The sequence below is a fragment of the Molossus molossus genome, unplaced genomic scaffold (genome assembly GCF_014108415.1).
Source record: "Molossus molossus isolate mMolMol1 unplaced genomic scaffold, mMolMol1.p scaffold_m16_p_15, whole genome shotgun sequence".
Taxonomy (NCBI): Eukaryota; Metazoa; Chordata; class Mammalia; order Chiroptera; family Molossidae; genus Molossus; species Molossus molossus.
Window position 1 is genome coordinate 70,369,886 of NW_023425350.1, and position 71,296 is coordinate 70,441,181.

At 50.9% G+C, this 71,296-nt stretch overlaps 1 protein-coding gene across 1 annotated transcript; it reads left to right on the forward strand.

Annotated features, from left to right (window-relative positions):
- The first annotated feature begins 16,469 nt into the window (after positions 1–16,469).
- On the forward strand, positions 16,470–41,490 carry MALL (mal, T cell differentiation protein like). The gene is made up of 4 exons (XM_036262983.1): positions 16,470–16,595; positions 35,593–35,760; positions 39,321–39,443; positions 41,264–41,490. The coding sequence occupies exons 1-4, from the start codon at positions 16,488–16,490 to the stop codon at positions 41,324–41,326; spliced, it is 462 nt and encodes a 153-aa protein (XP_036118876.1). The 5' UTR covers positions 16,470–16,487; the 3' UTR covers positions 41,327–41,490.
- Positions 41,491–71,296: the final 29,806 nt, after the last annotated feature.

Below are 71,296 nucleotides of genomic sequence, written 5' to 3' on the forward strand. Positions count from 1 at the left end.
ATTCATTTTCTCTATTGTTTTTCTAGTCTCTTTTATTTATCTCTTCTCTAATCTATTATTTTATTCTTTCTGCTAACTGTAGGTTTACTTTGATTTTCTTCTGTTGTTGATTTGAAATCTTTCTTATTTTTTAATATAATTGTTTATAGTATATATTTTCCTCTTAACACTGCTTTCACCGTTTCTTATAAGTTTTAGCATGTTGTGATTTTTTTTTTTCTTTCTAAGTATTTTCTAATTTACTTTGTGATTTCTTTTTTGATTCATTAGTTGTTTAAGAGTGTGTTGTTTGCCCAGCCTGTGTGGCTCAATGGACTGATGTCGTCCCATGGACTGAGAAGTCCCAGTTTGATTCCCAGTCAGGGCATGTGCCTGGGTTTAGGGCTCAATCCCCAGTAGGGAGCGTGGGGGAGGCAGCCTATTGATGTTTCTCACATCGATGTTTCTATTTCTCTCTCTCTCTAAAAAATCAATAAAAACATATTTAAAAGAAAAAGAAAATGTTCATGGCCTATGATTATTCATAATTTCAGACGAATTCATTTAACACTGTAGCTAGGTAATGCTGAATTTCTCTTTCTTCCTTTACAAAGTCATTAGTATCATAACATTTACTTATTACAGTGGAACCTTGGTTCTCAAACTTATTTTGTTCCAAGAGGCTATTAATTTGTTTGAAAAACAAATTATTTTTTTCCCATTAGAAATAATGTAAATAGAATTAATTTTTTCCAGACCCCCAAATAATTCCATGTTTTAACCTTTCCTATACACAATACATGTCTAATGTACTGTTTAATCTATAAACAAACACTTAAAAAACAAAAAGGAGCCTGGCTGGTATGGCTCAGTGGTTGAGCATCAACCCAAGCACCAGGAGGTCACTGGTTTGATTCCTGGTCAGGGCACATGCCCAGGTTGTGGGTCCAATCCCCAGTGGGGGACATGCAGGAGGCAACCAATCCATGTTCTCTCTCACTGATGTTTCTATCTCTCCCTCTCTCTTCCTCTCTCTAAAATCAATAAAGAAAAAAACATTTTTTAAATGAATAAATAAAATAAAAATGAAAAGGAAATAAAATGTACAGTCAAAAATGAAAATTTATATACACACTAGAACTTACCTTTAATGTTGAGAGCTATTGATGCTTGAATATGGAGAGGAGGGAGGAAGGGGTGTGAACTGTGTGGAAGGGGCGTCCCGTTCCATAAAATGTCAGGTCCTGTCCTTCTGGAGCTCTTTCTCTCTTTTGTCTCTGCTCCACTAGAACTTGCTCCAGGCTCACTGGGCCTCTGTCTCACCAAAGCCTATCCAGTGATGTTTGTTTGGCCTGCGTTTTGACACTTGCCTGAAGTGAAGCACTACGTTGTCACTGAACAAGCTTATTGCACGATTTGCTGCTTCTTCGTCAGGGTGATATTTCTCAATAAAACTTTGCATTACTCCCATTTCTGCAGCATTTCCTGGATTAGTGAAGTAGGAAATCCTCCCTTCCCTCCCCCTCCTCTGTAGAGAGCTCCTCAGCTCATCCGCTGCTCCCTCTGAAGGTCTGAGTTCCTTGGTGGTCAGCTCAGCGCTGTGGTCCTCCACCAACTTCTCCATATCACCATCCACCTCCAAGCCATGGACTTGACACAACAGACACCGGTCCATCCTCAAAGCCCTCAAAGTCTTTTTCAGCAGCAGACTGAGGCCACACTTTCTTCCAGGCTGATTGCAGGTCCTGGAAGACAACCCCACCCCCGCCCCCTCTGTCCTCAAGCAAGTGAGGGTATTAAAATGTTCCTTCCAGAACTCCCTCAGGGTTACATTAGTTTTAGAGGTCATCTCAAAACACTTTGTAAAGACTGCCTTTGTGTAGAGTTTCTTAAAATGAGCTGCTGATCCCGGGCTGAATGAGAAGAGTTGTGCTAGGTGGCAAGAACCTAAGTGATGACGCCATCCTCTTCCTCACCAACTCGGCCACCAAGCCTGGAGGGTTTGCAGGAGCTGTGTTGATTACAAGACATGCCCTGAGTGGCAATTGTCTTTCTCGGGGGTATTTCTTCACACTTGGGGCAAACACTTTATGAATCCACTCAGTAAAAAATTGCCTGGTTCCCCAAGCTTTGCTATTAGCCCTCCATATCACAGTCAACTTGTTTTTCATAACATGACTTTTCTTGAAAACTCGCAGGTTTTCACAAGAGCAGATAAGTAGAGGCTTCACTATGCAGTCCTGTTGTGGCGCGACAGAGTCAAAGGAAGACCACTAGAAAATTGAAGACCAAATAAGAGCCGTTTATTAGCCAGCTGGCGTCTGATTCCAAACACCCCTGTGACAGGGTCTTTAGAGATCAGCCTCGATATGCTTTATTACATGCCTTTTATACCTTACAGAAAAAGTTTAATGATACAAAAAATAGCATCTTCTTGATATAATGCCCAGGGCTACAACAATGCTGTATAGAATTAGTTTGCCTTGCAGATAACAGGAACACCCAGGCCCACCCAGCAACACCCAGGCATTTCAAGGTACATTGGGTCACCCTTAGCCCCAAGCTGCACAAACACAATGCAAGCCCAATTCCTTGAGATTGTGGGGGAGGTCAAGTCTCTGTGGACTCTGTCAGACACATAGCCAGCTCCCAACAATTTCTTGGTTCAGGGGTCTTTACAAAACAGGTTCAGTAGAGAGCACACAGTGACTTTCCCAATCATCAATTATGGAGCTATAAACAAGTCAGCACAATAATTTACCAATCATCAGTTATGGCGTTATAAACATGCCAGCACATTCCCCCCTCCATTCCCACACAACAGTGATGTCAGCCTGTCCTTCACAGCTGTGTCCCGGCAAGGACTTCTCCTGTGTGACAGAGGTCTTCATCAGCATTTTCTTCCAGAAGAGGCTGGTCTCATCACAACTGAACACTTGTTGGGGAACAAATCCCTCCGCCTCTACAAATACTTGAAATTTTGTCACAGAATCATCGGCAGCTACTTGGTTAGAATAGGCAGCCTCCCCGAGCCTCACTCACCCTCACCATGATGCCTCTTCTTTTCTTAAATGTATCGAACCTCCCCCTACAAGCCTATGAACCACTTTCAGCACTCATTCCAGTGGTGTCTTTTGGGAGCTCAGTATACAGCATCTTTACTTTTTCACGTGTCACTGCCTTGAAGTGCCATCACCAGCTAACTGCTTTTCATTAATGCAAATTAACAACAACATTCTACCTCTTCAAATGCCTGTGATTGTTGTTTTGCAACTTTCACACCCTTAGCAACATCAGCACTCTTTTTTTTTTTAATTCTCACCAGAAGATATTTTTCCATTGATTTTTAGATAGAGGGGAAGGAAGGGAGAGAGAGAAAGAGGGAGAGGGAGAGGGAGAGGGAGAGGAAGAGAGAGAGAGAGGAAGAGAGAGAGGGAGAGAGAGAGAGAAAGAGAGACATCCATGTGAGAGAGATGTGGGAATGGGGGGGGTTGGTGGATGGACAATTTGTAAACTTGTGATATGCATTCTCGAAACATGGCCAGCCTAGGACCAAAGTGTGTGTGTGGACAGACAGGTTTGACTGGGGGGCAGGAAGACCCCCCTTGGGTGCATATGAGTGCTTTGTTTGCATGTGTCTAAGGCTGGAACACCGCCTAAAGTGGACAAATGGGTCTGTAGGACTGAAGAATGTCTGGGCTTGCCCTGGCCCGTTTGGCTCGGTGGTTGGAGCATTGGCCTGCAAACCAGAGAGTCCCAGGTTTGGTTCCCGCTAAGGGCACATACCAAAACCCAAAAACAAAAATAAACAAAAAAGAATGTCTGGGTTTGTTATATTTTAGCTTTAAAGTCTCTTTCTGCCATAAAAAGCAAGAGACAAGGCTAGGCTGTATGGTTCACAGAGACACCATCTCAAGGAAATAATTTACATAAATCCACATGTAACTTGGGGAACCATTCTGCAAATAAATTGGGCTGCATCCACAGATTTGGAGCATTTGCTCCCTTGTGATGCTCCCCCTCACGCCTACCAGCATGTGCTTGTAGTTCATTGTTTTGTGCCGACCCCGGCAGGACAAGAGAGAGCAGAGAGACACATCAAGTGGCTGCCTCCCACACGACCCAGACTGGGGCCAGCCAGGGCAACATCTACATTGTTGATAGATTCTTTATGTTTTAAAATTGTGCTGTCGATTTCACCATGCCATACTCAGTAGCCAGATCGGACACACCAACACCTCTATCATACTTTGCAGTTATTTCTTTTTAAAGTTCTATCATTGTTCTCACAACTTTATTTTTCACGTTGCTGCTACCACTAACCTTCTTAGGACCCATGGTGACATACTGTACATATTTAACAATAACAAGCAGCAACAAAAGCAAAAAGCATGAAAGTATTCACAGCACAGTTTCCCGAGATGTTACAACATGAGGTTAGTGGCACACAGATGCGTACTGGCGCATTCCCTCCTTTGTCGTCTGAGCGACATGTGACTGATCATGCAGGGGTCAGCACGAAGGGGTTGTCGGGAGGAGAGCCAAAGTTTTGTTAGACAACCGAGACATGTTTCAGTGAACAATTTGGTCGAGAACCAAATTGTTCGAGATGGGAGACATTCAAGAACCCAGCTTTGACTGAATCAGGTAAGGAGAAGGGAAAAGAAAATTGGCGTAAGCTTGTCATACACTGAAAAACGCACAGTGCGTGCTCCCACCACCACGGAGCGTGGTCGTCACATCCGCAGCACCTGCCCCTCAGTGAACCCCCCCCCCCACTGTCCACTTCAGGGTTCAACAGACAGCTTCTGGAAAGGGCCACATAGTGGATATTTTTGGCTTTTGCAGGCCACACAGTCTCTGTCACAGTGACTCACCTTTGCCGTTGTAATGCAAAAGCAGCCATAGACAACAAGTAAACATCTGAGTGTGGTTTTCTATAAAACTGGGTTAATGAGAAGAGGCATTGGCCACATGGACCCATGGGCCATGGTGTTTGGACTTCTATAGTGTTAATTATCTACAACAAACTAAAAACCCTAAAAGTTGAAAAAAGTGTCCATATTGGATTCTTATATGAGCTTCCCTTTGACCTGGACATTACATGTGACCTTTGCCAGAACTGGCAGGTTTAATGCTGTTCTGTGCAGCGTGGATAAGGAGCTGGGCCTGAGGCCTGAGGAAATTGCCTGAGGGCATCTCTGTGCAGACTCTGTGTGTGTGCACACCTCCACCTCACCCCGCCCTGTGCACACCTCCACCTCACACCTTCCTACCCTGTGCACACCTCCACCTCACACCTCCCTACCCTGTGCACACCTCCACCTCACACCTCCCTACCCTGTGCACATCTCCACCTCACACCTCCCTACCCTGTGCACACCTCCACCTCACACCTTCCTACCCTGTGCACACCTCCACCTCACACCTTCCTACCCTGTGCACACCTCCACCTCACCCCGCCCTGTGCACACCTCCACCTCACACTGCCCTGTGCACACCTCCACCTCACACCTCCCTACCCTGTGCACATCTCCACCTCACACCGCCCTGCCCTGTGCACACCCCCACCTCACACTGCCCTGTGCACACCCCCACCTCACACTGCCCTGTGCACACCTCCACCTCACACTGCCCTGTGCACACCTCCACCTCACACCTCCCTACCCTGTGCACATCTCCACCTCACACCGCCCTGCCCTGTGCACACCCCCACCTCACACTGCCCTGTGCACACCCCCACCTCACACTGCCCTGTGCACACCTCCACCTCACACTGCCCTGTGCACATCTCCACCTCATGCCGCCCTGCCTGTAACTCCCACTCAGCCTGTCCATGTGGGGCTGAGTGACAGTGTCTACGCTGCAGTGCTCTTGTTATGTGGGGAGGGTCTGACAGCAAATCCTTACTCCTGGGCCTCCTTTCTCGAGATTTCATGCAGAACACTTGCTGCCCTTCCTTTATATACACCTGACAATTCTCTGATGTGCTGTCATCGAATTAAGGGGTTACGGCCAACTTCACACTGTTTTAGTTGTATTTACGTGGACCCACGCCCTTGTCACCAGAATTAGACTTCAACCCATTCTCTGTGGTGGAATGTGAGACTCCTTTAGCGGGCTTAGGAGAGCCCTGGTCTCAAGGAGTCACCGCAGACTCAGGAAGAACTGCTCCTCTGTGCTCCATGGTGATTTAAGTGACTCATTTCCACCAAGGAGGCTGCTTCCTGACTGCATCCCTGGTGCAGAGCCGAGGCCTGCCAGGCACTGCGGCACCGCCACCCCACCCTGATGGCTTTTAGTTAACAGAGGTCATGGGCTTGAACACTTAATGATGCGGATCCAGTCACAGTCTTTGTGGTGTTTTCCCAGAGAGAGTTCCTGAAGGCTGTCTTTCTCCTGATTTACCACAACTTCATGGTGCCCCCGTCCTTGGACCCACAGTGCCCCCAGTTTCTGCCCGTGCTGGGCAGGAGGTGGCGAAAGTGTGACAGGACCTGAACACTGTCATCGAGTTGCCTCCCTCCAAGACTGTAGGCCCCTGCAGTCTTGGAAATGAAACCACATCACTCTCCATTGTGAAGTCAGTTTTCTGCAGAATCTTTAATTCCTAAGCTCCTTCTTTTTATAGAAATCATCTCGCTTATTCTGAACACTAAGCCAGAGTTGGGCATTGTGAATGAAAGGAGCTGTTGCTGGTGAATTCCTTCCGCGACTGGAGGCAGACAGCGTTCTTGGAACGTGTTTCCGCAGACTGCCTTCCGGGTTCACTCGAAGGTGTCATGACTGATGAGTGTGGGCAAATTCGTAGTTTCTGACACACGAGAAAAACTGGACAGAGGGAAGCCAGTTTCAGTAATGCTCAGGCCAAAGAGTGAGCCCGGCAGTTGTCTGCGTGAAGGGGGCAGGTCTCAGGGTGGCTCTGCCATCAGACTCATGTCTCTCCTCGGTCAGTGGAGTCTTTTTTTAAATCCTCACCCAAGAATATTTTTCTATTTATCTTCAGATAGAGTGGGAGGTGGGGAGAAGGAGAAAAAGGGGGAGAGACACATTGACTGGTTGCCTCTCGCACGACCCCAGCCAGGGCCAGGGACAAACCGCAACCGCAGTGCATGCCCTTGACCAGAATCAAACCCACGACTCTTTGGTCCAAGGGGCAACGCTGTAACCGCGGAGTCAAACGGGCCAGGGTGGAGTCTTTCTTTTTAAACAATGAAACTTCTCTGGTTTTTAAATGCGGATTTTTAGCTCCCAAAACAGGAAGAGGTTGTCAAACAGCCAAAACATTCTGGAAATGAGTCCTGGGGGCTGCATCAAGGAACATGACTCAGCAATACAGAATTAATCATGAGCTGGGGGGGCAGCAGCAGAGCGCCCACATACGCAGGGCCCACCTGTGAGGTCTGGGACTCCCCACATCAGAACCATGGGGGCAGCAAGGCAGCGATTCGAAACTATAAACCAATCCACCCACCCACCAGCCTCCCAGGCCCACCGCTCCTAGCCCCCCACCTGCCTCCCAGACATCACCCCCAGCCTCCTAGACCAAGCACCCCCCAGCCACCCAGGCCCCACCTTCCCAGCCTCCCAGGCCCCACCTCCCCCAGCCAGCCACCCAGGCCCCACCTTCCCAGCCTCCCAGGCCCCACCTTCCCAGCCTCCCAGGCCCCACCTTCCCAGCCTCCCAAGCCCCACCTCCCCAGCCTCTCAGGCCCCACCTCCCCCAGCCAGCCACCCAGGCCCCACCTTCCCAGCCTCCCAGGCCCCACCCCCAGCCTCCCAGCCTCTTCAAACTGCTTGAGGGTCTGGAGGTGAGAGCATTGCCATCCCCTCGCCTGGGTGCTTGGATGGCGAGGGGATGCATGTGCCAGAGAGCAGGTACAGCCTCTCTCTTCAGTGGTTTTGTGGTCTCAGGTGTGAGGCAGGCAGACTCTCAAGGAGCCAGCTGAGATTTACAGCGCACCGCACAGGCGCGGAGCAGGTTGGACCCTCCAGCCCCGCAGCCCACGAGGGGCCAGCCTGTAACAGGGGAGGAGCTGGAAGTCACCACCAGCACGGGCTCTGTCAGTGCGCAGCGGCTGTGCCCGGGACGGCTCAGCTTCCTCTGCGGTGACCCTCCAAGTGGGGTGGGGAGGTGGTTGGAGCAGCTGTCACCTAGCGGCTTTGTGTTGTTTCCCCCAAACAGTCCCAGAATGAACCCTACTTCCTAAGGCACCGGGATCTGAGCCTCATAGTCCCCCATTCACTCTCCTGGTCAACGTGAACTCCCGGAGCACCCACAGGCCCCTGCACAGGCAGGCCCGGGACCCTGGGAGCAGCCCTGACATGATCTCTGTGCTAACCCACAATGCCCGAGGTGAGGGAACCACACAGGAGGGTGTAGACTGCTAGGACCCCATCACTCTGTCTTTTTATTGCTGCTGTTAATTTAATCCAGCAATTCTGTGTCTGGGATGTTCAGAGCTCTGGGCCGGCACAAGTAGGCGGTCACAGATACATGGGCTTCCTTCCGCCCACACTCCCTCCACACCTCCTACCTGACCTTGGGCACCTAATAATAGAGGTCAGTGTTCGGAAGGGTCCCTCACTGTCTGAAGTCCCAGCATTCGCTGTCTGTAACTCGGGCGGATTAGATAACCGGGTACCCTCAGCACCCAGACTTGCTGTCTGAACTCTGGAAGTTTGAGGGGGTAATCAATAGACGTGGAGATGGGGGAGGGCTGGGTGGAGCCATAGCGAGGGCCAGCGACGGGCTGTGCCTCTCCAGCAGGAAAATGGGGCCTGGGGCGCTGTGACTCCGTGAAGACTGGAGGTGAAGGAAGGCATTCGGGTCAGCTGGCCGTAATATAAAATGGAAATCATTAATGGAATACAGCTCAACCTCAGGACTTCGGTCCTGTCTGTCGTGTAGTCTGTTTTTCAGGCTCTGGAGGCAGGCTGGACCTTAACCTGCTGGTCTGTGTCTGGCTTTGCCAGCAGAGATAACTGTGCAGACCTTTGTCCTTCTGAAGAGGCCGCCTTGGGGGAACAGAACGGGCTCCCAGCTTTCCGAGCTCTTCTCCAGGCGGGGTCTCTGGAGGGCCTTGCCCGCGAGTCTTCCCTCCTCTCGGCAGCCCTGGGCATGGGGGTGGCGCTGGGCGAGGTTCAGAACGAAGCCGACTGCAGTGACGGTGGCAAGCAGAGCTGACGGACACAGGACGAGGTCCCTGGTCGCACTGAGTCACCGGATCCCGTCTCACCGGAAGCCCACATTCCTTTGAACCTGTCACCTCCCCAAGGTGGTAACTTCCTTCCAACCCCATAGGGACCCTCCTGAGGGACACACTGACCGACCTTCCGCAGGCGCCGTGGGCTTCTCCGGCTGGCCCCTGTGCGCCAGGCGACCAACACATCTTTTCTGAAAAGTGTGTAAAGCAATTTATGGGGGGAGAGACTTCGAGGAGTCAGCATAGACAGAAGCAGTTGTCTCCCAAGTCTCCGTGACTGAGAGGGCGGATCCCTCGTTCACAGCGGGTGCTGTGCCTGCCGGGGCTGCAGCGTTCACTGAGCCAGCGCTGCCCAGCCAGCACCCGGGGGCAGGGCAGACACACGTGCAGGCGGATCAGTAGATGAGGCAGAGAAGCCCTGCAGGCTGGTGGCTATTTCCGTTCTGGTCAAATGGGGGCGTCTACCACCCACTCCGCCCACGGAGGGCAGCCAGTAGGCATCGGGCATCTATCTGAGGACTCAAAGCCATACAGGGGAGCAAGGAGATTTGGGGAGGAACCCGGAACTCCAAACACTACCCAACTGGCAGAGCTCCCCATTTTCCTTCCTCTGGGGGCAGACAGCATGGAGCTGGGCACTGACAGGAGACAGACAAACCCCCCAGAAGCCCTGATCGCTGGCGTGAGGAAGGGAAAGAGCCCGGCAGTCAGAGAGAGTACAGAAACTTGTTTCTTTGTGTTTTCCATCTTTTCTGTCCAGCTCCCAGGCAGTCCAGTGACAGTAATAGCAATGGCAGCGGTCGCCAAATGGGTGACCAGAACACAGAGGGAGGGGGACCCCTCGCCCTGACTAAAGGAACTGCAGAGCTAAGAGCACAGGGGTCGTCCTTGTTGCTTTTCCCTCTCTCTGTCTTCCTCTCTCTGTGTATACATCATGCTGCTTTGTGGCACAGCTCAGCAGGGAAATTAAAACTCTGACTTTTAGCCAGACTACCAAGGTGAGGTTGAAGGGGAGCTCATGGATGGAAGGGGCTGAAGAAAGTGGCCCCATAAAGTGGTGTCTGAATGTCTGAACTTGCCCCAAAACTGCCTCTACACAGCATAGCAAAAGATTTTGGAACTGAGCTTCCAAACAGACTGAAATAACCTTGTGAAGCCTGACAATCTGAACTGATGCCTGGCCAGGCAGCTTGATTGGAGTGTCATCTGGTACCCCAAAAAAGATCTGGGCTTCCATCCCTGGTTGGGGAGTGTATGGGAGGCAGCCGGTTGATGTTTCTCACATTGATGTTTCTCTCTCTCTCAAAAAAAAATCAATAAAAACATATCCTCAGGTGAGGATTTAAAAAAAAAAACTGAACTGACATTGTTTAGTGGTTATAGCCCAGAGAAGGCAGACAGAAACTACAGCCTGAACCTAACCAAGCTGATTGCGTGATTTAAAAACAAACAAACAAAAACCATAGGATTTAAATAAGACTCATAGGCCTGGCTGGTGTGGCTCAGTGGTTGAGCGTCAACTAAGAGGTCGCCAGTTAGATTCCCGGTCAGGGCACATGCCCAGGTTGTGGGCCAAATCTCCAGTTGGGGTTATGCAGGAGGTGGCCAATTGATGTTCTCTCTCATTGATGTCTCTATCTCTCTAAAATCAATAAAGAAAATAAATAAGTAAATAAACAAATAAATAAATAAGACCTACAGTATCATAACAATATTCAGCATGCCCAGGATACAATCCAATTTCTTGATATTGAAAACCCAGGAAAATCTCAATGTCTGTCAAGGAAACAATCAAGAGACAAGAACTCCGACAACATGGTTGCAGCTGACATGGAAGCAGCTGTTGCAATCATGATCCAGGAGGTAGAGGTGAATGAGTATCCTTGGAATGAATGGACAGTCTCACCAGACAGCTGACCCAAAATGAAGTTTTAGAAATTAAAATATAACCAAAATAAAACAGTCATTGGATGCACTAATTACAGAATGCAGATGACAGAGTCAATGAACTTGAAGATAATTAAGTAGATCTATATAGGTAGATCAATATAAAGGATCAATATAAACTATCTAGCTGACCAACAGAAAGGAAGTAGATTGAAAATGAATCCTCAGGAACCTGTGAGACCATAGCAAAAGGTCTATCTTTCCTGTCATCAGAGTCTCAGTGGGCGGGGAGAAAGAGTATATAGCACAGGAAAACAATTTTTAAAGAAATAATAGTTAAAAACTTCTTTTTTGTTGTTTTGTTAATCCTCACCTGAGGATTTTTTTCCACTGATTTCTAGATAGAGTGGAAGGGAGGGAGAAAAACACTGATGTGAGACTGGGGATCAAACCTGCAAACCAGGTACGTGCCCTTGACTGGAAATTACACACACAACCCTTGGGTCAGTGGGCGGACACTCCAACTGCTAGGCCAAACTGGCCAGGGCTAAAAACTTCTTAAATTTGATGAAAGATATAAAGGTACTGATTCAAGAAGCTCAGTGGGCACCAAAAAAAAAAAAATAAGCTCATGGAAACCCATGTCCCCATATCATAAACTACTAAATGTAAAGACAAAGAAAAACGTCTTGAAAGGCAGAGAAAAACAATGCATGAAATAGGAGGGACAACAGTTTGAATGACTGAGTTTCTCATCAGAAACCAGATGCCAGAAGGCAGCAGAACATGTTTAAACTGCTAAGAGAAAGGGAAACAAAACAAAACTGTCAACCCAGAAATCTATATTCTGTACAAATATCCTTGGGGAATAAGGTGAAATAGAGACAGTATCAGATTGTGCTCACTTAGGCAGTACATATGCTAATTGGGATGATGCCACCAAGGGTGGCCTAGCCCCTGCACCAAGGTGACACAGGAATTTGTGAAGCATGCCATGTGTTACAATGTGCGGCAGGGTGACTACAGTTAATAACACTGTAGTGCATATTTGAAAGTTGCTAAGAGAGTGATCTTTAAAGTCCTCGTCACAAAAATATATTCTTTAACTGTGTGGTGACCGTTTCACAATATATACAAATCTTGAATAATTATGTTGTATACATGAAACTAATGTTGTAAGTCAATTATACCTCAATAAAAATACAGTAAACCCTCGCTGTAACAGACTAATTTGGGCAAGGGGTGGCCGTTAAAACCCAAAGTCCATTATACAATAAAGTAGATTTTCTGAATTCATATGTTAAAAAATCGACAAAGTAGTTAGTTTACTTGTTTTTACTTATATAGACACCCTTGTGTAATTAAAATTAAGTATGTATGGCCTGCCTGGTGTTGCTCAGTGGATTGAGCATCATCCCATGGAGTGAGAGGTCCTGGTTTGATTCCTGGTCAAGGCACATGCCCGGGTTGCAGGCTGGATCCCCAGTAGGGGGCGTGCAGGAGGCAGCCGATCCATGTTGCTCTCCCACATCAATGTTTGTATCTTTCTCTCCTTTCTTCTCTTTCTAAAAAAAAAAAAAAAAAACTCTGTGAAAACATATTTTAAAAAATTAAGTATGTATGAAAAGTTTAATTTCACAGAAAAGTTTTCTACGTGTATTACAGTAATTTTAAGTTTATACTGAATAATCTAGTAAATGCGAGTAAAACAGATGAACACAGCTAGGGTGTGGCTTAGCTCACGTCAGAACATTGGCCAGCACACATTAAAACTGCTGCAGAGCCCTGGCCACTGTGGCTCCTGGTTAGAGCATCCGGCCCACACAATGAAGGGTCTCAGGTTCGATTTCCAGTCAAGGGGACATACCTGGGTTTCAGGTTCGATCCCTGGCCCCTGTCAGGTTGCATCCATGAGGCAACTGATAGAGAAGCATCAATCAATGTGTCTCTCTCACACTGATGTCTCCACCCCCTTCCCTTCTACTCTCTCTAAAAGTCAATGAAAAGAATATTCCTCAGGTGAGGATTAACCATAGAAAAACAAAGGACATCAAACAGTGAATTAATTACAAAAAAAACCTTGTTAATTTAATTATAAGCAAATATTGGTTAAAATGTGACTCAGTTGGCTGAGCATCATCCTGTGCACCAAAAGGTTGATGGTTCGATTCCTGGTCAGGGCATATGCCCAGGTTGTGGGCTTGATCCCTAGTCTGGGTGCATGCGGGAGGCAGTCAATCAGTGTTTCTATCACATCAATGTCTCTCTCTCCCTCTCCCTTCCTCTCTCTCTAAAAATCAATAAAAGCAAATTATTTTTAAAAGTAAAAGGGTGGAAAAAATACATACCATGCAAACACCAAGTGTGACAATATACATGTAAACCAATTATAGACAATGGGACTTGCCTACGTTGTTGCCGGGACTGTAAATGGTATAACCAATATGTAAAATTACTTGACATTGTGAAAAACACACCATGTCACCTGCACTTCCACTCCAATAGAAATGTACACATAGATGCACCAAAGGACTTGTTCTAGAATGTTTGTGGCCATGTTACAACAGCAAATTGGAAAAAGTCAAGTGTCCATAAACAATCTTATGGATAAAATGTAGTACTGTATATCCATATGACAGAGTACTATGCAGCAGTAAGTAAGTGAAGCAATCCACAGTGACAGGGATGAGTTTCGCAGCCATCACGTTGAGTGAGAGAAGCCAGACCCAAAGGAATCCACTCAGTAACAAACAAAACCAGCCTATGAGATTAGACGTCAGAAGAGCAGTGTTTTGGGAAGAGGGTGGGAGAAATGATTAGGAGGAGCCTGGCAATGTTCTATTTCTTGCTCTGGGTGGTAGTTTCATGATCTATATGTTTTATGCCCTTTTCTGGAAGTGAATTATAAGTCAACAAAATTTTTGAAAAAAAATTTTTATTATTATGTTTTTCCCTCACCTGAGGATATTTTTTCACCTATTATCAGATAGAGTGGGAGGGAGGGAGAGAGAGAGAGAAACACTGATGTGATAGAGCCACATCAGTTGGTTGTCTCCCTCATGACTCAACCAGGGCCAGGGATGAACCACAACTGAGGTACGTGCCCTTGACCAGAATCGAACCCATGACTCATTGGTCCACAGGCCGATGCTCTAACCGCTGAGCCAAACCAGACAGGGCAACAATTTTAAATTTAAAAATTTGCATGGAGGTATTAACAGAGGAGGTGCTGATCTTGCTGTGGGAAGAAAGAGATTTAGAAGAGAAATGATTTGAGGATTAGAATTAGGCAGACAAGTACTTATGAAGCATTGCCATATGCCAGAAGCATCCTACAGGTTTTCCTATATGCCATCTCATTCAACCTGCCCCAATTAACCAACGAGAAAATGGAGACAGTGATGGTGATCAAGTACTGTCTGAGTGATGCTCGGGATTGACTCTGACTCTCAGTGCCATGAGGTGTAAATCAGGGTGCTGTGCGGAGGCCGTCTCCTCTGTTGGCGGACTCTGACCTTGCATCCAAGCATTCAACCCCGAGATGCCCTGATTGTCCTGGAAGACGAAGATGTTCTTGTAGCCCTAACTTCCATCCCTTCTGGAACCTTGCTGCCCGCAGTGCATTGTGAATTATATAGTTTTCTTAGAGGTAGCCTAAAGAGCGTGTGCTATACTTTGTTGCATATAATAAAACCACCTCTTGGTTAAATGTAAATGTTTAAAATATACCAAATTTTTTATAATCTTATTTGGTGACATCCTCATTTCTTCATACATTTAGAGCCTCAGGAAACAGAAGGGGCTCAGGCCCTGCCATCCTCGGGGGGCTCCAGTTCTATCACAGATGAGAGATGAGCCCAAGAAGGGCTTTCCTTTTTGCTTCCCTTCAGCTGTTCCCACTGGGCCATGCTGTCCGTGGTCAAGTCAACAGACCTTATAGTCCATAAAGGTAGCACAGGGTTTATTAAAGCATTCAGGAGAGGAGGCAAGGGTGGGACTCCTGGGTAATGCCTGCTTTGTGATCATCATGCAAACAACGTGAGGCTGATAGCAGGTGGCCCTTGCGTCCTCCCTGGATCTCCTCAGGATGGCACCAGGCTGCTTTGAGGTTCACTCGGTGGGCCCGGGGGCGGGGGGGGGGTCGTTACCATCGCCTCTCCTTGCAAGGCCTTTGCTTTGGACTTTGTTTTTTTTTCTACACTTCACTGCACCCCATCCCTTCTCCCCAGCCCACCCATCTGTGCCAGGGAGGGCAGGTCTGGAATGCAATGCTTTTGCTAAGGTGCAGGCACTGGTCTCTTGTGGCGGACATCTAATTACCCCAGCATGTAAGGCAGTTCTCCCCATATCCCTTCCCACCGAGGGCTGAGGCTGAGGCCATGAGGACGGACGGGGAGAAGGGACCCAACCCAAGCAGCCCAGCAAAATTTGGGTGCCAGGACTTTCCGTAGCCAGTCGATTCTAAGGTAGAGAGGACTAAGGACTCAGCTGCAGGACCGATCTGTAGTCAAGAGTTGCCTGGCTGCTGGGTCACAGTCCCTGTGCTGGGTCAGCAGGCAGAAGGGAGGCAGGAAGGAACTGCTTGGCCCAAAGCCTGGCTCCTGGCAGCACTGGCTGAGGGGCCAGGGCAGGGAGGGAGGAGAGCTGGGACTTGGGGCAGCACCCGGCCAACTGAGCCCTTCTCGGGTGCCTGCTGGGGCAGATTCCTTGGAGAGGGGGCTCTCCTCCATCTACTGTGTTAGGAAAAGAGAAGAGGAGGACCCGGAGGTGCAGAGAAACAAGGAAGCACCAAGTCCTGGGACTGGAGCTGGAAGTGAGGGCTGCTTCTCTCCCTCTGGTTTGAGGCTGAGGGTGGCCTCCAGGGGTGGAGAAGGAGGGAGCTAGGCGACAGGGCAGATAGATGTGAGACCCAGCATGTCAGTGACCAGCACTGCGAGTTGGACTTGACCTAGAAGATTCCTGGTCTCCACACTTGGAAAGGGGACTAACTAGGCACACGCAGGGCCGTGGGGAGCCTCAGAGTGCTCTGCAGACTGCTTGGCTCACAGTGAGTCCTGAATAAACGGTCTTAGTCCTGGTACACGCCTTAGCCTACACTCTGGCACGGGGTTGGGGGGTGGTGGCTGTGGCTGGCATCCTTGGAGTAAAATGCTCCAGGATTCGGAAATTCCTAGGAAGGAAGAGACTAAGAAGACTGGTGGCCCGCCCCGCGGCTCTGCCCCGCCGGCGAGGACCATCTGATGCGCAAGCCGCCTTTCGCTGAGGGTTTCTGGCTGGAGCAAGTGGAAGGACCTGCTCGGCGGGAGAGTTTTTGTCCCTCCCAGGCGACGTCCGATGGGTGTGTCGGGCAGGAGGTGATATTTGACGGGCTGCAGGCAGTCGGCTTGGGAGCCCGGCGCCAGGCAGGGTGCGAGCATGGCCTCCTCGAACTCACCGCCCCCCACCAGCATTGCGCCGCCCGACGTGCCCTCCGGGTTGTCGCTGTTCCTCACAATTCCCTACGCCTTCTTCCTGCCCGAGCTGGTGAGTACGGCTGCGGACCCGGAGGGCTGCCTGCGGGGGACCCTCCCGCCCTGGGGAGGGGCACCCGGCCGAGCTGTTACTCTCCGCTCCCTCCTGCGCTCCCCGCGGCCCTGCAGCGCGGGTGGGTTTCCTCCTTCCCCCACCCCCACCGCGGGTAGTGATTGGAGGGGAGGGGCTGCTAGAATATTCTGGATCATCGGAAAGGTTTTGGAAATGGACTTTTATGTTATAGCTTCTTTTCTCTGGCTACTTGTTTGTGCTAAAGTTCCAGATGGGGGACTCTGTCTCTCCCCCTCAGAGGTCTTGCAGGATCTTCTTATCAAATCAGCTGGCTTTGAACTTTGACTTACTGGACTCCCCCTAAGAGGGCGCTTATGACAACCTTGGCCATAAAATAGTTGGGTGAGCCACGCAGTCTGCACAACCGAGAACCTGTCACCACACTGGTTCCCTCTGGGACGCCCGTGGCAGAGTTGCGGTCCAATTCCTGCCAGACACTGATGTGCACACAGTGTTCACTGTGCTCGGCACCCGCTGAGCCGCTGTCATCATCCTCCCTTCACTGGTGGGGACACTCGAGTCTGGCAAACAAACCAGGGCAAAGGAGTTTGTTTTTCCACTCCTTCCGAAGTACCTAGCTCGTGGGCGATACTTCACCGGAGGACCGGGGCATGCTGCGCCAGGCAGGGAGGGACAGATAGAACGGAGTTCCAACTTTCAGACGGACCTGGCCAGGCCTCTCATTCTTGTCATCGGCTTGAAAGGCTGGGCCCAATTGAGCGACCTTTTGGCAAACTGGTTAAAGGACGCAACCAGAAAGGGAGCTCGGAGGGGCGGGCCCAACACTTGGGTGGCTCCAGCTGAAACCTCACCCAAGAAGCAGGTTTCTGTCAGACCTGCCCCCCAGGGGACAAGTGTGGGCATCCTGCCAGATTGATGACATCTCAGTGCTCTTTTAAGTTCTCTGTGCCGCGACTTGGGCGTGTCCCTCACCTCAGAACTACATGAATTGCCAGGATCGTGGTTGATCACATGTCCATCAGGCAAGCCGCTGGTGAGCACTTTCTCCCCAGCACGCATACTGTGCTCCAGGAGGTGACCGGGTAGGCACCAAGGAGAGGCCCTCTGACCTCCTCAGGTCCAGCTGGGGAGAAGTCCATGCCCATCTCCAGAAGGCTACTGTGAATCTGCACGTCAAAGGACAGGCTCAACTTCTAGTCTGGGGGGAGGGGGAAGAAGCAGGAAGAGGGAAAGTCCCAGAGTCCAGGAGAGATCTGTGGGCTGGAGGCTGGAGGGATGAGGCTTCTAGAATCAAGAAGGCACCGGATTGAGCCCTGGCCGGGTGCTCAGTTGCTTGGAGTGTTGATTCCCAGTCGGGGCATGTGCAGGACAGCTATGCTGCGCTCTGGGACATCACTATCTTAGGGGGTGGGATATGCTCAGTTTATTCATTTATTTTTCTTTTGAAATTTTAGATTTATAGCAAAGCTGCAGTAATAATACTGAGATTTCCATATACTCTTTACTCAGCCTCTCCTAAGGTCTTGTATAGTACAACTACCAAAATTAGTAAGTTAACATTGCTACTCTGTATCAACTGCCCTATAAACCTATTAAAGTCTGCTGATTCCCTCTCCCCACATGTCTTTTTCTTTTGGTCTGGGATCCAGTCCAGGATTCCACCTTTGCGTTTAGTTGTCATGTCTCCTTTTCTCCTTTCATCTTCGGTAATTCTTCAGTCTTTGTCTTAACACTTTTGAAGACTATGGATCAATTATTTTGTATAATGTCCCTCTATTTGGCCTGTGTAATGTTTCTTCATTACAACTTTATTTTTACTTCACAAGTAATCCTTATTCATTGTTGAAAACACAGAAAGAAATAGAATTCATGTATAAGCATATATATATATACAGTTTTATCCACAGTTTGGCTTTCCGGATTTCAGTTACCCATGGTCAACCGTGATCTGAAAATATTAAATGGAAAATTCCAGAAATAAACAATGTATACGTTTTAGATTGTGCACCATTCTGAGTGGCATAACGAAATCTCTCGCTGTCCCGTTCTCTCCAGCCCAGGACATGAATCGTCCCTTTGTCCAGCGTATCCACACTGTAGACGCTTCCTGCCTGTTGTAGCCATCTTGGTTACCAGACAAGGGTCACCATAGGGAGGAATCACTGTGTGTTCAGATCACCCTTATTTTACATAAGAGTGGCCCCCAAACCACAGGGGTAGTGATGCTGGCAATTTGGAAATACCAAAGGGAAGCTACAAAGTGCTTCCTTTAAGTGCAAAGATCTCAGTGTATGCAGTGGGCAGCATAGCCAGGAGACCAGGGTCGGAGAGGGGTTTCTACTGGCTGACTGCACTTCCCTCTCCAGCCCAGCATGTCTTCTGCCCACCGGGTCAAGAATCAGCCACTCATGCCCTGGCCAGTGTGGCTCGGTGGTTAGAGTGTCGGCCCGCACACCAAAGGATCGCATGGTCGATGATTCTCAGTCCAGTGTTATCTGTCATAAAGCTGTAACAGTATCAAACCAGGAAACCGACAGTGGTAGGACGTGTCTGCTTAGGTATATGTGTCTGTATTTTCACTTTATGAAAGACCCACCTCAGTACTTGCTTTCACTAACCGAGAGAAATCTGAAGAGGATTTTTGCTTTTATGAAAAAGGCAAAAATAGCAGTGCTCAGTGCTAGTTGGCAGTAACCCATGGAGGCGGTGGCACCCCAGCAGAGAGGGTGGCCCACCCCGCTCCCTAAGGTAACTCGTGCCTAAGAGAGCTCCACAGGGTGTTACACAGCGTAAAACTGGATGTAATGAAGTGCATTTGGTGTGATTTGGTAGGTTATTTTTTGGGTCTGTGAACACTCAAAAAGTTTTTTATGTAAATTAATGGTAATTGCTTCTTAGCTTTATGTCATTTTGGCTTCAGAAGGTTTCTTAGGAACCTCCACTTTTGGCCGGGGGCAGGGAGCTATACTTCTCTGTCTTCTCACATACACGGATTCATGCAGCCACCACCACAACCAAGACACAGACCTGTTCAGTCCCACAAAGGCCTCCCCACTGCTTCCCTTTTATAATCTCCTCCCTCCCACTCCAACCGTCTTCCCCCTCCCCTCCCTGAACCCTGGAAACCACTCTCTAAGTCTGTCTCTACAATTTTGTAATTTTGAGAAAGTGAGATAAATCAATGGATTACACAGCCGGTGGCTTTTTGAGACTGACTTCTTCCCCTCCGCATAGTTCCCGGAGGTCGACCCAGGTAACTGTGTGTGTATCAGCGGTTCTGGTTCCTTCCTTTTCACTGCCTCCCGTGCTCCCGGGAGAGGATTCGCTGGTCTGTCTAAGCAGGGACCCATCGAGAAGCACTTCAGTTGCTCACGGTTGTTAGCTGTTCTGAATGAAGCTGCATGGACCTCACGTAGGCTTGTGTGTGCACATGGTTTTCCCTTCTCTGGGAAGATGCGAGCGTGACGGCTGGATTGTGTAATAAGCGTATCCTTGGTTTTATTAAGAAACTGGCAAATCCCTTTCCAGAGGTGCTGTACTATTTTACATTCCCATCAGAACCGGAAAAAGACTTTTGATATTTTAACATTCAAATTTATGTTAGAGTGGAATTCAGACTTCTCATTCGAAAACAGTATTCATTGCAAAATATAGTCTCTTTGATTCAGGGAGTGTGGGTGCCTGCTGGTGCCAGCCCTGGGCAGGGCCTGGGGACCAGGCGACTCACCCCGCCCCCCTTTCTTCAGAGCAGACAGTGCTGGGTGTGAATGGGGAGGGGTGTGGGGGGGGGTGACCCTGTGATTACCTGATTCCCTACATGGTTGACTCCTCTGCTCTTTGCTCTTTTATGAGCTGGGAGGTGACTCAGGTGACTAGGACTATGAGTATTTTATGAATTAGAGTCCAGGGAAGTCTTGTAACTTTTGACCTTTTCACTACTTAAGTACCAATTAGATTTTCGGCTAATTAAAAAGAAATAGCTAAGAAGATTTCTAGAGAGGCAGCAAGTTAACAGGTGAGATGATTCCCTGGTGTTGGCTGTTTTCCCCTGAGCTACCTGCACAGCAAGTGGCCAGAGGAAATGCTCTCCTCCCAGGCAGGGCTTCCCGCTGGGGAAGTGGGGGGGGGGGGTCTCCCCAAGTCCCCCGCTTCCCCTTCGCATCAGCCTGCAGCTGCTTTTACCCCGTTCCCACGTTTGAGACTTGCTGAGACCTGAATGTAGGGTCCACTGTGAGGGGCTGAGAGCAAGATTCGGCTCACTGTGGGCCGGATTAGGGCAGGCGCCTTCGTTACCGCTTTGCCTTCGAAGTTGGGTTTTCCTTGGTTCTGAGCTCCTTTTCAATTCTCTTTGCTTCTGGGAAGTAGCAGAGGTTAACCCCGTTCATGGATTATCGTGAATAATCTCTTAGAGCTCCTGCCCCTTGTTCAGTCCCGCCTTACCGGCCTTGCCTGGGTCCTGCTGGACTCTGAGTGAGGAGTCAGCCTTGAAAACCCCCAGGAGGCTTGCGACCACAGGAGGCAGAATAGGAAGGGGAGGTGAGAGGACACAGAGGGGCTGGGAGCGTGGGAGGGGCATGGCGCGGAGGCCAGGAGCTGTACAGGCCCTGGGTCGGTCCCTCCAGCCGTGCATCCCCTTGGCTCCCCTGCGCCAGGCCCAGCCCTCGCTCTGGGAGGCCCCCAGAGCATTGGGGTGCAATAAAATAGTTCTTTGGGCAGCCCTGGCCGGGTAGCTGACTTGGTTGGAGCATTACACTGTACAACAAAAGGGTTGAGGGTTTGATTCCTGGTCAGGTCACATACCTAGGTTTCAGGTTCAATTCCCTGTTAGGGCGTGTATGGGAGGCAACTGATCAATGTTTCTCTCTCTCCTTTGCTGTCTCTCTAAAATTAATAAGCATATACTCTGGTAAGGATTTAAAAAAAATATAGAGTTATCAGACGGGTTCTGCTACTTGATCAATGTGAGACCCCGGGCAGGTCGCTGAACCTCTCTGAGCCCAGCAATGGAGAGAGGAACACTAAGATCTCCTAAGACAGCTCTGTGGTGTGCACAGGAGGCGTCAGAACCACGAGACTGCTCTGGAAGTGTCTGCTCCTATTGTTTCCTTGTGGCTGGTCATCTGGACCTCTTCCTAGAAAGTGTGGGCCTCTTGTGAGTGGATTTCAAGTGCACATTCACAAGCAGGTATGAGATGTCAGCACTGCTCTCTCCCCGGGCGTTGCTTTTATGGAAAACAGGAGCAAGTAGATGATAATAAGGGAATAAGAATGTCCTTCCGATGTGGGGCCACCATAAAGAGAAAGTATCTTCAGACCCAAGAATGAAGCAGACAACTCCAGAGTTTAGTGTGGGGTCATTTGCTTGCAGGAATGTAGGGTCTGCGATGGCCCAGCACTCACGATGCTTCTCCTCTAACAGACCTGTTACAGTGCCTCTTTTATACAGTAACTCAGGCACTGGTGATGGGAAAGACAAAGGGGCAAAGAATGCAGCAGGGCCAGTTTGATGGTTATCTTAGTTGTCACACCATTCGGCCATTGCTAACAAACACATTTATGGTTACATCTTAAGGAACACAGATAAACAATTAGAAGGCTTTGATGTGCTTGCTGAGGAAATCCCAGGCACAGAGATGGAGCTAGTTTTGTTCACATCTAATCTATACAGATAAGGTAAGACAGAACCTCTGTCTTGCAAGAGTGATGTGGGAACACCTGGAAAGCACCCGGAAGTCGAAATTGGGGGTGCTCAGCCTCAACTGCCGAAAGCCCCAGGAGATCATCAGGACAAGCTTACTCAAGGGGCTGACATTCCTGAAGGGCTTGGACGGAGGGTTGGGATTAGGACTGCCTAGGCTAGGAGGTAACACACAGGAAGTCGGCTGTGGGGAAGAGGGGGTGATGCGGTCTGTCAGCAGGTGTTTAGTGAGCACCTACTCTCTGCCAAGCACGGGATGTCAAGATAACCAGGCAGACATGACCCTGCCGTATGGATTCTGGGGCCTAACGGGGCAGACGGAGACTAGCCAAAGAGACCGGTGCATGGTGCTGCGCCCACCAGGGTGCGAGAGGAAATGGGCGCCACCGTGGGCGTTGCACAGAGCGGGTAATATCGGGCACTGTTCACGCCATTGCTGAAAGGCAGGAAGAGCAGAGATAAGCACACAGAAGGGCCACCTCCCACCCCCGGTCAGGCCAGCAGGTGGTGCCCAGAACTCCGGAGTGAGCCCACCCAGCTGGTACTAGGGCCTTTGAGGAGGGGATGCTGGAGGATGGGGGTCACCCTAGAGGAGGAGCACAGGGACCTTTGGGTTGGAGCCAACCGTCACTGATACTGGAGTGACCGTGACAGGTCCTGGGAGCCAGAGTTCTGGCCCAAGACACAGAGATGGCCTTGAGCTGAGAGACCCTGGGAACTAACTAACCATTCGCATCCACAGCCACCCTGCCCGTGTCTGGGCCGCTAGTCCTTTTCTTGAACCCTGCCGGGCCGGCCAAACCATGAGCCGTCCTCCCTGAGCCGTGGGCCTGTCGGTCAGCGAGCCTGCTGCAGGGGGGTCAGCGAGCAGGGTCCGCTGAGCTCACAGGTGGCGGGTCCTCCTGCAGAGGTGGTGGGGAGCCCCTTCCCTGCCATTCCGACCTGCTGGACCTGGAGCCCCAGATAAGAAGCTGGCTGATAAGAATGCCCCACCTGCCGCCAGCACCCTTCCGGGGCCTTTTCACCTGGAGAACTTTCCCCGGGCACGGCGGATCTGCGGGAGGCATGACAGCTTCCTAGACTCTTGTCCACATTGACAAGCAGAAGAGGGGCCAGAAGAGGGAGGGTGGAGGGCCCTGCGCCGGGTTCCCTGGCCTTTATCCCGCTTATCTCCAACCACCCCGTACCTGCCAGCCAGCCCCTCAGCTGTCACCACCTCGCTACATCTGCCCCATCTTGGCCGGAGTGGACTGCTGGGGGCCGCACAGAGTCAACCCTGCAGCAAGAGCCACTTGTACCCGCTGCACCGCAACTTGAGGCCCAGCCCCCACCTCCTGCCTCCAGCTGCACTCAGAAGGCGCTGGTGGACCCTGGCTTAGGGCCGCAGTAGCCCCCCTCCATGGGGCCGGACAGCGTGGGTATGGGGCCCCAGAATCTCCTGCCGTACTCCAGAGAAGCCCATCCCTCTCAGCCCCTCACCGTGGCTGGAGTCTCGGAGCTTTGCTTTTCTGCCTCTGCCCTGTTCACAGCCCCGCCCATCTGAGCCCTCTCTCTGCCCCAGTGCCCTGCTGTCTGACAGCACATTGTTCCTGTGTGCCAGGCCACGTGGGTGGGCAGGAGGCGGGGAGGTGGGAAAGCCTCTCCGGGAATCCGGTCTGTCCTCCCAGGAAAGCTGCCCCCGCAGGGCCTGGGAGGTGACGGCACTCGGGGAGGAAGCCGATGGGTGTTTGTCCTCATGGATCCCGGCTCCTGAAGGAAATGCCTGTCTGTGGCTGGGCCCCAGTAGCAGGCCCAGAGGTGTCAAGTGGTGCCACCTGCATAGGAAGCAGGCCCAGGAAGATGAGATTGAGCAGGGAAAGAAGAGTCGAGCAACTGCCTCCTGCCTCCTCTCGAGAGCTGCACCAACCAAGCACCTGCTATGTGCCAGGCTCTGTGCCTTGCACTAGGGACACACAGGCCGCAGGGCAGAGTCCTGCATCCAGGAGCTCAGGGTCTGGGGAGGAGGCAGTGAAGAGAGACAGTGACCATGAAGGAGGTCACCAAGGGGTGCCTGGGGACTTGGTAGTTGGGAGGGGCTTCCTGGAGGAGGCAGTATTGGTCTGGTCCCTGCCCTCAGGGTCTGGTCATAGACAGGCTTGGGGAACGGGGAGCTGGGCAGGCTGTTAACCAGGATGGAGTGGATGGTGACATCCTGGGTCCTCAGTGCCTGACAAAGGGCAGGAACCTGGTCGCTGCTCACAAAATGTCTGTGGGTTCCTGGGGGGAGGAGAAGGTGGGAGACCTGCTTGAACACAGCTCTAGGACTCCCTGGTGACTTCCTAAGGTCACATGAAGGGACATAGGTTAATGAACATAGGAGCCAAAGAGGGGAGACCAGGGTGGGAGCTGGTGTCCTGCTTGTTTGCATGTTTTCAGTACTCTCTAACTTTTCTAAGGTGCATAAGTTTAAAAAAATTAAAAAGTAAAAAACTGTTTGCTCCCTCCCCTCAAGGCTTAGTCTTTTGGGGATTTTTTTCGGAGACAAGAAGGAAAAGTCCTTTAAACTTTGGCTGGACAGGAATGTTTTTATTTTCTATCTTACATTATACTGGGAACCTGGACTGTTTAGTCAGTAAAAAGCTGGGTTAGCAGAGGCCAGGGTCTGAATGGGTGGGTGCGGCCTGGGGAGGAAACCGAGGCGGGGTGGGAGGAAGGCAGAGGAGGCTTGGCGCTGACTCACCGCCCCCCCCAGGGGCATCCTGCCCCTCCCGGCCTGAGCACAGCCCAGGGTGGGCCTTGATTTTCTTGGTGGGCAGCCAGCCTGGTCCTGAGAGCTCTTATGGGCACTGAGGCCTCCTTATATGACCTGGTCACCGGGAGCAGGCTGGATGGAGCGCTGGCCAGCACCATTGTTTCTGAAGTGGACCGGATGAGACAGGGGCCCAGGCTGGGGACCAGGGGACCAGGCTGGCAATTTCCTGCAAGCTTTAAAGTCACAGAGAGAAATTCTCCCTCTGTGAATCAGGATGAGTGAGTGTTTGGAGGTGTCCCAGGTTGAATTAGGAGCATAGAACTTCACATACATGCTCGTTGTTTGGGAGTCTGAGTTCGGGTCCGGGCCTATGATGTCCCAATGGGCGGTTGGGGAAGAAGTCAGTTGACCTCTCAGAACTGGTTTAGGAGGTGCCGATGCCCAGAAAGAGTCCCAAGGCTGCCAGTGCCCAGACACAGGGGCAGGAGCTGCCTGTGGCCTGCACCCAGCACCATGGGCATCGGGGTCGCTGAGCTGCCACAGGGAGGCCTGCAGCAGGGGGGCCACCAGAGTGCCTGGCTCCCTGGGCTTGGTTTGGGCCTCTTCCCTCCAGCTGGGGGTTTCTGAGCACAGCCTGAGGGAGGGGAAGGAGAGGCAAAGCTGTCACAAAAATTGAGACAAATAGTGAGAAAAGGAATGCAGTACTGGTGGTGGGTGAGACCCACCATGCTGACATACGGCCAGCTATGCAGAAAAACCTGCCACTGGGTATCGCCTGTGCAGCTCCTCCCTGGTTCTCAGCTCCTGGCCAGCCCCACCTGAGCCCACACCTTCCAGCCTCGGCCAAAAGCCTGAGCTCTGCAGACCTGAGACTTGGCATCTTTTGGGCTCCTCCTTTGTGCTTTACATGGGGTCATCGCCCGGGCAGCATCTGTTTTCAGAACCAGGTGGTGCATGAAGCTCACTCTGCTGCAGCTCAGCCCTGCCCCAGCCCCCACCTGCCCCAGCCCCTCACCTGCCCCTGCCCCTGCCCCTCACCTGCCCCTGCCCCTCACCTGCCCCAGCCCCCACCTGCCCCAGCCCCTCACCTGCCCCTGCCCCTCACCTGCCCCAGCCCCTCACCTGCCCCTGCCCCAGCCCCCACCTGCCCCAGCCCCTCACCTGCCCCGCCCCAGCCCTCACCCGCCCCAGCCCCTCACCTGCCCCAGCCCTCACATGCCCCTGCCTTCCCCTCACCTGCTCCTGCCCTTCACCTGCCCCAGCCCTCACCTGCCCAGCCCCTCACCTGCCCCTGCCCCTCCCTGCCCCTGCCCTTCACCTGCCCCACCCCTCACCTGCCCCAGCCCCTCACCTGCCCCTGCCCCTCACCTGCCCCAGCCCCTCACCTGCCCCTGCCCCTCACCTGCCCCAGCCCCTCACCTGCCCCTGCCCCTCACCTGCCCCTGCCCCAGCCCCTCACCTGCCCCTGCCCCTCACCTGCCCCTGCCCCTCACCTGCCCCTATCCTTCACCTGCCCCAGCCCCTCACCTGCCCCAGCCCCTCACCTGCCCCTGCCCCTCACCTGCCCCAGCCCCTCACCTGCCCCTGCCCTTCACCTGCCCCAGCCCCTCACCTGCCCCAGCCCCTCACCTGCCCCTGCCCCTCACCTGCCCCTGCTCCAGCCCCTCACCTGCCCCTGCCCCTCACCTGCCCCAGCCCCTCACCTGCCCCTTCCCCAGCCCCCACCTGCCCCAGCCCCTCACCTGCCCCTGCCCTTCACCTGCCCCAGCCCCTCACCTGCCCCAGCCCCTCACCTGCCCCTGCCCCTCACCTGCCCCTGCCCTTCACCTGCCCCAGCCCCTCACCTGCCCCAGCCCCTCACCTGCCCCTGCCCCTCACCTGCCCCTGCCCCAGCCCCTCACCTGCCCCTGCCCCTCACCTGCCCCTGCCCTTCACCTGCCCCAGCCCCTCACCTGCCCCAGCCCCTCACCTGCCCCTGCCCTTCACCTGCCCCAGCCCCTCACCTGCCACAGCCCCTCACCTGCCCCTGCCCCTCACCTGCCCCTGCCCCTCACCTGCCCCTGCCCCAGCCCCTCACCTGCCCCTGCCCCTCACCTGCCCCAGCCCCTCACCTGCCCCTTCCCCAGCCCCTCACCTGCCCCAGCCCCCACCTGCCCCAGCCCCTCACCTGCCCCTTCCCCAGCCCCTCACCTGCCCCAGCCCCCACCTGCCCCAGCCCCTCACCTGCCCCTTCCCCAGCCCCCACCTGCCCTGCCTCACTGCCCCAGCCCCTCACCTGCCCTGCCCCTCACCCTGCCCCCTGCCCCAGCCCCTCACTCCTGCCCCCGCCCCTCGACCTGCCCCGCCTCCACCTGCCACCGCCCTCACTGCCCCGCCATCAGAGGTCTCTCAGCTCCCAGAGGCCCCACCCATGTGAACAAACCCTCCCAAAGTGCAGGCAGTCCTCTTTCTCTTCTGTTGGAAAGTCTTTAGTGCGCCTGTGTCATCCTGCACAGTGTTTTTCTTCTTTCTTTATTTTCTTATTTATTGATTGATTGATTTGAGGGGGAAAAGAGACATCGATTTGTTGTTACACTTATTTATGCCTTCATTGGTTAATTCTCGTATGTGCCCTGACCGGAGATCGAACCTGAAACCTTGGTGTATCGAGATGGTGCTCTAACCAACTGAGCTACCTGGCCAGGCTCTTCTTTCTTTTTAATCTTACATGTTGGTTGTTTGGAGTTAATTTAAAACTCTGTCGCTGAGCCAAGCAGTTCTTCCTGGGGCACTGATTGATTGACTGGGTCTCGTTTCAGAAGTATTCTGTGCATCTCCAAACAAGTGCGCACACATAAGCACACGTGCGTGCCTTTCCTGTTCTGTGCATCTCCAAACAAGTGTGCACACACAAGCACACATGCGTGCCTTTCCTGTTCTGTGCATCTCCAAACAAGTGTGCACACACAAGCACACATGCATGCCTTTCCTTTTTTACACAAGTCAGAGCACACTGGGCTCACTGGTTGTGCCTTCTACCATTCTTAGATTTTGTTTCATTTTGATATAAAAAGTTTTTTATTCTCTTGAAGGCTGCTGCGTGTTCCACTGTGCAGACCTTACTACTGTCGGTGGTCCCCATGGGTGGGCACTGGGGAAGTTTACTATCTTTTCTGTCACCGGAGAGGCTACAGCAGACAACCCTGTGCATTCATCATTTTGCTCATGTGCAGGACAAGTTCCCGGAAGTGAAATTACTGGGTTGAACAGTATGTGCATTTAATGTTTTGATTGATATTGTCAAAATGGTAAAGTAGCTGGTGGCACCATTGTTTAACCTGGAGATGGCAGTGGACCTCAACCCGGGGGCTCTAGGTGGGCTTGAGTGTCTGGGAGTCCTCAGATGTGTAGACAAAAATTGTGCCTATACATAGGTACATTTTTTCTAGGAGACCAGAACTTTTATCGAGTCTGCAGAAGGGTGTATCGTACTCACCCCACTTATTGGTCTCCAGGCTCCTCCAGAGTGAACTTCCCATCGTTCAGGAAGACCAGCCTTGGACATCCCCCTCCTCTGAGTCTTTCTCAGGGAACACCCCTTCCGGTCTTCTCTGTCATTCCAAATGAGTATGGCCAGCATGGCCAATGATAATTACCCACACTCACCCTTCACATGAGAACTGGATAAGGAGGGTCAGTGCGCTGCCCACCGCCTCTGTCAGGTGGACCTGGAGGCACAGATGAGTTAAGTAACCTGCCCAACAGTCAGCACTGGGATTCGAACCCAGCAGGAACGAAGCTGCCCTTGCTCTGAAGTGGCTGCGAGTGGGAGTCAGGAGATGGACTCTGGGGGTGGTCGTCCTGGCTGGATCTTTTGGGGAACATCTAACAAGGCTCCCTTCCCCACCGTTTCAATCAGCATGTCTGGGCGTGACCCAGACCTGGGAGCTTTCTCAAAGGCCCCAGTGACTCCAGGACTTTGAGAAAGGGGGAGCAGGACCCAGCATGCTGTCCTGAGGGGAAGACTCAGGGGCATGGGTTTCAGAAGCTCCTAACCCCTATGCCTATTTCTGGCTTGATTCTTTCCCTTTATTAAACATTTCCCCCCAAAATTGCAAGGATTGATGGTATAGTGGTGAGCACAGCTGCCTTCCAAAATAAAAGCCCCATAAGTGAACAAAGAAAGGCTTTTTTAAAAAGGGCAATTTTCAACTCATAGATTTCGAGATTTCGACTTGGTGTATTCCAATTCATAGTGGCTACTAAACTTTTTGAAACTCAACTTGTCCTGCCTTTGGTCAGCAGGAGCCCTCTGAACCCTGTAACCTAACCCAGGAGTCATTGAAAGTTTTTTCACTCTCTGGTGTGATAAGCTGTCCACACCCAACGTCCCCACCCCAGACCTGGAATCAGCCATTTGTCCCCAGACTCCGACTGGGGGCTATTACTCCAGTGCTCATATCGGGTTCTTCACTAGCGTCCTCGATGTGAGGTAGCTAGCTGTTCCCTGTGTTCTAGAGGAAAACAAGGGACCAGACTCACTGTGAGGCTTCATCCTCCCTGAAAAGAGTCTGTCAGGCTTCAGCTCAGCCTTTGGAAAATGCATAGGGGAGCAGTCTGTGTCCGTTCATAAGAAACAGGCTCTGCCTGAATTGCACTGGAAATACACGTGATCATCACATCCAGTGACACACAACATTTCCGCTTCAGCGCCAGCCCCAAACATCTAAACACGTCTCCGCTCTTGGGAAATACAAAATGAGGACTACAAGGAGAAAGCAGTTGAGGCTGCCAAGAAAATCTGGAAAGCTAAATATGAGTTTTTTAAAGCGGGGGAGGGGGGCGGGCAAACACTTGACATTGCTTTACCTGTAGGGAACCACGCCGGACTGCTTGGCACAGAAATGAGGTTACACACTTCACAGGGCTTCACTTCGCTGGGGTTTGTCTTTGGCACTGGTCCCTTCGACTGTTCCGAAGGTGGAGGGTGTGGAAATAAAAGTAAATAACATTCCTTAGAGTGTCATTGATTGGGCAACACTGAGGCCCTTTCAGAAGATTCCCGTGCAATCCAAGTAGATTCCCAAGTGCTCAGAGGCTAGGTGTGAGACCCTCTGTGTCCTGCCTGTGTCCTGTGTGACCTCCAGCCTCAGCCCCTCCAGCACGCTCCACCTCACAGACCGTGGTGAGAATTAAGTGTGCATGTGTAAGTAATGTGTGTGTGGCAGTGTTGGCGCAGGGCCACCTTTGATGGCAGGATGGGACAGGCACTGACAGGCATGGTGGGGCTGAGACACCCTTGCCCGCCCGGGCCTGGCACAGGCGAGCTGGCCGTATGGGGCAGCAGATATCAGTGGCAGCGCTCTGGTCATAGAAGCTTCCAAGGGACCTAGAATTGCTGTACAGACTGAATGAAGCCATCCGAGGGAATGCATTTACAAGCTGGAAAGCGCCTGGTGAATGTGAGGCGGTGGTGGAATTATCTCGATTCGTTCAGCACACTGTTCTCTGACCCGACCCCCACCTACTTCGCTCCAGGACCTGTGCTGGGCACGAGGAGCACAGCAGTAGATGGCACCGACCATTCTCTGCCCTCAGAGGTCTGATGTGAGTCTAAAATACGACAAGCTCTGGTGTAGTCACTAAATCCTGACTGCCATCCCCACTAAGAGCCAGCAGTGTTTGGGTGTTGGCCATGTGACAGCATTTGGTTGTACTTTCCATGGTGTGGGGGGCAGGACACTTGCCAGGTGCCCTAAAGCTGAGCCCTGGCACCTCCCTGCAGCATCAGCAGTGCCTGGCACTGGGACTGACATGCAGGGGCCCAGTTCAGGGGAAACAGCAGCTGGGGCAGCCCCGAGTCGCTCACGGCAGTTGCAGGCCCAGCCTGGCTCCCGGAATCCCTTGGAGAATCGCTGCTGCCGTCTCCCAGGGGCGGTGCTTCAAGAGAGCCCGGCCTCTGGAGGTGCTGCCCAGCCGCCGAGAGCCCAGCCTGTGGTCCACCTCCTGTCCCCTTCCCTCATTAAAAGCCCCGAATCCTCCATAAATTCCAAAGCACTTTTCCGCCGCAGGACAGCAGCCGTGGAAGCCTTGCCAGGGATAGGGGACGTCCTACGTTAACGTGTCGAGGGGTTTGTTGTAAGATGAGAACTGCAGTCCCAGAAAGTCAGGATATGTTATAAAAAGCAAGTGTGTGTCTTTCCGCCGTGCTGGACGGAAGTAGGTGGCATCTCTAGTCCAGAGGGTCTCTGCCCTCCGCCCTGCGGCGCCCACGGACCCCAGCGGCGGGCAGCCGGAGGGGGGGGGCAGGGGGCTTGTGGCCACCCGGGGAGGGGGGACAGGGGGCTTGTGGCCACCCTGGTGCTGCCGGCCTGTGCGCAGCCCACCGCTGCAGGAGAGCTAACGGCCAGGAGGAACAGAGTGGAAAATGCAAAACAGAAATGATAAAACCTGCCAAACACGTCTCAGAATTGGGAAAGAGCATCTGCTCGCTTTAGCAGAAAGTATAGGTGGGCCCGTGTGGCTCGGCTGGTTGAGCCGCTTCACGTGCACAGATAGGTCGCTCGTGGGCTTCCTGGTCCCGACACATGCCACAGATAGGTCGCTCGTGGGCTTCCTGGTCCCGACACATGCCAGGTTGTGGGTTCGATCCCCAGTGGTGGTGTGTAAGGGCGGCAATCCATGGATGTTTCTCTGTCACATCGATGTTTCTCTCTTTAAAAAATCAATTTTATTCCTAGTGAGAAATAAAAATAAAAAAAAGAATACATTCAGATAAACAGCTGTGCCCTCTGTACCCCTTAACTGACAAAGAAGCTTTTAACTGGCAAAGAAGCTGTTATAGTCTTCTGAGAATTATCACTTTGAACACTGTAATTCTGCATGTAATGTCTCCTAATTAGAATTCGTACAACAATAAATAAATAAATAATAAATACTGTACCTCAGAGAGAAAGAAGATATTCCCAAAGGAATATCTGAGATGCAAGAATATCTTCATAGCTCATGGTAGGGAAGGAATTCTTAAACTTGATCCAAAAAACACAGTGTATAATGGAAACAATTAACATATTGAATTACATTAAAATTTAAAACTCAGCCTAGCCAGTGTGGCTCAATGTATTCAGCATCATCTCATGGACTGAGAGGTCCCAGTTGACAGTCAGGGCACATGCCCAGGTTGCATGCTTGATCCCCAGTAGGGGGCATGCAGGAGGCAGCTGGTCAATGTTTCTCTTTCACATCCTCTCTCTAAAAAAAAAAAATCAATGAAAACATTAAAAAAAAAATTCAGTTCATCAAAGATACCATAAAATGTGTGAGATGCGCCAGCAGAATATATTTGTGATATTTATAATTGTCAACAAAATCCACACTATTAGAAAGAATTACTCTGAATCAGTAAGAAAAGACAAAGTTATAAGAAAATTGAAAAAAATAAAAAAAATTTACAGAAAAGGAAATAATGAAAATAAGCTCATTAGTAATCATAAAAATTAAACTCTAATGAGCTACATAGAAAATCCCAAGGAATATACCAAACCACCACCAAAAGTAAAGAAAAGAAAAACACCCTCCTTGAATAAGTGAGTTTAGCAAGTTGCAGAGTACACTGTCAACACACAATATCAATCCTGTTTCTATCCATTAGCAATGAACAGTTGGAAAAAAAATTTTCTTTTAATTAAGCAATGCTATTTACAGTAGCTCCCCCCAAATCAAATACTAAAGCATAAACATCAGAAAATGTGCACAGCAATCTGGCCCCAATTTACAAAACATTGATTTTAAAAAATGCAAATAACATCTTAATCATTGGAGAGGCATACCATGTCTATGGATTGGAAAACTCAACATAGAAAAGATGTTCGCTCTTTCCAAATTGATCTCTAGATTTGACACAAAACCCCAGCAGCTAGAGATTCAGATATTGACTAGCTGATTCTGAATTTTATGTGGAAAGGCAGTGGAACTGGGGAAGGGGGTGAGCTGTCTCGTGAGATTGGCAGAAATGTGAGTCACCTGCACTGACAACTGTTTTGATTATAATGACTGTACAGAAAGTTTAAAATCTGGTAGTGTGATTTCTCCAAACTACAAACCCAGGAGACATTCTTGGCTCCCTCAGTCACCACAAACCTCCAGTGGTCATAATCTAACAGACTCTTCTATTGCAAAATTATTTTATTACTTGATAAAAGATAAACTCCCATGTGCTCACAGTGCAGAGCAAGCAGTGGAACGTTGTCGTGGTCTTCGGAGGCCTCCATACACCCATTCCCAGCCCATCGCTCTTCCTTCCTCAGGAGGCTGTGCTTAGCAGGTGCTGGGGAGGGAGGGTTCAGAAGGAATTTGGGAGGGGCAGTGAGTTCAGATTTTGTACCTGTTGGATTTGAGGAGCTGAGGAATAGGGCCAGGACTGGGGTAAGGCCAGTGAGATGCCTGGGTGAAAAATGTCAAAATGTAATAAGAAACTCCCCTTCAGGGTCATGCAAGTGCAGTGTTGGCCTCTGTGGAGAGTAGGCAAGTGGATGGATGTGTGGGGCTGAAGGCCACAGAGAGAAATAGGCTGGTAGTGGTCCATGAGATCCACACTACGCGGTCCTTCAAAGCTCAGATTTAACTGGAGTGAAGAGGGGGAGGATGAGGAGACTCGCAGGACATCCTAAGGAGGCCCCGGGAAGGAGAGTACTCAGAGAGCCAGAAACAAGTCAACAACAAAACCACTTGGAGGACCTGGCTGGGTAATTCAGTTGGTTAGAACATCATCCCGATATGCCAAGGTTGCAGGTTTGATCCCCGATCAAGGCACATTCAAGAATCAACCAGTGAATGCATAAATAAGTGGAACAACAAATCGCTGTTTCTCTCTCTCTCTCTCTTAAACCAATTTTTTAAAAGACCACTTGGTGGCCCTGGCCGGTTTGGCTCAGCGGTTAGAGCATCGGCCTGTGGTCCAGAGAGACCCGGGTTCGGTTCCTGCTAAGGGCATGTACCTCGGTTGCAGTTTGTCCCCAGACCTGGTTGGTCGTGCGGGTGGCAGCCACTCGATGTGTCCCTTTCACGTCGATGTTTCTCTCTCTCTCCCTCCCACTCTATCTGAACAAAAAATGGAAAAATGTCCTTGGGTGAAGATAAAAAACAAACAAAAAACACTTGGTGCCCTGGCTGGTGTGGCTCAGTGGTTACAGCAGCGGCCTCTGACCTTCACGAAGGGTCTTGGGTTTGATTCCCAGTCAAGGGTACGTACCTGGGTTGCAGGTTTGATCCCTGGCCCCTGTCAGGACTCGTGCAAGAGGCAACCAATTGATGTGTCTCTGTCACATTGATGTTTTTTTCTCTCTCTATCTTCCCTCCCTTCCTTTCACTCTCTCTAAAACTTAATGGAAAAAATACACTCAGGTGAGGATTAACAACAACAACAACCAAAAAAAAAAACTACAAACCACACACTTGGAGCTCATGTAGAAGTTCTCTTCCAGGCCTCTAACTGGATGTGCCTCTAGTGGACATGTAGTTCCTCCCCTAGGCTCACCAACAGGGGGGTAAGCCCAGCCCCAAAGCAAACAAACGCAGGGCCTAGAGAAGACAGGAAAAAGGCTTGGCTTCTCCACCAAGGGGGTAATAAATGGCAGGACACAGTTAAGAGATAATTACATTAAAATTGTATTGCCCAGCTGGAAACTGACCCCAGGGCATCAGATAGTATAAACTGAGGTGGGGGTGGGGGAACCAAACAGTGCCCACAGGACCAGGCAGGTACTGCCGGCGGCGGGCGCAGAGAGCTGGGCGGAGGAGGGTACTATTCCACAGTGAAAATGAGTGAGGAACTGCCACACAATGGCGTGGGGTTGCAGGGGAGGGCGATGTGGTCCACTGCGGACTCCAGGTCCTTTTTAAGGAGACAGTCACAACTCAGTTCAGCCTACTCTTGCCTGGGATATGGGTTCGCTATAGCCAGAACTATCGATTTCTCAAGAAATGTTTGAAATCTGGCTTTCTTTCGTGAAATGTCTTCTTTAAATATTGATCACTCATTTAGACACATTTAAAAAACTTGCCCTGGCCGCTTTTTCTCAGTGGTTAGAGCATCGGCCCTTGGACCAATGAGTCTTGGGTTCAATTCTGGTCAAGGGCACATACCTAAGTTGCAGTTTGTCCCCTGCCCCAGTTGGGGTCATGCAGGAGGCAGCCAGTAGATGTGTCCCTCTCACATTGATGTTTCTCTCTCTCTTCTTCCCTCCCTCCCTCCCACTCTATCTGAAGATAAATAGACAAATATCCTCAGGTGAGGAATAAAATAAATAAACAACTGTATATGCCAGCACTGTTTGGGCCAAGAAGACATGTCCACAAGCCAAATTTAGCCAACTATGGACAACCTCTGTGTTAACCCCTTGGATTTTTTTTAACATAATTTACTGTCTCAGGGGGCCAGCCTTCCTCCCCATTTCCCTGGATTCCTACCTAACTGCACCTGAAAAGCTTTTAACCAGAGACAGAGAAGAGAGACCCTGCAAAGGGAAACAAGCAAATGAAACCTCTCCTTCAGTGGTTTTCTCTTACAGGTGTTTGGGTGCTGGGTCTGGATCCTGGTGGCCGCCACCCACGTGGGAAACCCGCTGCTGCAAGGGTGGGTGATATATGTGTCGCTGACCTCGTTCCTCATCTCCCTCATGTTCCTGTTGTCTTACTTGTTTGGATTTTACAAGAGATACGAGTCCTGGAGAGTCCTGGTAAGAATTGGTGAGGGGGATTCAGGCCTTCGGGCTTCTCCCAGACTGGCGTCCTGGGCGTTGTGAGGACAACAGGCTTTCTGGGGGCGGGGGAGAACTAGAGATCTTTCCTGGGCTGGACCCCGTAGAACCAAGGCTTTTTAGGTGAATGTGTTTACCGTGGAACCGAACGAAAGCGCTGCTCTGCCAGTAAAGCTCATTGTCTTCCCCTCCTGTGCCTTCCTTGTTGGGAACATGCACATTCCGTACACGGTTGACCCTTAAACAGCGCGGGATTAGGGAGCCCGAACTCCCACACAGTTGAAAATATACTTATAGCATTTGACTCCCCCAAAGTATGATTACTAATAGCCTATTGTTTATTGACCAGAGGCCTTGCTGATAACATAAACAGTCAATTAACACCTTTTGTATGTTACATGTATTATATATTGTATTCTTACAATAAAGTAAGCCAGAAAAAAGAAAACTGACCCCAGGCCATCAGATACTATAAAATGGGGGGTCGGGGACAACCAAACCAAGTGCTCACAGGACCAGGGGACCAGGCAGGCATGTCAATGAGTGACAGGAGCCAGGAGAAGGAGAGTGAAAGTGAGTGTCAGAATGTGCCACACAATGACATGGGGTTGTAGGGGAGGGGGTTGTGGTCCACTGAAGTCTCCGGGTCCTTTTTTTTTTCTTTTTCTTTATCCTCAATGGAAAATGAGGACATTTTTCCATTTTTTGTTCAGGTAGAGTGGGAGGGAGAGAGAGGAAGAGAGAGAGACATCGACATGAAAGGGACACATCGAGTGGTTGCCACCCGCACGACCCAACCAGGGCCGGGAACAAACTGCAACCAAGGTATGCGCCCTTAGTGGGAACCGAACCCGGGTCTCTCTGGACCACAGGCCAACGCTCTAACCGCTGAGCCAAAATGGCCAGGGTATCCAGGTCCTTTTTAAAGAGACAGTTACAACCCATTTCAGCCTTCTCTTGCCTAGGAAATGGGTTCACTGTAGCCAGAACTATGGATGTCTCAAGAAATGTCTGAAATCTGGATTTCTCATGTGAAATGTCTTCTTAAGAAAACCATGGCCCTGGCCAGTTTTGCTCAGCGGTTAGAGCGTCGGCCTATGGTCCAGAGAGACCAGGGTTCGGTTCCCACTAAGGGCACGTACCTCGGTTGCAGTTTGTCCCCGGCCCTGGTTGGGTCGTGCGGGTGGCAGCTACTCGATGTGTCCCTTTCAAGTCGATGTTTCTCTCTCTCTCTCTTCCTCCTACTCTATCTGAACAAAAAATGGAAAAAAAATGTCCTCAGGTGAGAATAAAAAGAAAAGAAAAGAAAACCGTGAAGAAGATATACATTTACAATATTTATTGAAAAAAATCCACTTTTAAATAGACCCGCACAGTTCAAATCCGTGTTGGTCAAAGGTTGACTGTACTCCTGACACATTTTCCCTAAATCTCATTCAGTAAAATCAGTGGAGCAACATCGAAGAAAATGTTAGCAGGAAAAAGTCACCCTACTCTCGAGGTCCTATCACAACCAGTGGGTTCATTCTCCCGTATTCCTCACAAATTTTGTGCAAAATGTGTATATATTTCAATCACACTGAACCAGTAATTTGGATGTCAATTTTTTCACTTAATATTACATCATTAGTTTTTTTTCATTTTGTCACATAATTTAATAACCATGAAAATGTTTCTATATTGAGCAACTTAAAATATACATAAAAGGCCCGGCCAGTGTGGCTCAGTGGTTGAGCATCGATCCATGCACCCAGAGGTCGCCAGTTTGATTCCTAGTCAGGGCACATGCCCAGGTTGTGGGCCCAATTCTCAGTGCAGGGCATGCAGGAGGCGGCCAATCGATGGTCTCTCTCATCAATGTTTCTATCTCTCTCTCCCTCTCTCTCTAAAATCAATAAAGAAAAAAAAATACACACAAAAGTATAGAGGGTTATGTTACCGACGCTCGTGTAGCCATAGCTCAGATCCCAGCATTATCCAGATTTACCACATTTGCTCACCTTGCCTTGGTTTTTTCCTGAAGAATTTCAAAGCAAACCTCAACTATCATGTCATTCCATTCCCTACACTTCAGTATACCTCCAAAAAATTCAGCTTTCTTACATTTTCACATGCAAAGTCAACAGTAATCCTCAGTGTCATCTGAGACCCAGGCACTCAGGGTTCCCGGTCATCTCTGGGACGTCTTTTCTCCGTTGGCTGTTTGAGCCGGGACCCTCACCGGGACCCTCACCGGGACCGTGGGTCACACTTGGCAGTTCCGGTGCCTGGATACCGTTAGTCCAGAATGACTCTCCCTGCCAGTGACCTTGAAGACACTGGGTCAGCTGTCCTGTAGGATGTCCCTCATTTTGGGTTTGTCTGTTTGCTTCTTCCTGATGTGACTCAGCTCACCCCCCAGTCCCCAAACCCTAAGCTGGCGGTGAGCACTGCAGGCTGACGGAGAGCGGTGAGCCTCGCAGCAGAACACTTCGCAAGTGGCTTCAGGCCACGTCACACAGTGACTAGGGACTCCTTTCTTGGGGAGGGTGACAGTCTTGCCTCACCAACTTTTTCTCTAATGCATTTTTTTCATCTACTGATGAGTTTTCCTGAACTGAATATTCCATACAGCGTTGCAAAATGCCGACTCCCTATGACGACATTCCTTCCAGAACTGATAACCACTTTTTTTTTTTTCTTTTATCCTCACCTGAGGACATTTTTTCGTTTTTTGTTCAGGTAGAGTGGGAGGGAGAGAGAGAGAGAGAGAGAGAGAGAGAGAAACATCGACATGAAAGGGACACATGGAGTGGCTGCCACCTGGACGACCAACCAGGGCCGGGACAAACCGCAACCGAGGTACATGCCCTTAGCAGGAACCGAACCCGGGTCTCTCTGGGCCGCAGGCAGACGCTCCAACTGCTGAGCCAAACCGACCAGGGCTGATAACCACTTTTAACGGCTGCATAGCATTCTTGCTGAACTAAAGAACACGGCTCAGAGTTTAGCACAGAGGTTTCCGAATTGAAACCTGAAATCAGATGAGCTGACTCTACCAACTCTACTGCTCAGCCTCAGTTTCCTCCTCCATAGACAGAGATAATAGTAGAGCAGCCTCATGAAACTAGCACATAGTAGGTGTTCATAACACGAATGGTTAAGAGCATAAGCTTGGAGTTGACATGGCCTGGTTCGAATCCTGACTCAGCCTGTATTCATCCACCTGAACCTGGCTTTCCTTCCCCAAGATGGCACGAATGAGAGGTAGGAGCCGCCTCCTTGCCGACAGGGTTAAAGGAGAGAAGTGAGAAAATGGCCGGGCCTGGCGCTCGGCACAGAGTCAGCTCTCAATCAGTGTTGGCTGCTATTGATATTATCACTGCTGTTTATCAGTCCACTATGTTCACTACACAGATGTGTCATTAGAAACACTGCAAAAAAAAAAAAAAAAAAGCAGGAGCTGGGGAGCAGGACTGGCCTGTGTCTGCTCCCCCAGCCGGGCAGTGGGAGGGGAGCTGGGGAGGCGCCCGTGTGATGTGCCCGGGCTCTGCCTACAGGACAGCCTGTACCACGGGACCACCGGCATCCTGTACATGAGCGCGGCTGTCCTGCAGGCCCACGCCACCATCGTCTCTGAGACCCAGGACCTGAACAACTACATGACGAACAGCGCAGCCTCGGTGAGTGCTGGCCCTGGCCGTGTGGGGACGGCTGCCAGTGGGCTTGGTTCTGCCTCCTGCAGAACAGACCACCTGAGCCCTGGGGCCCACGGAGCCGGGAGGGCAGGAGAGGGGGGGTGTGGGGGGCGGCACGTGTGCCCAGGCCCAAGTTCAGGTGTCACCTTTCATCTTCTGTTTTTCCCACCCCCGCCCTCTTACATCCACTTCACTTCCCTTAGAATATTTTTTTTTCCAAAACTCAAATTGGAACATGCGTCACTCATCGCTGTGGAGTGGAGCCCAGATTCCTCAGCTGGCTGCACTGTCCGGGTGTCCTTTTATTTCACGAATGGGACCCAAGGCAAGGTGGCCCAGCCAAATGGTGGGACAGGCAGGACCCCAGACCTTAGGCCCAAGGGACCGGACTCCAGGCCCTTTTGCTCCCCTCCTAGTCTCTGCACAGCGCCTCCTTCCTCCCTGTATGCAATGGCGCCCTCATGCGGCAGGAAGCTCACAGCAGGCAGATTCCTCCTCCGACAGGCCTAACCTTTAACCCAACCTGGGAGACTTCCAAGGCAGGACTCTAGTACCCAGGCTGGGTCCCAATCACCATGGTGTCACTATGACCAGAAAGGTCAAGTCCATGTCACTGGGGGCTCCCATGAGGATCAGGTGGCAAAGGGGTGCAGCATGGGGTGCTGTTCTAGCCTAAGAATGGGGTGCCAGGCAAGCACCGTGACCCACCAGGGTAGCCACAAGTATTCAGCTGTCCCTCCAGCCTGTCTGCCCTTCGCGGCCTGGCCCAGCACCTGCTGCCGGCTCTCAGTTTGCTGCTGCAGCCGCACTGGCCTCTTTGCTGCCCTGAGCACACAAGACGCGCTCTGGCCTCAGGGCCTTGGCAGGGACCCCCTCGCCCCAGGACAGGAGCTTTGAATGTTCACTGTTATAGCCACTGTCATTTCTGAACTATAGCCGGCACCTAAAAGATACTTGTTGAATGAATGAATGAATGAGAACAGAGTGTGAGTGGTCAGCAGGACAGGCTGGGGCAGTGGCCAGGCCTGGAAGACATGTTAAGGGCAAGGACCTCTATCCTGAGAAGTGGGGTTATCATGGTTTTCATCACATGCTGGTGAAACAAGGTCATGTTTTCCTCTCAGGCAGGTTAGAGGGGCCGAGTGGGCAGAAACGGACAGGTGGCGGCCATGAGAAGTCCTGGCGAGGGATCGGGCACTGAGACGAGGGAGGAGTGTATCATCAGGCAGTGCAGTCAGATGACCTTTGACTTTGGCCACGGTGGGTGGAGGAGGGAAGAGTGGGGGGGGTCACAGGTGTCCGGCTTGTGGAGCTGGACAGGAGGAGGGCCCTGACGCTGACTGAGCTTGTCCGGCTTGTGGGGAAATCTCAGGAGCTCAGTCTGGACCATCAAGAGCTGAAGGAGCCTCTGGGTCTCAGGAGGAGCTGACTAGCGGGCTGAGCGGAGTCTGGGCTGGCGAGTGAAACTGTGGGAGCTGTCAGAGCACAAATGGTGACTGAAGGTGACAAGGGGAGACACCATGACAAGAGGACAGCACGAGAGAGCAGGCCCAGGGCAGGTAGGGACGCACAAGTCTGTAAATGAGGCACAAGCAGGACAGGGGAGTATGGCCTCAGGATACCCCTGGTGGACAGTTTCAGGGAGTATGGAACAGCTGGCTGGTGGCTGCTGTCCTCAAGCAGACCCAGGACACAACAGGGTCAGAGCATGTGCCACCTGGGCAGCAGCGCCTGAGGGTCTCTTATAGGAATGGGCAGCGGCCAGCACAACCGTCTATAACTCAATCACTCTCATCCCCTTCCAGTTTTTCGCCTTCATCACTACCCTGTTCTACATCCTCCACGCCTTCAGCATCTACTATCACTGAGGAGCCCAGGAGTCCTGCCCTGTGGGAAATGCTCTTCGAACCTGAATCACTGGCTCTCAAAGGTTGCGTCAGCATTTGCCATCTGGATGATAAACAGATTAACGACACGACAGTGGGACGAACAGACCATCTTTTCAGACTGAGTGATAAAATCATACTCTGCATATTCTCTTGGACATTTTAATTCGTTGTGGTGAATATGGAAACGCTGTTATTATCCCTTGCCTGGGAAAGAACCGGCTCTTGGGATTATGTGACAGCAAACCTAGCTCTTCCAGAAAACTAGTCTCCAAAGCCCTTACTATCGAGAATCCTGATCCACCGTCACGCCTGGCTGGGGACTCTGTCTCAGCAATTAGTGTCTCCAGAGCAAGTGTATGGAAACATTCAGCCTTAGTTTCTTAAAATCAAAATGGTGCTATCAAGGCCTCCACATCTCTGCTTAGATGGAGACCTTCTGTCCCGTGGTTCTGCTCTGATTTGCAGCAAAGACCAGCATGTCACACTGCCACCGCCCATTACACCGCCCTTTGCTTTCCTCCCCAGCTTTGGGATCCAATATAGAGGGTAGATTTGCAGGAAAATAAGTGATTGACGATAAAATTGTTATATAGTAAGACCTGGGTGGAGAGGGCCTCTCGGAAAACCGCATGGCAGTAGGACCCCTGTGTCAGGCTTCCAGGACCCCCCCGCCCCGCAAGGACTAGAAAGCACTTTGTCCCTCACAAAAGACCTTCGAGGAGGGAGGCAGGATGTGACATGCAAAGATTCTCCTCTGGGCTCCTGTCACTTATGTGGGGCATTTCAGGAGGCTGGGAAAGGAACCCTGTCCAAAGGATGTGTTTGTCTGTGGGTGCCCACTCCCCTTGGGTCCCCTGTGTGGTGCCACTCCGCTGCCGCCTGCCGTGAGGGGCTCGCTCGGGCTGGACACACAATGCATTTGACTTGTGGTTCATTCTCAATGACAAGGCTGGCACTATGCACACAGAAACATAATGAGGCATTTGGCTTCAAAGTCAAAGTTTTCCTGAGAAAGCTGTGCATCGGAGACTCCTCCACCCTGGCCCGGCCCCCCCACGGGTCTCCTGACCTCTCAGGCCGGGCACAGCCCGTAACTGCACGCACCTGCTGTCACTTAGAAGTGAAATAAGTTATGACGTGCAAGGACTTGTCTTAGCTGATTCAAGGGCTCACAGTCACTACCTTCTTCTGTCTGCTCGGGGGGTGGGGGGCTGGGACAAGGAGTCACTGAAGAGAAAACTGGCTTCACTACCGTTGACCGCTCACTTCCTAATCGCCCCGCTATCTTGAAAAACCACCACTTCTCTCTTTCTGCCTGGCAGCTGTCTGGGATGGCACTGCTCAATATTTACTGAGTAGCCACATCCAAATAAAAGGTGTTTGTACAGTAAGCACACTGCGGGGGCCACTGCGTGGACGCCGGCAGCCGGGCCCGGCCACTGTTGTGGAGGTCCCGACAGCGGTTTCTGCACGGCCCGGTGGAGGGTCCTAGGCCCAGCCCACTGGCCGGCCACACGGGGAGGCCACATTTGTCTCCAGAGCTTGGGCTTAAGGCATCATTTCCATCTCAGTAAGGACAGTTTGGGTACAAGTCCCAGAACCAAATTCATGAAGCTGAGGCAAAGTTGAGGGCATACTGCCTGGGCCTGGAGGGGGAAGGAGCTTTGGTGGGCGGGGAGCAGGCCCCTTGCCAGCTCTATGCCTCATGTTCCCGCTCTTCTCCTTGGGGTGCTGTATCTCTCCCACCACCCTGGAGGCCCTCGTTCACTGTGCAGACACTGGAATGAGCCCTGAGCCCTGCCCGCCCTTCACTTGCAGTTAAAGCAGTTCCTAACTTGGGGGGGTCTCCTCTCTAGGGCCCTCCCCAGGCTCCCATCTTTGCAGGGAAGACCCCCAAGGCACCCCAGCAGGAGCGTACCCCATGATCCAGGGCACAAGCTTTGGCTCATCTGGACCCCACTTTCTCATCTGCACCCCAATTTCCCAAGAGGCTCCCAACATTCTGTACCCAAGTCCTTGGCTCAGGGTGTCGGGTGACGCCAGACCAAGACATCCCGCACCAGTGTCAGCACCAACGTGTGCTGAGGGGCACACCAGTCACACTCTGCACAGTGCAGAGCAAGCCGGGAGCAGGCTGGATTTGCAGCTTTGACCCAGACAGCCAACAATTCCGTTTTGACCAATGACTGGGCTACAATAAAACATTAACATTAACATTTGAAAAACAAACAACAGCCCTGGCTGGGTGGCTCAGTTAATTGGACTGTTATCCCACGCACCAAAATGGTTGGGGGTTCAATTCCTGTTAGGAGGCAACAGATCAATATTTCTCTCTCTCTCTCTCTCAAAGCAATAAACATATTCTCAGGCAGTGATAAAAAAAAGAGAGAGAGAGAGAGAGAGAGAAAGAAAAACAAATAACATACCTCTGGGATCAGCCAGAGCAACACTAGAAAAGCCTCGCCCTGGCAGATTTGTTCAGTGGTTAGAGCGTTGGCCTGGACCAATGAATCCCGGGTTTGATGCTGGTCAAGGGCACCTACCTCGGTTGCGGTGGGTTGTGAGGGAGGCAGCCAGTCGATGTGTTCCTCTCACATCGATGTTTCCCTCTCCCTCTCTCCCTCCCATTCTATCTGAAGATAAATAGAATATCCTCAGGTGAAGTTTGAAAAAAAAATATTAAAGACTGGAAAGCCCCAAATAACAGGGTGTTGGTTGCCCCCACCCCACCCCGCCCCTGATCTGTCCCTGGCCTTTGTGTTCGGAATCTGAAATGGAGTTCTTCTCAGGGAAGGCTGGACGCTGACCTCAGAGAACCGCGTGCAGGCTACTGGTCAACATGTTGGGCAGGGAGGAAGCAGCTCCGATCTGCTGGTTTCCCCAAACCTGCAGAGCTAGGTTCTCCTCGGCTGGAGCTGGTCCCTCCTGGGACACCAGAGGATCACCAGCCCCCGTGCTCCCACACACCCGGTCCTCTGTCACCATCGCCCCCAGGCTGTGTGTCTCAGCCTCTGTCCAACACTGGACAGTACACATTAGCAGTTCCCCACTCAGCAGGGCACAGCTGGGGAAGGGTGTGGCATAGCCATGGTGACGCTGGACCACCTGGGCAGAGGCTTAGCTCCCAGGAACTCTTACTGACCTAGCAGACCTTGTCCTCACTGCGCTGAGGCTCATCTCTGTGCAGTTTGAACCAGGACTGTCAGCCTGTCTCTGCTCCAGGTGTGTGTTTGATCACAGGAGAATGATGGACTTACTGGTAAAGCACCTGGGGTGACTCAAAGCCCCACCCAGATGCCTCTTCATTGTAGCAGACCCACCAGGACCATCGAGGAAGCCGGCTGGGCTTCTGCCCCTGACCTCCCACCCCGCTCCAGAGCCTGGGGCTGCATCTCCCAGGGGATCTGAGCAGCAGGCAGCCCGGCCCTCCGACTCCTCCCAGCCCTGCCCGGCAGCTCAGCCCCACTCCGCATCCTCCCCACCATGCCCCGCTCCGGCGTCAGCCGCTCGGCCATACCACAGCCTTGCCTCAGAGAAAACTGTCCCCAATTTCACATCCAGACGCTTCATGCTCAGGTTGTAGGTCAAGGCCTTAAACCTCACTCCCGGTGTTTCTCCGTTTTTCCTTCCTTGCTTTGACCTTTAACCTAGGAGAAGCTTTCAAAACATGGGAAACAGAAACTATGACCCAGTTATCCAAACACGCAGAGTGCCATCCCAGGAGGGTCAGCCCGAGCCATTTTCTCTTCCCACTTTTGCTTTAGCCCCGTTGATACAGTAAGGTGTGTGACCAGCACACTTTACTTTGCGGGTCCCTTGTCCTGCTATTGTGAGGGCTCAACTCTGGCCACTGGGAAGGAAGCAGAGACCTGCTGGGGGCCAGGCTGGGGGAAGGGATGTGCAAAACGTTTCGCTTTCCTGGTGAAGGGGAGACATGCCTGTCTGCCTGAGCTCCTGGGCCAGACCCTGCACTGCAGGCGGCCTGTGCAGGTTACCCAGGAGGCCTCCGGGAGACGGACCTGGGACAGGTGGGGCGCAGGACCAGCGCGGGAGGAGCCGGCCTGCAGCGAGGACACTCGGCCCCATGTGCTGGCTGCTCTGCAGCGCTCCCTGCCCGGCCCGGCCAAGTCACAAGGGCGCAGCCTGTGTCTCCACTTCCGCATCATCAGGGCCGGGATACAGAGGGCCTTGGTGGCGACTTCTCTCCTCAGCTAGAGGGTCCATCCACCTGACGTGGTGAGCTGGGCAGGCACCATCCAGCATACCCACGACTCTGTCCTCTCCCCCTCCTGGCCTGAAGGAGGACATCTGGCTGGGGCTACGCCGAGGAGATGGTGAAGATGGTGGCCAGACACTGAAGACTGTTGGGCCATCACCAGCCCCTGCTTTCCTCCGCGTGTTCGGCTCATGGGAGGAAGAGGACTCCCGCTGTGGCTGGCTCTCTGACAGGTGTTCCCGTTCCCACCCGCCTCCTGAGTGTCCTGGACTCCTCCCCTCCTGCTGTTCTAGGCCCATCATTGGAACTGCACACAGGACCTGCCTCCCCAGAGCCAGGTGCTGCCCGTAGGAGCCCCACCCCTCCCCCGACCACGGACCAGATTCTGTCCCCCCCGGCCCAAAGTCCTTCGCCGCCCTCAGAATAAAGTCCAACCTCCTCGGGAAGCGACCACAGGCCCTCAGTCCAGGACTGACCTCCCCATGTCCAGCGGCTCCACTGCCCCGCCCCAGCCCTGACGGTCCTGCTTCAGGATGGCCGCTGCGGCCATGCACGTGGTGGACTCTCTGTCCCCTCTTCCCGTTGACATGAACTCAGGATGGCCGCTGCGGCCATGCACGTGGTGGACTCTCTGTCCCCTCTTCCCGTTGACATGAACTCAGGATGGCCGCTGCGGCCATGCACGTGGTGGACTCTCTGTCCCCTCTTCCCGTTGACATGAACTCAGGATGGCCGCTGTGGCCATGCACGTGGTGGACTCTCTGTCCCCTCTTCCTGTTGACATGAACTCAGGATGGCCGCTGCGGCCATGCACGTGGTGGACTCTCTGTCCCCTCTTCCCGTTGACATGAACTCTGGTTGGTCTTGCAGAATTCCGTCCCCGCCTCCTCCCTCCCCACCCTGCATCCATCACTGCCTCCTCGCTGTCCCTGCTCCCAGGTGTGTGCTGTCCCCCACTAGGCTATGAGGTTCCAGGTCGGCTCTTGGGTGTTTCTATCATCTTGGCCCATCCCTGCGCTCCCTGGCGTGGCCCCGCCACTCTGAGGGCTCTTCCATCACGGTGGACAGGGATGGGGACTTGGAAAGGCCACAGCAGCCCACAGGGACTGGTGGCACAGCTGGCTCCTGTCCTCCTCTCCAAGCCCACGGCTTGGCATCCTGGGAGCCAAGGGTGCTGTTCTATGGCTGTCCCGTTACCCGTTACCCCCGGACTTCAGGGGCAGTCCAGCACCTTCCACCCTGACCCTCACGTACGATGAGGAGGAGCGCAGCCCACCCCCAGGGCCGGCCCAGCTGGCGGTCTCTCAAGGCCCTGCCACAGGCCACCCCAGGACAGCCGGACTCCCAGGGCGCCAGCATGCCTTCCCGCCCTCCCCCGGTTCCAGCACCAGGAGGGCTGACAAATGAGCCTCGGGGCCCCCGAAAACACCACGGCCTGTGTGCCAGGGGCTCTCCCGAGAGAACTGCTAAAGCCTGGCTCTAAAACGTCACCGGCCAGCTGGAGGGGCACATGGACTGGGGTCAGGAGGGCAACTGTGGCCTTGAGTGTGATGGGCAGGTCTTCTCCACTGTGAGGCTGCTGTGACTCGCTCAGGTGGCCTCCTTCACGCCCTTGTTTCTCTACGTGGGGACCCGCTCGCACTCTTAGGAAGAAGGGATGCGGCCGGCGACTCTCCTGGGGCCAACTCCGCCGGGCTATGTGCCCGGCCCCAGTGTGGGGACCAGAGTGCAGAGGAGGCTGGGAGCTCAGGGAGGGCACGTGGATTCTTCAAGACTTGTTTCTTATCCACACCAGCGTGCCGGTGGCCGTACACTCTGATATCCAGGTGCAGGTCTTCACCGTGGAGACAGGCCAAGGCGGCTGGCGTCAGACTCGGTTTGATTGCCGTGTGATTATGTGCCAAGGTTAGCAGTATCGGGTGCGTTTATGTCCCCTCTCCAGGTGCACTGAGGGGAGGGGCAGCTGTGATGCGCCTGTGACAAGGCAGCAGCGATTTGGGAACCTGTGAAGTGATCATCACTGACTTCATAGTCCCACCAGGGCGCCAGGTAGCGTCCCTTCCTCCAGCAACCACAGAGGTTAAGATGCCCTCTGGCCCTGCCGCACCCAGTTTCCAGGTTCTTGAGATGGGGAGCCCTGCCCAGGGCCAGGCAGACAGCAGACGCCCAGCACATGTACATGCGACAGACCCAGAGGTAAGACTGCTTTTAAGGGAAAAAATTCAGGAACCATACTGAGGCGGGACACTGGTTGACAGTGCAGTGCCATTACCCAAGGGGCTCTGGCGGGTGGCAGACAGGCCACTCGAGTGCCGGACGAGTGGTCCTCCAGGTGGTGTCAGGGCTGGAGGTGGTGGGCTGACCCAGGAGGGGTCTTGACCCAGGCGAGGTCCTAGAGAATCTTGCCAGGGAAAGCGGCCCCTGCCGAAGGGGGTGACACAGAGGTGCCCCTTGCCTCATGCATGGGGAGATTGAGGCCCGGGAACAAAAGCTTCCCAACCCAGAATGTTGGGCCGGGGCTGAAAGAAAGGGGCTGGTGTGGCACAGAAGCCCCTCCCTTTGTCCCATCACTGTGGTGGGGTGATGGCTGGGCCCAAGCCATGGAGAAAGGTCTGCTTTACTGCAGGGGGACCGAGGGGACAGAATTGTGTCTGCTGCCCTACCTGGCCATCGCCGCCACGTCCACCTCTTTGTGCTCAGCTCTGTTCACCAAATGCCCTCAGCCTCCTGGCCCCTGGGGAGGCTGTGTGGGAGCAGGGCACACTGGGCAGGAGCTGAGCTGGGCAGCTCCCAGGACAGCCGAGGGGGCAGGGGGGAGGCTGTCGGGTCACAGGGCTACAGGAGAAGAAAGCAGCTGTCTGCACACTATTGAAAGCCAACCTGTCCCTTTAATCAGCTTCTGCCTGTCCAGTATATGCCCCGGTTTCCAGAATCTTCCAGTGGCACCCCTGACCTGCCCTGCTCCCTCGCCCCCTCAGGGCCCCTAAGCAGACAGGTTTATGCAGGTGTTCAGGGCCCCGGCCCTGCTGTCTGACTGCACGCGTGGCTGAAACTCTGCCCTGGGTGCAGAACAGCTGCCCCAGCGCACTGATGTCCACAGTCCTGGCCGCCTGGCGTCTCTCTGCGCCCTGGCCCACTTCTGTGGGACTGAGGGCCATGCAGAGAGGCCCTCGAAGGCCCTCTGGGGCCACGGTCTCCCCCGGAGAGGGGGACAGAGAGGGTGGGGAGTAAGTCAGCGGGGAAACGAAGCAAGGCCACTTCTGTGCAGTGAGAGGGCAGGTCCTGAGGCCCAGGTCAACCTGGGGTCCTTCCTGGGGTCCTTCCTGGCCAGGCTTCCTCGTTGTGGACTCCGCCGCACCGGCAGGTAAGATCGGGCACGGAGCAAGACTGCCAGGCACGTGCCTTTCCAGAGCAGCCGGTGTTTGCTTTCAGCCAGAACTCGCGCACTTGGGTCTGTTGCATGAGCGTTTGCTGAGTGAGGGTCTGCTGTCCGCCTGGCCCTGGGCCGGGCTCCCCATCTCAAGAACCTGGAAGTGGGGTGCGGCAGGAGCAGAAGGCTCACATCGTAGGGCAACAAGGCACTGACCCTAGCTGGAAGGGAAAGAAGGACTTGCAAAGGGCCTCTCAGAGAGTGGGGCCCCCAGAAGTGAGCAGAATGATCAACAGTTCACTACATACCCTTCCCCAGCCTGGAGTGCCGGCGGGAGCTCGGGAGACAGGCAGGCAGTTAAGCAGAAAGAAGCAAGTTTTTGTGCTGACACTGGCCACCTGGCCTCCCGAGCAGGTGGGAGGACGCTCGGAGAGGTGACCAGAGCCTCTTTGGGATCTTGTGTCCAACTTTAGAATCTGTGTACTTAGAATTTTTTAAGAACTAAAAACTGTCATTTTGGATTCCACACCAGGATTCAGATAGAAGAAGGATTACACTTTTCACACTAGTAATAAATGTATCAGAGTACTGCATCGCGGTGTGATTACATCACTAACTATAATAGCCAACGTTCTCACAGAAGCTCCTCGGAACTTTCTTGGCCACTGAGACCTCTGCTTGTTAGCAGCGCTCAGAGCACTTGTGTGGCTGAAATCGCCCAACCTCACAGGCGTCTGTAACTGATGCAGTTTAAATGAAACCTTTGCTTTTCATTTCACAAGTAGAGGTGAAATGATGCTCCAGAAATAAACTCACACTAAACTGTCAATGGTAGATACAGACCATTCCTTTCTAGGCAATTGTATAATGAAAGCCAATTGGCTGGCAGGCAGAGGCTCCGTCCTGGGCACTCACTCTCCTTGCCCCTCTGTGGTAAGAATTAAGTCAGTGGGTCAACAGCCTGGCACGTAGTAAAACCTTCTTGCATTTACTTCCCAACATTTCACACACCATGGAACAGAGAAAACACGATAATTTTTTGCACATGGGGATAAACAGGAGTAACTATATGGGACTTAGTGAAAAAATTCATGCCCTGGCCGATTTGGCTCAGCCTGCAGACCAGAAAGAACCAGGTTCGGTTCCCGCTAAGGGCACGCACCTCAGTTGCAGTTTGTCCCCGGCCCCGGTTAGGGTTGCGTGGGTGGCAACCACTCCATGTGTCTCTTACATCAATGTTTCTCTCTCTCTCTTCCTCTCTCCCTCCCACTCTATCTGAAGATAAATGCAAAAATGTCCTCAGGTGAAGATAAAAGAAAAAAAAATTTTCATCACGTTATCTTTTGTTTTCTTTTTGTGGATCTTATAAATTTTCATTATAACAGGTAGGGGTCAGAAGAGCAGAGACAAATGAAATTATTAAGTCTCTACTCATTATGTTATCTTTCTATACACATTCAATTATGATAAAAATACAAACTTATTATTGAATGTAGAGGTATTGAATGTAGAATTGGTATGAAACATCAAAATAAAGTCTTTTCAAAACCTGGACTTGCATTTATGTGCGCACTTTTTAAAAATATATGTTTTTATTGATTTTTAGTACAAGAGGGAGGGAGAGAGAGAAACATCGATGAGAGAGGAACATCAATCGGCTGCCTCTTGCATGCCCCCCCCCACCAGGGATGGAGCCCACAACCCGGGCATGTGCCCTGACTGGGAATCTAATCAGACCTCTCAGTCCATGGGATTATGCTCAGTCCACTGAGCCACACTGGCCGGGCTGTACACACTTTTTGGGGTAAGTTTGTTTGCTTAAACTGGCTATGGTTAATTCCTCATTGAGACTTTTAGGTCATTCCTCAGGCGAGTGAGTAGAACTGCCCCATAATCTGCAGGTAGCTGAGACCGCAGCTGCCCTTCGCAGCAGGCACCCAAGTGCCCCCCTCAGGGCGGTGCCTGAGTCTGGAAATGTTTAAGTACTGGGGGTCTGGGGGTCAAGAAGTCTGCACAGCTGGGATTTTCGGCAAGTAATGTGCTAGAGATTGGGGACTCTCAGGCTCTGGTGGGTAATTGCACAACTGCTTTCGTCTTCTTCATAAGCAGTGTTGGAACATTTAAGAGACTGTAAGGGTCACCATATTTCAAATTCAATATTTGAATTAAAAGGCTCAAAATGGCCCTGGCCGGTTTGGCTCAGTGGTTGGAGCGTTGGCTTGCGGACCAGAGAGTCCCAGGTTTGGTTCTCACTAGGGGCACGTACCAAAAAAATAAAATAAAATAAAATAAAATAAATAAATAAAAGGCTCAAAATGACGTTCTTGTCAGACCACTGAAGTACTTAAAAAGGAAAACACATATTAAACTTATAAAGGCAGATTAAGTTGTTGGAAGATTTTCCCTTAACTATGTTTGCAATTGAAACCAAATGTTAATCAAAGGTCTACTGAGAGTGACTGTTGGCTGAACACTAGCAAGGAATGATACAAAAATAAAATTAAGAAAACAAACAGTTCCATGTACAATGACATCAAAAAGAATAGAATACCGCCCCTGGCCTGGTAGCTCAGTCGGTTAGAGCATCACCCGGATGTGCCAAGGTTGTGGGTTTCATGCCCCGTCAGGACACATACAAGAAGCAGCCAGTGAATGCATAAGTAAGTGGAACAACAAATCCCCTCCTTTCTCAAATCAATTATTAAAAAATAAAATCTTTAGGAATAAATTTAATTTAAAAAGTGCAAGACCTGTACACTGAAAATTAGAAAGCATTGTTGGAAGAAAAGTTAGAAGCCCTAACTAGACAGAAGGACATCCTGTGTTTAGGGATTAACATGGTGAGGACGGCAATGGTCCAAACTAAACGATGCCTATCAAAATCTCACTGGCATCTTTTACAGAATTTGAGAAACTGACCCCAGAATTCATATGGAAATGCAAAGGACCTAGAATAGCCAAAACTAGTTTGAAAAAAACAAAATAATAATAAGTTGGAAGTCTCACATTTCCCAATTTCAAAACTTAATACAAAGTACAGTAATTAGTACAGTGTGGTACTGGCAGAAGTGCAGACAGATGGCTCAAAAGACTAGAATTGAAAATCCAGAACTAACCCCTCACGTTTTTGACAGGGCGGCTAAAACAATTCAGTGGTGGAAGAACCATGTTTTCAACTGGATTTCCACATGCAAAGAATGACCCTGGAGCCCTACTTCACACCAGATATAAAAATGAACTCAAAATGGATCAAAGACATAAATGTAAAAGCTCAAGTCTTAGGAGAAAACATAGGAGTAAATGACCTTGGATTAAGCAGTGGTTTCTTAGATATGACACCAAAAGTGTTAGCAACAAATAAAAAATAAGCTGGACTTGCCCTGGCAGGTTTGGCTCAGCGATTAGAGCGTCGGCCCCGGAAAACGAGGGGTCTTGGGTTTGATTCCCAGTCAAGGGCACGTATCTGGGTTGCAGGTTTGATCCTCTGGCCCCAGTCGGTGTCATGAGGAAGGCAACCAATCAACGTGTCTCTCTCATATCAATGCTTCTCCACCCCCCCTAACCTTCTATCTAGAAATCAGTGGGAAAATATCCTCCGGTGAGGACTAAAAAAACAAAAGTAGACAAAGGATCTGAATAAAAAATAGACGTACAAGTGGCCAACAGGCACATACAAAGTTATTTAACTTTTTTCACTACCAGGGAAATGCAAATTAAACCCTTACACCAATCAGAATGGCTAAAATTTAAAATAATGACACCACCAGAAGCTGGCAAGGATGTGGAAGAACGGGACCACCTGTGCATCATTGATGGGAATGTGTGTAAAATGGTACTGCGCTCTGTGCAACCAGACATGTCCTCCACACAGGGCCCAGTCACCGTGTTCCTGAGAGCTGAAACTCACACGCACAGCGCAATCTGTACGTGGATGTTCGCGGCAGCTCTGTTTGCAATAGCCCCAAACTGCAAAAACCCAGATGTTACTCACCAGCTGTGGCACAGCCACACTGTGGACTACTACTCAGTAATGAAAAGAAACAAATTAGTGATCCACATAACAACCTGGAGAAATCTCCAGAGAATTATTTTGATTAAAAAAAAAAATCAACCCCAAATGTTAATTGAAATAATATTCTTGAAATCACCAAATTATAGAAATGAAGAACAGATTAGTGAGCCAGGGGCTAATAAGGGGGTAGGCAAGAGGGACTGGAACGTGATGATAAGAAGGAAAGGGGGACCCCTGTGGTGATGGGAGTATTCTGTATCCTGTCTGACAGGAAGCAGAGGTATCATGGCCACCATCATGAGAAGGTATCTTCAGACCCAAGAACAAAGCAGGCAACTCCATAGAATAGAACAGAATTAATTATGGGATCATTTACTTGCAGGGATGTAGGGTCAGAGCAGACAGATGGCCCAGCACTCACGGATGCTTCTCCTCTAACAGACCTGTTACACTGCCTGTTTTCTACTATAACTCAGGCACTGGCGATCGTCAAGACAAGGAATGCAGTATGTGCCTGGGCCAGTGCCTCCTGATGCTCTGGTGAGAGATAATTGTTTATCATCGATACTACCACCAGTTTGATATTTATGTTGGTTGTCATGGCATTCCGGCCGGCCGTTACTAACAAAAATATGTATGGCTACGCCGTGTACGTTTCAGGAACACGGGTAATCCTCAGCCGGGAGGCGTGGGTGTGCTTGCCAAGGACAGTGAGAGACGGAGCCACGGCTGCACGACCTTGACTGTGGTGGTGGATGCAATATCCACACATGATGAAACTGCAGAACTAAATACACACATGCACTCACACAGATAAACACGAGCGTAACTGGGGAACTGAACAGGATCAGTGGCCTGTACCCATGTCTGTATCCTGGTGGTGACACTGACGATGGTTCTGGAGGGTGTTAACCTGGGCACAGGGTCCACAGGATCTCTCGGTATCACCTCTTACAACTGCAGGGGCCTCTACATGACCTAAGACCAAAAAAATTCTCCTCTTGTTAAGTGTTTTGGATCAGGAGACAGAGACCTAGGGTCGGGTGGTGGCTGTTCCGTTAAGTCACTGTGTGACCCTGGGCAATCACTTCTCTGTGCTTTGTCACTTTCGTGTTTTATCCTAAAAAGTTTAAGTGTTCCAAAGGTGTCCTGGAGCCCCAAAGCTGGACCTGTGGGGTGTCTCATGGCCAGGAGCCCCAGCCTGAGGGCTCACTTGCTGGGACGAACAGCTTCGTGTTACATGTTATGATCACATACCTGCCCCCTGGGGCTCTGAAACAGGCACATCTCACAGACACCAGAGGTGTCATGGACAGCACCCTGAGTGGGCGGAGAGGGCTGTCCCCAACCTCAATCCTTGTCTTCTCATATAAATGAATTTATACGAGAAAAATCCAGATGACCGCATTGTGAAAAAAAGCAATAAAGCAAGCACGTTTTATTAAAGAAGCAAGCAAATCTGTGAATCTGGCTTGTGAAGCGCAGACGGGCTCTCGGCTGATCTGAAGAGCGAGTTGGGTGGGGGTCCGAGGTGTTATATACCCTGTCTATAGGTTTCAGAATGCCTCTGCGGAATATTTTGGTACAGATTGTTCTTCAGGTCCCTTTTTGCTTTGTTGTGGCCTTCCCAGAACTCCTGAGAAGCACCTGCAGTTTTACCTTGTCAAGCCTTGAGATGCTGGCTTTTCTGCTTAGGGAGTAAAAAATAAAACTGCCCTTTTTCCTTTCCCTTCCCTACAACAGCTGATTTCTTTGTTTAGTGTGTGAGGAAGACTCCCCCTTCCCTCCCCCTTTCCTGCATTCTCTCCTTAGGGAGACTTTTAACCACTTGCTCTCAGTGTCCTTGGCTGGGAGGACAATGTCTTGCTATCGGCAGGCCAGCTGCAAATTGCCCGCACTGTTTGGCCTCGTTTTAACTTTCCTGTCTCAGTTTCCCTATTTCTCCCGCCCTGGAATTTCCCTAGATTCTTACCACCCTGTAACAGCTTCTGCTTTTCCTACCAAACCCAGCCTTTCCAACCCACTGTAGTATTTATCCACGACTTGTGCAAAGTAATTGAGAAGCAGCTGCGTGTTATAATGTCCCTCGGTCCCTTCAATTCACTCTTTGGTGCTGGTTCTTATCCTGGAGGAAAATGTGGGTAGGTTGTCAGGTCCTTCTGAGGTGATGAAGACTGGCTCTGATGTCCCTTCCTACCCCACCCCTATGCTCCCCCACCCCCAACCCACAGCTGGGGAGGGTCTCTGACCCCTCGGGTGAATGGGCAGAGGAAGAAAGGGCAGTGGACAGGCTGCTAGGTGGGTCCAGTGGTGTGCTCCCGCTCTGGCAAGGGTGGGGGGCAGCCTCTTTCTCAGACAGGTGTGTTTTTATGGCTTCCGTGGAGTCCGCACTCCATCACCTGCCCTGCAGGTAATTTGCTGTCAGACCCTGAATGAGGGAGGATGTGGCTCTGCCCACCTGGCTGCTAAAGACCCCTGGGCAACCAGCCTCACCTGTGACTCCTCAGTGCCATCCTCCTCCCTCCGGAGCGAGGAAGACTCAGGCCCCTCCCTCGTCGTTTGGTCCCCATCAGCCTGTGGCAAATCTTTCTGGCATCCTTCACCGTGACCCACGGGGCTCCACCTGAGAGCAGGCACCAGCGCTCACCCAATCTCCATTTTCCAAGCTGGAGCCCAGACCAGTCCCTATATCCCTCACACTGTGGGGACACAGGTTAAACTTTTCAAGCAGGCTCCCTAAAGCCCTTGACTTGAGAGCAGCATTCATGCCCTCTCCTTTCCCTTCGGAATCAGCCGGCTCCCGAAAAGCTCTTCCTCGTTTCTCCGCTGGGCTCGTTTCTGGGTGAGCTGTCAGGAGTCTTGTACCCAAGGAATGAGGCTTATTTGACAGGAAAGGACATGATGACGGTGCGGAAAGGTCTCAGGAGAGCCCCCCGGCCCCCATGGACCTGCAGAGGCGTGGGCATCCATGCCCGTGACGTCACAGGACTCCGCCCACCCACGTGGAGATGGTTCCGCAGAGCAGGTGCCCCGATATCCGTTCTATAACACTGTCCTCCTTGCACAGCTGTGCACCCGCCCATGACATTCTCCTCATCCTCCAGAACCAGGCTTCTGGACTTCGAGGTGGTCGCAGTTGGCCATATCCTCCCATGCTGTAGGGTCCAGCATCTCCCGCGTGCCTCCTCTGACGTGTCCGTGTTAACACGCGCAACACACACGCTGCTCAGATCGGGCTCATCCCACACTCTCCCGTCTCTGGGCAGGAGATCTGGACGTCTTCCAGCGTCGCTGTAGGTTCATGTTGTAGATTCCATGTGGCAGACCCCCAAATCCCTGCAGGGCAGGAGAGAGACTCACACCTCCATGAGGGAGAAACACCCATCGGCTGCTTCTGGCACGCCCCCTACTGGGGATCGAGCAAACACCCTGGGAACATGCCCTGACTGAATCGCACTGGCGACCTTTTGGTGCATGGGATGACGCTCAGCCACTGAGCCACACCAGCCAGGGCAGAGGCCCTGTTTCTGTGGCAGCCAGTCAGTCCCTCCAAACACCTTTGCTTCCAGCCCTCCCTCTGCTCTGCACCTGCTCCTCCCTGACTCTAACCACAGCCCAGGAAGGGTTAGAATGAATACACAATTACTTGAGAATTAACCAAACCCATGATAATATTTTTTTCATGTAAATTTATACATACTTCACATTCTAAGTGTCTTGTCAAGTTTTAAAGAATGTGGCCTAGTAGGGTAAAAGTTCACCTTCTGATTAACTTAAAATGTGTCATCCATCATGGTTGGTGATTAAGTTAAGACATCCTAAATTTATCAACAGTATTAGAATATTGAGAGAATTTAAAACACATTACTTCTAAATCTAACGTTAGATTTATAGGAATTACTTAAATATTCAGGGAGGTTTTTATATAAATCAAATAATTGAAACAGTTAAAAGAAAAATACAAACTATTATATTTATAAATTCAATTTTTAAAGTTTAAGGGAATTTAATTATCAAGAAATAAAGGCACCAGCCCTGGCTGGTTTGGCTCAGTGGTTAAAGCATGGCCCTCAGACAGAAGGGTCTTGGGTTCCATTCTGGTCAAGAGCACATACCTGGGTTGCAGGTTTGATCCCTGGCCCCAGTGATGTGGATCATGCAGGAAGCAACCAATCGATGTGTCTCTCTCACATGGATGCTTCTCTCTCTCTCTCTACCTTCCACTCTATCTAAAAAAAACAATGGAAAAATATCCTCCGGTGAGGATTAACATAAAAAATAAGAAAAGAAAGAAAGGCACAAAAATGATTGCTAATATGTAAGATAAAATATGCAAAATTTCAAAATTTGTTGGCTGAAATTAATGCTTAAATAAAAACTAGGTTTTTGTGGGTTTAATGAATTGGATATTAACACTGTAAAGCATCGTGACCCCTGGCTAATATTTCATGCACCAAAACCTTTCTCAAGGACAGCAAAAGACGCCATAGTGGAGGCCTTCTTTGGGGGTCTCGCGGGAGAGAGCCAGAGTGACCCCAGAGCCATAATTAAAACAAGGAAAAGCCGGTCAAGGTAAGACTGATTTCTCCCTAGAAATCACAATTTTTATATCTTGCTCTAACTTTACATTATCGAGGCAATCGTTTCCAAATCCATCGTGTACCCTATTACTTCATGGCTCTACTCTTCAGGTGCTTCCAAGACCCGATGGCCTACTCAGGAGCAGGGAGGATTTCCCGTGAGCTGTGAGGCCTCACCATGGCCCTGGTGCCAGCCCTGGCAGCGGGCTCACATGGTTACATTTTGGGTAAATTTTGCAAACTGGGTGTGTAAATAACCATTTTAAATTTGGATCACTGAGACCCAGAGACCACTTCAGTGGCGTGGGGCAGAATACAGCACTGTGGTGAGGACGATGCTCTTGGGCCCGACAGCTCCAGGTGCAAATCTCAACCCTGCCACGTGCTAGCTGTGTGATTTCAGGCACGTCACCTCATCTTCCTGTGCCTCCAGTACCCCGCCCTTACCACCGGTGTCCCAGCAGCGCTTCCTGCCGCAGCTGTCGTGGCTCATCTGCACCGACCTTAGCACATGGCCGCTGCACAGAACACGTCGGGTGACCAGAGGAGCGTTTCACAGCTGCATCGAGCGCAGAGGCCCTCCCCTGTGTGAGTCCGCTCGGCTGCTGCAACAAACACCGCAGGCTGGGGGCTGAGACGGCGGACTTATTTCTCATAGCTCTGGAGGCCCAAGTCCGAGATCAAGTGCAAGCAGTTTGAGTTCCTGGTGAGAGCGCTCTTCTCCATGTGCGTCTACCTTCCCTCTGTCCTCACACTGTCCCTGAACTCAAGGAGTTTGCTGCTTGGGGTGCTCTATTCAACAACCAGGTGTGGCTGCCACAGGGTTGTTTGATTTACTTGCAGCAAGTAAAGGAGACAGGGGATTCATATCCAAAGCTCTGTCTCCCCAAAGGTCTTAGCCATTACTTGTATGCACTCTTTAGTCAAGTACATGTTGATTTCTTCTTTGTAGTTGTCTACATTTATCCTGTTGAGTTCTTCTCAGCTCATCTGGTTTACAGCTGGTTTTCAAAATATTGTGCTACATTAAAAATTTGTTTTTTCTTTATTGATTTGAGAGAGAGGGAGAGAGATAAAAACATCAATGAGACAGAACATACATTGGCCACCTCCTGCATGCCCCCCAACCCCAGGGATTGGGCCCACAACCTGGGCATGTGCCCTGACTGGGAATTGAACCGGCGACCTCTTGGTGCATGGGCCAAGGCTCAACCACTGAGACTCACCAGCTGGGCCTGTGCTACATTTTAACATTTAGTAAGAACCACCCAGACCTTGAGAGCCTCGTCCTATCTAACAACATGGCAGAGAGAAGGCGCTCTGGTCTCTTCCTCTTGTCATAAGAGCACTAACCCCATTGTGGGGTCCTTGTTTCAGCACCTCAACTGAATCTAATCACCTCCCAAGGCTCCACCTCAGAATACCATCGCTGTGGCGTTAGCGATTCAACATGTGAATTTGGGGTGCACAATTCAGTCCATAGCACCTTGGCAACTGACGGTTTCGTGGAGGACAAGTGTGGAGGGAGGGCACATGGCAAGCGGCAAGAGGCACGAAGAGAGAAAGCGGGAGCATGCCAGGAGATGACACCAGCCCCAAGACGGGGCCACACTGCTGTGTCTGGCTCCCACTGGGGCAGCGGCTCCGACCTGCGCCCTGAGGCTCCTGCAGGCTGGAAGACTGAGGGGGTGGGGGGCTCACAGGGAGAGAAGGGTTTGGGGGTGCAGAGGAAGGCTCTGTGATGGACCCGATACAGAGAGGGTCCGGGGTGGGAATACAGGCTGGGTGGGTTACATAGAGCAGGAGAGATGGGACTTTGTCTGGGGCACGGCTAGGGCCTGAGGCCATCCTTACTAGCCGTTCCTGTGAAACAGGCTCGAGGTGGGAAAGGCTCTTTAATCCCTCAGCAGCCCCCAGAGGAGGCCCCACCGTGTGCCTACTCCACAGCGAGGAGACCTGGCTTAGGGGAGTTCAGTAACTTGCCACAACTTCCAGGGCACAGAAGCGGACTTGAACCCACTCTATATGACCTGGTGCCCGTTCCTCACGCCCCCTGTGCCCCTGCCCACAACAGCCACACAGTCCACTCCAAGAGGCCAGGAGCTAGAACAGGCCTGCCCATGCGCAGGTCATCCATTTCCCTGGAGCCTGCAGAGCTTTGGGGAGGGCCCCGCTCACCTCAGTCAGTCAGTCCTGCCTGGGGCTCCAGGGACCAGCAGCTCAGCCCAGCTTAGGCTGGCGATGGCCATGGCTGTTCCGGCTGTGGGGTGATATGTTGTAGCCCACGAGATCAACCGCACTCGGACACCAGGTTTAAGGTTTAAATTTAGCGGACCTTTATTTTCCTGCACAGGGTGTGCACCTCTCTGAGTTGAGGAGAACTGTAGCAGCCAGCAGCAGACTTTCAGCCCTTTTATAATCAGGGTTAAACAAATACTAGCTAGTGAGCTTGTGACAGAGACAGATATCAGCGGTTAGCCAGGTGCAATACATATATTTTTAACAGTTACAGTTTTATGGGGTAAAGGGAGCTTCAGTTTCTCCCTATCAGTTTCTTTACAGAGCATGCAGGACACTCTGGCCTTGGGGCCGTTCCCGTCTTCCCTTTTCCTGAAGGATGTTGCTTTTCAAATTCCCAGTGAAGGTCAAACTCCGGTTAATTTTTATGGTGCTAAAGCCGTCTATAACATGATGGAGACCCAGACTGCATTGCAGGGACTCAGGCTCGGCCACAAAGCCTGAGCCTGCTGGCAGCCCCACCGTGTGTGCGCACAGCCTCTGTGCACCCCCAGCTCCAGCACAGTGGGGGCCGTGAGGCTTTGCAGTGGGGGAGACAGGATGGTGGGGTCCTCCGTGATTTTCTTGAAGCCTAGGGCCTGACCCCATAATGTCATCATCAGCTCTGTCTCTCTTTCTCTTCTAATTGATGGAGGTGAATTTTAAATGAGGCAGTCCCCCGAGAGACAGGCCGGGCAGTGGTCAGGGCTGCTCAGGGCAGGCGCCAGACATCTTCATTCTCGTGAGCAGCATCAGCCCCACTTTACCGATGAGGAGACAGGCTCAGGGATGAGGTCATGGCCCGGCCTGTCCTCATCAGCACGCTGGCCACTGCAGCCACTACCCATGGCTTTGGGTACCCAGGCTGGTGGCCAGAGGAAGGGTGGGCTCTGCATTGCGGGTCAGACATGGGGTGAATCAGGCTCCACTACTTCCTTGGTGTGTGGACTTACAGTAGTCACTTGGCCCCACTGAGCATCACTTTCTTTGTTTGTCAGGATGGCTGTGAAGATCAGCGGTTATGGGTAAACAGCCCTTGACACTTAATAAATGGCCACTTCCACGTCTATTCTCAGAAGGGAGGGGGAGTGGTTCTAGCCACCAACAGCAAAACAGCTTCTTACACCAATGACCCAGGCCGGAAGGTGTGGGCTGCAAGGGGGACCCCCAGACACCAGCCAGCCCACAGGTGAGCTTTCTCTGGCCCTGGAACTGGCTGCAGGGCCCCACTCCTTACAGATGCTCCCCCACTTCCTGGGTGCAGGGCCCCCTATGGCTCAAGGACCAGGTCACTGGTATCAACATTTTGGCCTCACGGTGGTCAGCACTTAGACCTTCTCTTCAGGTCATAAGTCATTGGTAACAAGAGGAGAGGGGACACTCCCCTCTTTGACAGCTTCCTCTTGTCTGGTTACCTGAGGGCCCTGTCTTTGACCTACCCAGCTGCCAGGACTGCCCAGCACTGTCTTAGTCCTGCTGCTCTCTGAGTCCCGTCAGAGGTGAGGTGTCTTCCAGGGGATGGTCCGCAGGCTCTCAGGGCTGGGTGCCCCCCGGTGGGCTTCCTCAAGTACCCTCCAAGGAGACTTGGGCCACATCAGACACACACCGACAGAGGGGACCCACAGCTGCTGTCAGTTGGTTTTGTAGAGCGAGGGCCTCTGAAATGCACAGAACCCCGAGCCAGGGGGCAGGGAGCATGGGCCCGACCCAAAGCGGCTCACCCTCTGAGGAGTTCGGCGCCATCTCTCCTGTAATGGAGAGACCGGAGGTGTGGCACCTCGGGGTTGATTAATTCCGTAGCTCAGCCACAGTCAGATCCTTGGACAGCCTCCCTGGTGTCGCCAAGGCTTTGCCCTCGTCCCCTCAGGGAAGCTGCTGAGGGGTATCTTCACACCATAAGGCCACATCCCAGGAGCACACGTCTGTGGTTTGAGGTCTAAAACTGTGTTGTCTTGACATCAGGGGGGACTTGAAGGCCAGACTGCATGTTCCCCTCCCCACTCTGACCCCGTCGATATGGTCCCCTGGCCAAACAACCCTCCCATCAAGGGGACCGGGCACAGGGACTGCGTACACCTGGGCACTGGGGTTTCCGTTCCAAGAGGATGAACGGGCGGTGATGCAAACACACGGGAGGCCTCACCCCAGGGTGAAAGCTCCATGAAGGGGCTTCGTTCTGTCCGGTGGGAGCTCCTCAGAGCCCACGTGCTGCTATAGAGAGCAGGGCTAAACATACACTAGTGGAATCAATGTACAAATGGAGACTGAACACACGCAGTCCAGTCGGCTGGCGTTGTGGTTTGTTCCCAGGCCTGAACTAGTAACTGGGAATAGTTTTACCATGACTAACCTAGAGCAACTTCCCAGGACCGGGGCGCTGGGCTGTTCTCCCCTCAGCTCTGGGAAAGACCCAGCCATCTGCACAGTTGTAAGATGGGTTTTTGAAAGCTGTCTTGACCCAGCTTGAGGCCCTGGCTAGAGGCTGGTCGGTGCCCTTCTGGAGCAGCTGATTAAGCTCACACCCAGCACTTACCTTATGTGGCTCTGACCCTGTGTGCTAACCACAGTCATCAGGAGCCGGTGCTGGACAGCCAGGGGCAGCCCCTAAGCCTTCCTTCCCAGCGCCCAGCAGTTATTCCGGTTGGCCGATCCACAGAGCTGGGAAACCTCCCTAACCCCAGCCCATGCCTCACAGCTGCCTACAGCTCCGGCTGCCCGCTACCCTCCAGGGTACAAGCCCCTGTGTGGCCTGCCTGGCAGCTTGCTCTGCTTTGGAACTGCAAGTGAGGGTGACTTTGGTCCATCTGAGCGTCTTTGCCGTTGTGTCCGCCATCAAAGGGAGCTTTCCATCCTACAGAACAATTGGTGCTGTGAGCAGGGCAGCGGGGCCGTGGCCACTGGGTGGGGACCGCCCTCCGTCATCAGCTGGTTCCAGACGGCAGCGAGAGGGGCTCGCGTGTCAGCTGTCAGTCTCGTGCCTGCTCTGCGTCTGCACGCGGTTGCCGTCGTCCTCTTTCCCAGATTCCCTCCGTGTGGGAATGTTTCAGGTAATGGTGCTAATTGGGCAAATTCGGGGGACCGCACACTAGCGGAAAGCCACCAGCGCGGAGGATGATGGGGCGCTGGCAGCACTTCCCCAGCTTGAGTGCTGACGTGTTTCCAAGCAGCCAGTGTTCCGAGGCCCCTGCCAGGGCTCACCGCTTCTTGTGTCATTTTTCCTTATTGCTGTTTGGGGCAGGAGCCTGGCTTGTCTGTTTCAGGTGAACGTTGTCTGGACTCCCTGTGGTAGAGAGTAGGCCCCGTCTCACTGCTCACGTCTCAGGTGTGGGTAGCGGCTACCTGTCTTCCTTGCTGCTGGGCCTTGTGCTGTCACCCCAGACCCTCAGGGGTGTGGTGAGTTACACCCTCCCCCCAGCACCTGCACAGAAAGTTACCCAATTGCTTAAGTGACGCAAAACCCCAAGCCAATATGCTTGGGCCCCACCCCCACCCTGCACATTAATATGCAAAGGGTGACCCTGGTTGGTGTTGCTCAGTGGTTAGAGCACCAGCCTGTGCATCAAAGGGTCGGGGTTTGATTCCCAGTCAAGGGCATGTACCTGGGTTGCAGGTTTGACTCCCAGCCCTGTCAGGGCATGTGCAGGAGGCAACCAGTTGATGAGCCTCTCTCACATAGATGGTTCTCTCTCTCTCCCTCTCTTTCCCTCCCTCCTACTCTATCTGAAGATAAATAGAAAAATATCCTTGGGTGAGGATTAAAAAAATAATAAATAAAAATAATAATTTATTAAAATATACAGGGTGAGGCAAAAGTAGGTTTACAGTTGTGAATACATGAAACACAAACTTCATTCTTGTATTGTTATTTATTAATTATTGTATTATTTTCCACGTAAATAACTGTAAACCTACTTTTGCCCCACTCTGTACACACACATAATACACACATATATAAATAAATGATACATTTATACATACATACATATGTACTTACATTGAAACAAAGATGCGGATTCTGACTCAATTGAAAATCTAAAATTTATTTTTAAAATTATGTAACCAAAAAAATAAAAGAGGCTGATCAGAATTTTTGCCTCTACAACAAAGGTTCTAAATCAACTTGAACATTTGTTTAAATTCACCAAATGACAGTTTCATGGACTTAATAGTAGGTCTCAAATTACACTTAATTCCTGCAGACCCCACTAAAATCAAACATGATATCTCTTAGAATCTTAAATGAAATATAAGATAGAGTAAAAAATAGGCATGCCTCACTTTAACTGTAGCCTTGGCTAAGTTCACCACAGTTACAGTATCCCTTGCCCTAAAATATTCCATAGATGCTCCAACACAATGGGTAACAAGTTAAAATTAAATAATCTTTGGCACTTACAAGTTGGTTTGACAAAATGGGACCCTGAGGACTCCCAGTTATAATAGTTAAATATGGCCCTGTATAAGTTAAAACAGAACTTTCAAGGATTAAAATTTACTAGGTAAGATCTAGTAGTGAATGGGTGCTCAGCACCGCTGCGTCTCCGTTTGGCAGCCCAGTCCCTGCTCTTAGACACGGGAATGTATATGGCGCCTCGTGGTGAATTGCTGCAACCTTAATGCTGTGGCCCCGTCAGTTAACGCACACCCATGTCTTCCCTGATTGGACCCCGCCCCTCCAGGCCACTATGCGCCAACTCTAACTGCCCCAGAACCAGGGGCTACAGGTACCTGACAACCAGGGACAGGCCCGGTGCCCTGGGGCTTATGATGCCAATGATTCAACTCAACCAGTCCATGGGGCCCCCACCCTCGTCGCCACACAAAACTCCCTATAGCTCCAGCTTGTCTTATCCTGTCCCCAGGTGCAGCCTGGGGTGTCTTCTCCCGTTTGGAGCTGTAAGTAACAAAAATTCTGCTTTTCCTCTGAGTGTGTGTTGTGTTCACCAACAGAATAATCTTTAAATTTTATGAAACACCAGTACCCCAAAGCTTTCTGACTCAGAAAAGGCTGGGAAGCCCTGGTACCATGGAGCTTACAGCGCCCAGGATCCAACCAAAATCTGGGTCTGAGCAAGAAAGAAGGAAAAGTGGGATGGGGGTGGGTAGGCTGGCTCCAAAGTCAGCCACAGAAGGCAAACGTTGCTACCAGCCCACATCTGTCCCCTGCAAGTCCTGTGTCAGAACCACTGCACAGACACCACGACAGCCAGGAAAGATGGACCGTTCAGTCATTCACTCACACTCCGTCATTTACTTGTTTATCAAATGTGTACGCTCTAGGCCTTAATGATAGAAAAATGACTAAGATGGTGTTCTTTCCTTGAAAAGCTCCCAGGCCTGTTCCATGGGGTTGTAAATAATTCCTGTAGGCAAAATGCTGGGTGACTAGAAGAGCTGCCCTGAGGGTGCAGGAAGGAGAGGGAGAGGGGGCCACACAGGTGGGAGCCTGGACTTGAGATACATCAGGTGAAGGAGAGGGTGGAAGGCAAGTCCCCAGCGCAGAGACGGGCAAGAAAGGTGCCTGCCATCAGTTCTAGGCGAAATGAGTGGGCAGCGAGGGAATTGAGGCTGACCTCCAAGGGAAAGGACAGGTGCATTGGCAGAGAACAAGATGAGGTTGGTCAGAGACGTAAGAAAGTGGGGCAGGCCCTGGCTGGGTGGCTCAGTTGGTTGGAGTGTCATCCCTTACACCACAAGTGTGCAGGCTTGATTCTTGGCAGGGCACATAGCTAGGTGTAGGTTTGATCCTCCTTCCCCAGTCAGGATGGATACCAGAGGCAACCAATGGATGTTTCTCTCTCACATCAGTATTTCTCTCTCCCTTCCTCTCTAAAATTCAATTAAAAGTATATATATCCATACAAATGGCTAAGAAACATATGAAGAAATGCTCATCATCACTAATCATCAGAGAGATGCAAATCAAAACAACAATGAGGTATCACCTCACACCTGTCAGAATGGCCACCATCAACAAATCATCAAACAACAAGTGTTGGCGAGGGTGTGGAGAAAAGGGGACTCTAGTACACTGCTGGTGGGAATGCAGACTGGTGCAGCCACTATGGAAAACACTATGGTGTCACCTCAAAAAATTAAAAATTGCACTTCCATTTGACCCAGTGATCCCACTTCTTGAAATATACCCTAAGAAGCATAAAACACCAATCAGAAAGAATATATGTACCCCCATCTTTGTAGCAGCACTATTTACAATCGCTAAGATCTGGAAACAGCCCAAGTGCCCATCAGTAGACGAATGGATAAAAAAGCAGTGGTACATATACACAATGGAGTACTACGCAGCTGTAAGAAAGAAAGATCTCTTATCCTTTGAGACTACGTGGAGGGACCTTGAAAGTATCATCCTAAGTGAAACAAGCCAAACAGAGAAAGACAAATTTCATATGATCTCACTGATTTGTGGAATATAATGAACATAACAGTTTGAGGAACGGGGTAGTCCCAGAACGCGGAAGCGGGGTACAGACTGACAATCCCCTAAGGAGTGGGGAGGTGGGGGAGGGATGAACCACAGAACTTATACGCATGTATGCATGAACAGTGGACATGGACAACAATCTGGGGAAGGGGCAGGGAGGGGAGGGGGAAGGGGGAATCAGTGGGGGGGAAAAGGAGAATCATCTGTAACAAAAATTAATCAATAAAAAATAAATTAAAAAAAAAAAGTATATATATCCTCGGGTGAAGCTTACAAAAGAAAAGAAAGTGGGGCAGCCTCGTGAGCAGCACAGATCATGGAGCAGATGCCAGACAATGCAGAATGTGATGTCTTCCGATCTGCTTAGACCCAGCGTCGCCATCCCAGGACCCCACTGTGGCCATTTGCTCCAAGGGAGCTCAGTCTGCGGGCAAAGTGCAGACTAATTCTCATATGTCGAAATGTAAGGCCCAGCCATGCCTTCGGAATTAGGCTGGCTTTGGTTTCTCAGAGGATGTTACACATCCAGAACTGTTGATTGAGGACCTTCTCGGTGCCAACGTTATTCCTGGTGAGGAGAACGAGGCAGGCTTTCCAGAGGGCCAGCGTTCATTAAGCAAGTCAACACCAGGCAACTTTCAGTTAAGGCGGAGCCGTGAAAAATGGTCAGGAGGATGTGAGAAGTGACGTAGGGAGGAAGGGGCGTCTGGTGAGAGCTTGTCAGGGGAGGTCCCTCTAAGACAGTGGTTCTCAACCTTCCTAATGCCACGACCCTTTAATATAGTTCCTCATGTTGTGGTGACCCCCAACCATAAAATTATTTTTGTTGCTACTTCATAACTGTAATTTTGCTACTGTTATAAATCATAATGTAAATATCTGATATGCAGGATGTATTTTCATTGTTACAAATTGAACAGAATTAAAACATAGTGATGAATCACAAAAACAATATGTAATTATATATTGTGAAATATTTATTTCTAATTACAAATAAATGAAATTTTGTCCTGAAGTATGGTGTAGCATGGGTAACAGTCTTAATATAACAACAGTAAACTATATTGCGACATTTTGCGACAGTATGCGTAAAAACCCGTCAGTGCGAAGATTGAGATTGCTTCTTTCTCACCAGATCAGAAATTCTCGGGGCAGTCTTTGCAAGAGCACAACGAAGATCATCTTCCACAACAAGTTACTTCTGTATTTAGACTTGATAACCAACAAGCTGGAAAACTCTGTTTCACAAAGATATGCTGTTGGAAATGGAAGAAGAAGGCGCAACAATCTCAGACAGAACAGGATATGACTGCAAACACTTGATCCAGAATTTTGTAACTGGCATGGTAGAGAAATCAGTTCTCTCTGCATCATTGTTAATAAGTTCAATGAACTCCTATTGTGCTGTCTCAGGAATATCTTCAACTTTAACTGTGAATGGGCTTCTGGCAAGTGCAAATGGGGTGTCAGGTAGATTTGGAAAGTACGATGAAATTTCGTCTGCAAGCATGTGCAAGTGTTCTTTCACAGAAATTATCATCATAATCCTCTTGTCTGGTTCAATGTCATGTTCCTCAAAGAAAGCAGATAAGGTAGGCAACATGTAAATTTTATTTTCATCCAATTTTTTTTGCCAAAGCTGAAGTTTCATTTGGAATGATTGGATCTTTTCAGACAAATCGAGGCATGTTGCATTTGGTCCTTGCAGTGATAAATTTAACTCATTCAAGATGGCAAAGATGTCAACCACATAAGCTATTTCGCGCAGTTCACTTTTATCGCTAAAAAGTACTTCAAACTGCGGTCTTTCTTTCTGATTTAAAAATGTTTTGAGTTCATCACGAAGCTCAAAAACATGTTTTGTTTTGTTTCTTATCCTCACCCGAGGACATTTTTTCATTTATTGTTTACATAGAGTGGGAGGGAGAGAGAGGAAGAGAGAGAGAGAGAGAGAGAGAAACATCGACATGAAAGGTACACATCGAGTGGCTGCCACCCACATGACCCAACCAGGGCCGGGTACAAACTGCAACCAAAATATGTGCCCTTAGCGGGAACGGAACCTGGGTCTCTCTGGACCGCAGGCCATCGCTCTAACCGCTGAGCAAAACCGGCCAGGGCTCAAAGACATGTTTTAAAACTTTTCCTGTCGACAACCATCTCACTTCAGTGTGAAATAGCAGAGCATTGTTCGGCGCATCCAACTCATTACACAGTTGCGAAAACAGTCAACTGTTTAAAGTGCTCGCCTTTACAAAATTGACAGAACTTATGACACTTTTCATTACTTCTTGTAACTCTTGTGACAGCATCTTTGTTGCTAATATTTACCAATGAATCATACAGTGAGTTCCGATGACTTTTGGTGACTCATTCAGTACCAAACGTTGAAATCCAGATCGACATCTAACATAGCTGGGGCACCATCTGTGCAAATACCACAAACTTTTCCCAAGAGCTCTTATGTTCTTTCAGAAATGAACCAACTGTGTCAAATACATCACATGCAGTAGTTGTCATTTCAAGAAGTTTGCAAGAAAGAAACTCATCTTTAAAGTCGCCATCATTAATATACCTCATGTAAACCAATAACTGTGAACAGTTTGCAACATCTGTAGATTCATTAAGCTGGATGCTAAATATTGGAAGTGGAGAAGATTTAATTTCCTGGATTACCTGATCAAGAATATCAGCAGACATGTCATCTATTCTTCTGCAGACAGTGTCGTTAGATAAAGAAATTGCACTCAATTTCATAATAAATTCGTCTCTAATCATCACTCGAACAATGTCTTTGGCCATTGGCAAGAGTAAATCCTCAGCAATGGTGTGAGGTTTCATAGCTCTGGTGATTCTGAGTGCCACCAAATATGAAGCTTCAATGGCTGCTACATTTTGTTTGTGGTACTTCTCACCAGCGGCAAGTCTGGCTTTCTTGAGTCCATCAGCTTTGCTTCTAAAATAGTTGGTATCCTTGCCGGCAAAGCTTGGATGCTTGCTATTAAAACGGCTTCATAGATTCGGCTGATAGAACTTCACAACAAATGACACATTGTGGTTTCTCAATTTCTGCTGTAATTATTGAGGTAAACCATACTGTGAAAAATCCTCACTATAGTTTCTTTTCTTAACGTTCTTCTCTACATGATCCATTGTCATGGGATGGTTTGCTAATGAAAATAATATGTAACAATAGCTTTAATAATACAAAAGATGATACATGACATAGTTTAGTCAATACATTTCATTAAAGTTTTCTGATTTACTATTGTTATTTTTTTTTTTGCATACCTGTTACTATCACAAGGGGGCAGTATTCACATCAACCTCAGCTGAATATAAAAAGACCAATCAGCATCCAAATTAAGTTCCCATAGTACAGATACTATTTTTTTTCAGTCGTTGATTTTACAGTACATGATTTTACATTTACCCAGTAATTATAATTCATGAAGTGTCGTTTTACCTCCAATACTGCTGCTTTCTACACAGTAGCTGCACTCTACACGTGTGACTGTCTGCATAAGTACATTATGGCGCCAACCCTGTCACATACACCTGTATTTGTACGGGGTGTATGTGATGGGGTTGGCACAATGATGTCATCACGCCAGGTACTCGTATGTGGACATATCTGTATGTGGGCAGACCCGCCTGGAGATGGATAGAGGAGCGGTGTCTAATTTCCTAAGACCATCGGAAATATGTGTTTTTCTATAGTCTTAGGCAAGCCCTGTGAAAGGGTCATTCGACCCTCGAGGGGTTACGACCCACAGGTTGAGAACCTGTGCTCTAAGAAGACCGTGTGTCTGAGTCCTTCAGGAAGAGGTGTCCTGAGCAGAGGGAGCAAGGAGTGCAAAGGCCCTGGACTCTGTTAGAAGAGTTGTGGGGAGCGGGCGGCAGCGAGACCCTAAATTTCAGGAATGACCAAGATGAGGCGGGATGGCCCAGGTCGAGCATGCTGTGGAGGGGAGGCCATGAAAGAGTCGTAGGCACAGGCCTGAAGTGCTCTGAGCACGGCTCAGAAAGCTCCTCCAGACCAGCAGGGAGCCTACACAGAGGCTGTGGCCACGGCAGCCTCAGGCTTGAACCATGGGGGTGGGGGCATGGAGAAAATGGACAGATGGGTGACATGTTTTGGAGACTCTATGGGCTTTGGTGTGAAGCAAATGAAAAGAAAATCAAGCTGCCGATGGGTCCACAGGCCCTTGGTTTCAGTGGGAAAGGAGCCTCCTGGCTTCACTCAGCTCTGCTTTCTAGGATCCTATACACCCCCATTCCCACCATCCTTCTTGGCATTGGTCCTGCCTGCCCTGGGCTCTTCTGCTGTTCCAGGGCTGGGCTCTCTGTGCTGTGACTAGTGGTGATCAGGCCGCAGCTAGGAAAACAACCTCTGTGGTGGTTTTTCCCCCCTGGATGCCTTAGCAGTTAGAGCCCGGAATTGGGAGCTAAGAACCGCCTTCCCTCCCTGGCCGGTTTGGCTCAGCGGTTAGAGTGTCGGCCTTCGGTCCAGAGAGACCCGGGTTCGGTTCCCGCTAAGGGCACGTACCTCGGTTGCAGTTTGTCCTCAGCCCTGGTTGGTCATGTGGGTGGCAGCCACTCGATGTGTCCCTTTCACATCGATGTTTCTCTTTGTCTCTCTTCCTCTCTCTCCCTCCCACTCTGTCTGAACAAAAAATGGAAAAATGTCCTCGGGTGAGGATTTGAAAAAAACACACACAAAAAACGCCTTCCTTTCTGGCCCCAACTTGGGGGCTTCTGAGCGAAGAATTGTAAGGTTTTGGGTGGCCATTGATTTGTATTGGTCTCAGCTTATTAATAACCAGTGCTGTTGCTAGGCCAGCCCTGTGGTTCTTATTATGACTGCAAGATGCCTTTCAGTGATAACCACCAGGAAACTTTGAAAAGGCACAGGTTCATTACTTACAAGACTGGAAATTACACAGCACGCCTGGGGCCATGCAGCGAGGTCACAGGTAGAGAGACAGGGACCTGAGGTTCTGCTTTTATTGGGGTGGAAGGTGAGGGCTTAGTGTTTCTTGGGCTTATTCT

What these genes read in the sequence shown, in the direction of transcription:
- MALL (XM_036262983.1), top strand. Translation starts at nt 16,488, where the DNA reads ATGGCCTCCTCGAACTCACCGCCCCCCACCAGCATTGCGCCGCCCGAC. An exon ending in CCTTCTTCCTGCCCGAGCTG is followed by an intron (nt 16,596 to 35,592) that starts GTGAGTACGGCT and finishes TTTCTCTTACAG; the next exon opens with GTGTTTGGGTGCTGGGTCTG. An exon ending in TGACGAACAGCGCAGCCTCG is followed by an intron (nt 39,444 to 41,263) that starts GTGAGTGCTGGC and finishes ATCCCCTTCCAG; the next exon opens with TTTTTCGCCTTCATCACTAC.